Source organism: Erigeron canadensis, chromosome 4, assembly GCF_010389155.1.
Source record: "Erigeron canadensis isolate Cc75 chromosome 4, C_canadensis_v1, whole genome shotgun sequence".
Taxonomy (NCBI): domain Eukaryota; kingdom Viridiplantae; phylum Streptophyta; class Magnoliopsida; order Asterales; family Asteraceae; genus Erigeron; species Erigeron canadensis.
In genome coordinates this window covers 18,243,952-18,316,040 of record NC_057764.1, presented here as the reverse complement: position 1 = coordinate 18,316,040, position 72,089 = coordinate 18,243,952, and the positions used below count along the sequence as shown (strand labels likewise).

At 33.9% G+C, this 72,089-nt stretch overlaps 4 protein-coding genes across 4 annotated transcripts; 3 read left to right on the top strand and 1 right to left on the bottom strand.

The window, feature by feature from the left end:
• Positions 1-8,798: 8,798 nt before the first annotated feature.
• On the bottom strand, positions 8,799-15,099 carry LOC122596527 (vesicle-associated protein 4-2-like). Its single transcript, XM_043769124.1, has 7 exons — positions 14,703-15,099; positions 11,480-11,550; positions 11,227-11,308; positions 10,978-11,096; positions 10,575-10,652; positions 9,836-9,955; positions 8,799-9,180 (listed from the first exon to the last, which is right to left on the bottom strand). Exons 1-7 carry the CDS (start codon positions 15,040-15,042, stop codon positions 9,121-9,123), a joined length of 870 nt encoding a protein of 289 aa, XP_043625059.1. The 5' UTR covers positions 15,043-15,099; the 3' UTR covers positions 8,799-9,120.
• Positions 15,100-34,474: 19,375 nt separating this feature from the next.
• On the top strand, positions 34,475-35,461 carry LOC122597077 (uncharacterized mitochondrial protein AtMg00810-like). The gene has a single exon (XM_043769712.1). The coding sequence runs from the start codon at positions 34,475-34,477 to the stop codon at positions 35,459-35,461; it is 987 nt and encodes a 328-aa protein (XP_043625647.1).
• Positions 35,462-42,843: 7,382 nt separating this feature from the next.
• Positions 42,844-44,684, top strand: LOC122597076 (transcription factor MYB114-like). Its single transcript, XM_043769711.1, has 3 exons — positions 42,844-42,985; positions 43,559-43,688; positions 44,336-44,684. The coding sequence occupies exons 1-3, from the start codon at positions 42,853-42,855 to the stop codon at positions 44,682-44,684; spliced, it is 612 nt and encodes a 203-aa protein (XP_043625646.1). The 5' UTR covers positions 42,844-42,852.
• An 18,340-nt stretch (positions 44,685-63,024) lies between these two features.
• On the top strand, positions 63,025-63,411 carry LOC122597075. The gene has a single exon (XM_043769709.1). It carries the CDS (start codon positions 63,025-63,027, stop codon positions 63,409-63,411), a length of 387 nt encoding a protein of 128 aa, XP_043625644.1.
• The last annotated feature ends 8,678 nt before the right edge of the window (positions 63,412-72,089 follow it).

Here is a 72,089-nt window from a genome sequence, read left to right as displayed (position 1 = left end):
ACAAAATGGACGCTCATCATTTTCCCCATAGCAAACTTGACTCATTTCATCATTAAATGTTCAAACCCTCTTTTGACCTTGTAAAGTCAAATAATCCTTAATTTTGACATTTAACACTATTTTGGCCAAAAATCTCTTAGGCCTGACTTAAAACATGCTTATAAACTTGAAATGAACAAGTAAAAATAAGTTTAGCTTACCAAAACTTGCTTCCATGTGTTTGACCCGATTTTGAACTAAAGGAAGGAATTTCTTGCACTAGAAACTTCAATTTTGTGATATGATGTTTAAGATGATGCTTAATCTTGCACTAATCCAACTTAAACAACAATACTGATGGGTGAATTTAGAGAGAGATAGAGAGATATGTTCTTGTATTTAATTTAGAGAGAGAAATGGTGATTGGTTGGATGGGGAATGGATAGGATTGGGTTGGGATAAGGTTGGGTCCTTAGTTGGGTCATGGGTTGGGAAAATGGGTTGTGGGTTGACTTGTCACATTTACTAGCTTATCTAATCGTCATCTCGTATCATTTAGTATCATGCTACTAATAAGTTGTAACACCCAACAAGGTGGAATCATGGGGTATCACAAGAAAAGCACAACACGACATGGAAATTATGTAAAGTGAATCTAAATGCATAAAAAGGATCAAGTAATCCATACGAACCATTCAGTAATGCAAGTAACCGGATCACATATAAGGATAACCCTTATTCAGGAAATAACGAATCATGGATCCAAGAAGTCCAAGTCCAAGGTCAATTCTAGCATAATCAAGTAATCAATCATCCAGTACGTCTTTGATCTAACCTATCACCTGAAAAGTGTACTAAAATGGGTCAACATAGAGTTGGTGAGTTCGTAGGGGTAAGTAATAGGAAATAAGTGTCGGGATAACAACCGTTAATGATATACGAGGATTAATATACCTAATCACGTCCCAAGGAAACCCTAAAAGGTTTCACGTTATCACAAATCAATACAAGTCAACATTTACGTTCAATCATAGTTATAATGGCACGACTTACATAATAAATAATGTGCGATAAACCGGCACGACTTACATGATGAACAATGTGTGAAAAACGTTCCTGGCACGACTTACATAATAAATAATGCGTGATAAACCGGCACAACTTAAATGATAAATAATGCGTGAAATACGTTTCAACTAAGCATTCATATACAATATACACGTTAAACAATATCATTAACAACAACGTTATGCCACAAATCATGGACTTATCGTTATGCCATCAACATGGACTTAATCGTTATAACAAATCACAAATCTATAATACGTTATGGGGGAAAATATTATCATGCAAGATCCTATGTCCCGTTCTATATCGAAACGTTTTCCATCAACCAATAACACAGTGCACATACACTTCATACGATTCTAGTTTCAAGGAGTCATCGATGCTTATATATAGGGTCACCCGCAGCCTTCCCACCACATCTACTACTCATTGAAAGTATAACTGTCTTCCATGTATGTACAACTATCCAAACCACAACGTGTATTCATAAACGAAGCTTAATTAATCGACCAACAAGTCAATACGTTAATCAAACAATCAATCAATCAATCGATCAATCAACAGTTAAACAAGCACGTACAGCCTGAATCTCAATTGAGTAGGGAGGGTTACGAAACTCACCTTAGCCTCTAGAAATTGCTAGAAAAAGATTAAGCGGGTGAGCGGGGAACACAACTATCACAAACCTATTACGTCAACATCATAGCATCACAAGGTATCCTAAATGATAAGGTCTAACTAGTTATACGATGCCACAATCCCTGAAGGTACATTAGAATTGATTCTAGAATGTAGGATACAAAGGGATAGTTTTGGTCAAATACGTTTTAATGACTTAGCACCAAAATCGACATAAAAATCAAAGTTTTTAGATTTGAGTTTAAACAATTTTGTTGACCTTAGAATGGTGTTATAAGACTTCCCTTGAAGTTACAAGTCGATTAAATGAAGAACGAAGCGGGAAGTGACAAAGTAGCCGGTGAGGTCAGTGGAGCACGAATCTTGGACAAGGGCAAAGGCCGTGCTCCCAGAGACGGGCATAAACCCTAATTTTCAACCAAAACTTCATTTTGACATCATAATCGACTTGAAGGAACATCAAGACTCGTTTTGGAACAAAATTACACTTAAACAAACATAACCCACTTCATTTCCACAACCCATAACATCATTTTTATGTCTAATTCGGTTTTGACCCAAATCATTTATCTTAGAACCCTAATTTTGATTCAAACCGTTTTTGACCCGAATTCAACCAAGAACTCGTAATATTCGACTAGGAAACATGTTTAGAGACATAAAATGGAGAGATGTAGTTAGGTTTCACTTACCAAAACACCTCAAGACTTCAAATTCGGTTTTGGAGTTTTTGAAGAAGAATGAGCACCAAAAATACCCAAAATTCATACACCAAGATGATTATCATTATGATTATTATTAGTTCTTGTTAATTTAATCACAACAATAGGAAATCCAAGAATTTGTTATGTATTTATGAAGAATTTTAGATGATAGATAGAAAAGAGGAGGATGGAGTAAATGGGGAAGAGAATGAGATGAAATTTGGTAAAGTGAAAATGAATGGATGGGTGAGTGTGTGTAGATTGGGGGCCGGCCTAGGGAGTCCATTTTTGGGCTCCCGCTCCGCTAATACCGAAAAATAGCTAAACGTTAACCACTTAAACGCTAAAACGAACCTGTTTCCCCATTTAACTCAACGTTATGTTGAAACACATCAAAACGTTCCATAAGTCATATAAATTCACGAAACCGTTCACATTTTACCACGTTTATTTACAAGTCAAATAAGGTCAAAAGTCACGAATGTTACATAAGTGGCCAATCGACCCGTTCAACACATATCACGTCATAAAAAAGCTTTCCATTATGATACTAGTTATAGTTGTTAGTCAATTAAATTATATATAAACTCAAACAGGTTAAAATTGTGGATGTTACATCTAGCGAGTCGACTCGTTTTATGTGTAAATCGACTCGACTCGTAAAAGTTTAACCACTATTATTATGTATACTAAGTACACAAATACTTGAAGGAAACTGTGGGTTATGGTTTAGTCCACACCGGCAATCTAAGGTTGTATTGAGGCAAGTTGAATTATTGATCATGAAGATGATGCATTCACAAGTAGTTGGATTTTCTCTACTTGATCTAGATGAGTTATCTTAGATCAAAGATCAAAAGTTGAAGTATTAACATTAGAGTTTTGAAATTTCTTCTTGTCCTATAAAAGTGGAGTGGTTAAGATGTCCGGCTAAATTTAACTTTATTTCCAAATGTAGTGGCATTGTTTTTGACCATCGTGATAGTGTGGATACATTATCAATTATGTACAATTGGGATAACATTGGTAAGTCATGAAATATTAGATTGATGAATATTCAATCAGTAAATAATGGAGTGATCACCGACATTTTGTTACAATTGAATAAGTAATTAGTGGATATATTTTTAAAATGATTCCTAAGAAATCTGATTCACAAGGGATAGAATTAAAGTCCAATTCAATATTTGATGGCAATTCTCTTTTAGTTAAGGCTAAAAGCAAAATTCAATGGCCCACAGTTACTTGGAACACATGTTATACATAATCACAATATGTGTTCAAACATGCAATTAGCATCAAAGGTTGAAATATATCTTCTTGATGGTTCTTTTAAAAGATTGTAAATGTGGGTGCAAGATTAAAATTCCACCTAAAGTAGTATAAAGTTTTGCCGTTTCAAGAAGCTTGAACTTGGCTTTGTATAAACTCATGAATGGATATGGACACATGGTTTCTAGGAGCGTCAAGTATGAACAAAAGAATTTTGTAATATCTTGTGTGAACATTGTCTTCATGTAGAAAAACCCCGATTCTCAGACATTGGGAACGTGTAATGTACTAAGTAAAAATTCATTAGACTTGACATTTTCATTATTCTCGAATTTGTTTTCAGTCATTTAGTGTGATTGTGATTTACTCAAGGCAAAGGTATATCAAGTTAAGCCTTATTACGAGGTAGGAGACTGCGAAGTACATGATTGTTCAAGTTAACTATAATCTATAAGTTGAAATATGTGTTTATGCTAACAAACTTTAACTTATTAATTAGCATTCACTTTTCAACTAAAAAGAATATTTGATGTTTTTTTCACTAATAAAAGAGGTAACTCACAAGTGATATTTCATAGGTTAGATGCTTATAAGTTAATTTTTCATGAATTTATCCATGAGTAAAGGTAGGATGATTTGTTGTAAGAGTAGTAGTAAAATTATTATTTTTTTAAGAGATATTATCTTACTCTTACTCCTAAATGATACAAATGCCTGAGAAATCCAAGACTTTCGAAAACCACCTATTAATCTACCTGACAAATGTAGGAAGTGAGGCTCGAACTCAGATGATCCATAAGCCACCAACCCAATTGATAAGGAGTAGTAGTAGAATTGCCGTTCAAAAACAAATCATCAGCCGAAATCCCTTACGAGCTGAGAATCTTAGAATCAATGTAAAGATAGTAAAAACAAGAATAACAAAATCAATGGCCGGCTGTAAATTCTCTGGTTACAATGTAAAGCATGGCTCATCTAAATAAATATTACAATAATTAATCCTGATGCTTCACTATAAATGTGAAAGTTAAGAGCCAAAATATATCAAGTTCATATCTCGATATCATCTTTCTACTCCAAGAAAAAGCAGAGAAACTTAAGATAATGGCCAAGAACGCTTCCATGTTTGTGACAATTTCCATGATTCTCACACTTTTCCTGTTGCTTATTGTTGTCACAGAAAGCAGAGTGATCTCAGTCAGTAAGTCATTCAAGTTCCTTTCTTTTAAGCCTTTTGATGGTTCATAACATTAGAAACTAACTTTTATGTTATAATGGAATTATCAATCTACGTGTAGATGGCCGCTTTAAGGCGAATGATATTGTGTGCAATGCCGTTTATAGTGTGGAAGATGGCGATGATTGCACCACCATTAGCGAGGGGTTTAATTTGAGTTTAGACTCGTTTTTGGCAATCAACCCAAACATCAACTGTGCACTGATTTTTGTTGGTGAATGGGTGTGTGTGGATGGGACTCCAAGTAAGTGATGAATCTTGAAGATATGTCGAAATCACGAATAAATTAAGGGCTAGAAAGATTTCAATGATATCTACCTAGCTTAATTAACTTTCCAATTATTATTGTATTGTGTTTCAGAATGTGAAACACTTGAATCATTAGATTGATGATTCATTGTTCATGTTTATAATAATTAAGTTTTATTTCAACTTTCTAAAATTCCCTGTCTTGCCATAGCTATGTCTGTACTTAATGTATTGTTAAAGATAATGTGAAACCATAAAACTACCAGCAAGCTATATTAAAAAAAATAATAATAAAAGACAAGAAAATAAAAGAGCAATCATGGATTCATGGCACCAATGATGACAATCTTTAAAACAAATAGAGTATTTTGTCTATTCATACCATAGATGGGTGTTTCCATGCTAGGTAAAACTATACGAATCAATCCCTTGTCATGCTAAAACTATAATTGGTACGAAAACATTGATTACAACTCGAACAACAATCACAACAACAAGCACTGAGGTGAATAACCTGGACATTTTAATGTGAAAGGAAAACGACGACCATCGGAAGGAAGTTTATCTTTCACCATCTCAAAAAAAGCATATGACTTGTTTTAGAGGGGAAAAATGGTTGGAAAATTAGTAGATGACTTTTCACACAAGTGATATTTCATGGTTTAGATTCCAGATTTAATACTTCACATGTATAAAATTAAGATAATTTGTTGTAAGAGTAGTAGTAGAATTTATTTTTTTTAGAAAGACATATTACGAATTTCTAAGATGCAACCAAGAAATTAAAAAAAAAAAACCCTATTAATCCACCCCACAAATATGGGAGATATTCAAACCAGAAGGATCCATTGGCCACCAACCCCATAGAGTAGAAGTAGAATTGTCGGTCAAAAATAAACCATTAGCCAAACTCCCTTACGAGTTAAGAATCAATGAAAAGATAGTAAAAACAAGTATAACAAAATCAATGGCCGGCTTTAAATTCTCTGGTTACAATGTTAAGCTTGGCTCATCTAAAGAAATATTACAATAATTTATCCTCATGTTTCACTATAAATGGGAAAGTTAAGGACCAAAATATTTCAAGTTTGTATCTCAACATATCATCTTTCTACTCCAAGAAAAAACATAGAAACATAAGATAATGGCCAAGAACGCTTCCATGTTTGTGACAACTTTCATGATTCTCTCACTTTTCCTGTTGTTTATTGTTGTCACAGAAAGCAGAGTGACCTCAATCAGTAAGTCATTCAAATTCGTTTCTTATTAAGCCTTTTGATGGTTCATAACATTAGAAACTAACTTTTTATGTTAATTATGAACCTACGTACAGATGGTCGCTTTAAGGCAAATGACGTTGTGTGCAATTCCATTTATAGCGTGGAAACTGGCGATGATTGCACCATCATTAGCGAGGGGTTTGATCTGAGTTTAGACTCGTTTTTGGCAATTAACCCCAACATCAATTGTGCGACGCTTTTTGTTGGTCAATGGGTGTGTGTGGATGGAACTCCAAGTAAGTGATGAATCTTGAAGAAACGTCAAAATCACGAATAAATTAAGGTCTAGAAAGATTTCAATGATATCTAGCTAGCTTCATTTTCCAATTATTATTGTATTGTATTTCAGAATGTGGAACACTTGAATCATTAGATTGGTGATTCTTTGTTCATGTTTATAATAAATTTTATTTCGAGTTTCTAAAATTCCCTCTCTTGCCATAGCTATGTCACTTAATGTGGTGTTAAAAATAATGTGAAAGATAATGTGAAACCATAAAAATACCAGCAAACTATATTAAAAAAAAAAAAAAAAAAAAAAAGTGAAGACAGAATATAAAAATAGCAATCATGGATTCATGGCCCGAATTATGATGACAATCTTAACAAAAAAAAAAAAAAAGAAGAAGATTTGTCTATTCAACCCATAGATGGGCGTTTCTTCTCATCCCATAAAACTTTCAATTATGAAGGATCTTGGTACAACTTAACCTTTTTCTCGTCAAACAAACTCGCAGGATATCTTAATCGGGACAAAATTTTTTGACAACAATAACTCGAACAACGTACAATCACTGAGGTGAATAACCTAGACATTGCAATGTCTAGTTTGGAAAAAGCATATATATGACGTGGCATATGCCTTCACTACGTACGCCATTGTGTACATCTAGGCTATAGGTTTCAACTTTCAAGGGCTATTATGTCGATGTTTAGCCTATATATTATAATCCTCAACGTTCAGATCAACGAAATCCACCCTGATTGTGGCCTAATATTAATAAATCTTTGACATGGGCAAACCATGAAAGAAATAATAGGTATGATTTATAAAACTATGGAAATTCTAAAGCTTACAAAGTGTAGAACTAAATTCCATTTAAGATATTGTAGCCAATAAATCCACTCAATTGTATGGATTCATCTATTTAAGATTTAGTATCTTTGATTGTGGCGGCAAGATGGAATAAGTCGCATCACAACAATGACCGTATACAAGTATCTCATATTCTCATATTACAAAATACAAATACAATTACAATGTGATAGGCTTTGGCTTTCACTCTCTATCATCTTAAAACTAACGACACATTTAAGTTTACACTTCAAATCTTTTGCTATAAATACAAGCCTTCGAACTTAGATCATGTATCACAAGTAAACTACCATCTTTGTGGTCGAAAAAGAACAACAGGTAACAAATCATGGCTTCCAGGTTTGTGAGGATAGCCGCGACACTCTCGCTTTGCCTAATGCTTGTTGTATTGGCAGAAAGTAGGTCAACACTGATTGGTAAGTCATTCGAATTCATGGTTTTATAAAAGCTTTTGATGGTTGGGTTTATACCAAATTCAGAACCTATTTCTTAACGTATTGTGTGTGACAGTCTCCATTTTCTGACCAACAGGTTTTCAGCAGCCAGATTTGGCTGTTACATGTAAGCAAGTAATTGGTGCAAAAAGCGGAGATGATTGTACCTCCATTAGCGAAACATTCAAGTTGGATTTGGCGTCATTTTTGGCTATAAACCCAAACATCGAGTGTGTTTCGATTTTTGTGGGTCAATGGGTCTGTGTTGGTGGAAGTGTGGCCAAATGATTATCCAGCAAAAACAGTAATCTTCAACGAATGGTCAAAAGTATCCAAACAAATAACGAGCTAGATATCCTTAAATCAGCTCCTGTTTATGTTGAGATTTCACTTTTACATGTAACCACAAATCAATCTAAGACCCCAATTCTTGGCTTAAGAATCTGTGCTCAAATCTGTTGTATTTAACAACTTATCATGTATGTTTGGGAATAGGTTGAAACTAGTTCAAGTTTGATAAAATCAAATTGGGTTTGGGATGACCAAAATAGCTTGCTTGACAAATTTTATACAAGTTACAAAGGTTAAACACTTGAACGATCCTAAAAGATAACCGGATTATTGAATAGAATAGTTCAGAAGATTTTTATACTTCGACAGATATTATATATTGAAATAACACTTTGGGAAAAGTTACACAACCCGTTAAAGATAAGATCAAATTGACATTCAAAAGTAAATAGGTCGCAGCTGGCTCCACTGCTTTCTTAGTTTAAGATGCTTTGTGCTAACTTCATAGAGTCAATCTTCTTCTAATAAAGTTTACACAAAAGCAGCACAGAAAAGAAAACATAAACACGAAATCTTAGATTTAATGATGCAGAAACAGATGGGTGCAAGTCTTGACGGCACCTTTGTTCAGTCTTGACTTGTACCGCATACAAGCATCTAGCAACAAGTGGAATGTCTAGTAATGTACGATAATTTACCTCTCAAGTTACAGATACAACTCACGAAAGCTTTTTACATTGAAAACATGATACACAATTGTCTTCTGCCCAACTCTTTTGTGCACGGATTAATTTTCTGAGGCATAGAATGATACAAAATGAACTTAAAAGATCGGTTGTATGATTGATGAAAGAACCAACCTTTGTTGTTATTAAACAGAGTCCACGCCTTCAACTTGTTGTCGAGCCAGGTATCTCTCTCTTCTCTCTTTCTACAAGGACCAAGAAAAATAGAAAAGGGCACATTAACAAAATCTTACATTGTTTCATTAAATTTACATTTACTTGTATTATTATTATTATTATTATTATTATTATTAATATTAATTTATTAAATTATATTATATTATACATAAATCATAACTTATCTTATAGTGTATTACAATTTCAAATAAGGACAATGACCGGAACCCAATTCCTTCATCCCTTGATAGAAATATTACTCGTTTACAACCAGAACACATTACATAACCACCTGACCTGTTCAACTTTCCAATCACCCCTTGATTCAATTATCAAGCTTCAATTGAATAGTGATTCATGCATGCTGGCTGCCTGATAGGCTACATGTTTTTTATTTTCTTTTGGTATTTTTTTGTGTGGTTTTTTTTCTTCTTTGATATCTTTTTTTTTCTCTTTTAGTGATTTTTTCTTCCTTTTTTGGGTTCATTTTTTAAAAAAGCGGGGATTCTGTGTTTGTTCATACTACTTAATATCTTCGTCTAAATATCCACATCTAAGATATAGAGTCAAAAATCTTGATGTGCCATTCGTCTACCAGTATGGTCAGCTATTTTCCTTGTTCTACAAAATGGTATTCTAGAACATGTATCATATTATGAGAAGTTAAATGAAATGTGATCTCACCCATTCATCTATGACAAGGCCTTCACCGACAATCTTTGTCCCAATTTCCTCTGGAGGTTTCTTGCGAGATTCAAGAGCAGCCTCTGCCTCAGCTAACCGCAGCTTCAGTTTTTCGAGTGCCTTGAAACATATGATAAATACGTTTCAGCAATTTCAAGAAAAGAACACTATAAAATTTTTAAGCATTAACCAAATGACAAAATGAGTGAGGTTCTGCTTATGACATGTATTGTTGGGCCAAAGGCTTTTCACTACAGCAATTACCTTTACATGGATTTTAATATAAATTTAACATTAACCAGATGACAAGACATGTGAGGTTCTAAAGAAACATCAGCTTTTAAACCATGATGCACTTGCGGGCTGAGGTAACAGTTTTCAAGCCCCCTTGTTGATAATTTAACGTTCTTTCATTTTCTGCAGTACAGACTTCTGAATTCATACCCAGCTATTATGTCAATAAGTATAGGTATGGGATAACAAATCTTGAAGGTTAAAATAAATGCTTTCTTTCTACCAGTGACACGTGGACAAGTAAGTAATTATGGCTGTTAACTAAAAAGGAAGTCTTTAGAGCTGATTAAAATCTTCATATGCTGAGAGAGAGGGGAAAAAAAGAGGTGCTTTTGTTTTTGTTGCCAGCGTTGACCCGATTTTGTCCCATACTCCTACCTGCTGACCCACCCATTTGCCACCAAATAGTACACTAATAAGATAATGCATCAAAATTTAAACTTACTGGGCTAGGATGTTCCACATCTAGAAAAACAACCTGCAATATCTGTTCCACTGCCACTTGATCTTTCTGCTCATCAAACTGAATCAAGAGAATAAAATCGACTAAGTGGCCAATCGATCAGACAGTGTAAACCATAATGAAAGATCTTTTTGAGAGCAGTTATGATATGTCTGATGCATTCTGAACCATATATTGAAGACATTAGTCCCTACTTCTTTAAAGCTAAATCATGTTTATGACTTTATGTTTTGATACATTTGTAGTTTTGGTTTATAATCAATTGTAAATACCACAAGATAACATCATATATAATAAGACGAAAAAAAATTATACTCAAGATGTTTGTATCTGAATATTAATGAGTCAGGTATAAAAAGGAAGTACAAGGAAGTCTACAACTCACTAGCTCAGGTACGTAGTCCATCATCCCTTTTACTTTCAGACTCATGATCTTGAATTTCACTTTCCTCTTTTGATCCGCAGGTCTTTCATTGTTCTCTGGAGGCTCCACAAACTTGAAAACTATCAAAACCATCAAAAGGTACAAAAATGAATCTCGTAAACAAAAATCATATGAATGTGTAAAATAAACCAACGAAAAAAATCAGAATGTTCAATACTTAAAACTAAAGCAAGTATACAAAGTTATTACCAGTAGCAATAATGGTCTCGCCAGGAGCAAGAATAGCACCAGGAGGACGCATGAAGCAACTTTTTGGAGCAGTTGTTTGAAACTGTGGCAATGCAAGAAAACGACATTTATCAAAAGGAAGCAATGAAGTTAAAGTTGATATTGAGTTAAAAGTAAAGTCCATGTAGCAAGTAAAAGTAGGACATTATAGTTTTACAGAGAATACATCAATATACAAAACTATTCGCAGGTCTAAAAAAGTTTATGATCTTACCTTGAAAGCTACATGAGACTTGCTCGTGTTCTTTATTTTGATAGCACTCTGGACTTGCTTCCCAGGTTCATCTATAAAGTTATGATAATAACATATAATTTTATGTTATAACTTATAAACCACATGTATAAAAGGGGAAAAAGGTAAAATGTTCAAATTATCATGTACTTTACATAGAATGTACCAAATAACTAACTAGCATTCTAAAGTACAATACCTAATAACAACCTTGCATTCTAAAGTATGATGAATAATACACAAAAATAAAATAAAATACAATTAAAAAAATATTAAGAATAAAAGTAGAGTGAATATAAAATAGATATACAATAGATAAAAACACCATAAATAAGCTCATATCATAAAAAATAATGCTACTTTGATGTTACACACAGTCACATTGATTCTTTCTAGCATTGTCAAAATAACTTTTCAATAACTGGAAGATAATTCTATCAGAATAGTACTTTGCATAATTGAAACTTAAATATATTCGTTACATATTTGAAGTTCATTCCTGAAATGAAAATACAACATGAACCACATGCATATCTAAAGAAATATCTTCAGCCCTAATCTTGTGTGATTGTAAACTCCAACTCTATTTCTAATTTTGCAGTACCTTGACGTATTACAACTGACTACAATACAAGTTTGTCACATGATTTCTTTGATTCGTACAAACTATCCTAAAGTAAGAGTGAACAATAGCTTTTATAACTGTTTTTTTCTAAGGATAAAACAACCTATAAAAGTTAAATAAACCTATTTAAGGAATATTGCTAACTTGCACCTATAAATTAAAATAATTTATAGCTTTATAACTGTTCTTTTTTAAGGATAAATCAACCTTTTTGTTACACAGTTCGTCCCACAATTAACTATCAACAGAGACGTAAGTGATATTAAGACACAACTAGGATAGCTAAGCTCAAGGAGATGTATTGCTTCTCAATCCATATTAAAGACTCTGAGCCAGTATTCACTCAACTGCCAATAGAGATCAATCAAAGGCTTTGCATTATCTTCTACTTGATACTGTCAAAATATGCTGGTCTTCAGTTTCAATTAGAATAAAACTTCAATCAATTAAGGGATTCCTGAGTTCGAGTTAGTTATGTTCAACTTTATGTTGCCATACTTATAAATGGTTACAAAACAGAAATATAGAATGTAGTCCATACACCCGAAGGAACTTGAAATAATTTGACTCCTGAAATATACTAAGAACCCTAAATAGCATTCTATCATAGCATTATACAGGCAGAAGTATGTTAAGCCATCCCTTGGTTTTCAAACTAAACTCAATCTTGTTGACAAAAGCCAATACCACATATATTTTGTAATCATGACGATATGGTCAAATTGATAAATTGACTTGAACGTTTTCCATTTAAAAATGTTTATGATTATATCGAAGATTAGAAGCAAAAGGACTTACTTTTCGGGTTCTCATTTTTTGATGGGAAAAGGACCGATACATATTAATACATACCTTTTACTCTATGTAAATATTCCATTTCTCTACTTTGACTTTTATATATTAGGAAACCGTTATTCTTTAAGGGTTTTCTCTAAACAATAATCAACTTATTCAATCTCCGAAGACTATAAGAAAAACCCATAAGTCAGAATATTCAATATTCATTGGATGCAGTCACATAATCACATGCTTAGCTATATGTAAATCTCGACTATTAGTAAATGTGGTAAAAGCCCACATTCTTATAACCACCAAGCTTGCTCCAAGAAAACATCCACAACCAAACAACTCGGCCTAAACCTGGGCGCATAGAAAATCACCTTTAATCTTGAAACTGTTTGTTTCTAATATTATAGTTCCTTAGTGGAATTGTTACGAGTAGAAACTAAACTTTTCAGATGCCACTATCTATAAGTAACACCACCATGGGTCAGTAGCTATTAAGCAAATGGAAAACCCAAAACTTGTTTCGCTCATACTTCATACTTGTTATGTAGAGCTAAGCCAAGAAAGGTTATTTTCACAATTCTTATTTTGAATCCAACTCCATGTAATAGTAGTGAAGTGGTGGGGGACATGCAGCATAAATGTGTAGGGCATGATTACAAATCCCTAATCAATGTCACTTCAACCATATGGTTACTTGGTTTACCTTCGTGGGGAATGTAAATGGGTTATCCCTTTCTTTTTATAATTAAGTTCCACATAAATTTATCATGAATATAAATAACCTATTTACATTGATCCCAATGGAATAAGGGTGTATCATGAATATAAATAACCTATTTAAAAGGGTGTGGTGTTGGCATTGCGTGTGGGCCGAAGCATGGGTTACACCCAACCCATGCGAGAATACCGCCGCCTTCAACATGGGTTGGGCGTGGGTTGATGTTTCTTGGGTTCGGAACTAGCAACAGTTTGGAAAGAGTTTTGTGATCATGGAACAATTAATGGCTTGAAACAAAAACCTTTGACCGTTGATCACTAAAACAAAGTGCAAATTTTTATTTTATAAAAATTAAGTAAATGTAGTGTCAAGTGTGGGTTGGTCATGCCAACAAAATTTTGGGGAAATGGGTTTAGAAAAATAAAAATTGAGATGTCGTAAGGGGATTGGCTGAAAGAAATTGGTTTAGTCGTGTGGTATGAGTTCCATTGCCATCTCCCTAAAGAATAATTCCGAAAAAGGTAATATATATACATAAATTTCCTAATAAGGGATTAAGGGGAACATAAAATGTTTTTAACAAAGAAAAAAAGATTAGAAGTTCAACTTTTGTTAGAAAAAGTAACATAACTTCAACAGCTTTTTATAAAACTTAGCATAATATCAAAATGTTTTAATAAATGAAAACAAACCATCCAAAATTTTCTAGTAACTAAAATGGTAATATAAATTTATAAATTTATGCTCCTTTATTTGTTCAAACATAATATATTCCTCTACATATAAAACCTATGTAAAAATGCTACTCTTTTTTCATAAAATTCCTCTTAAAATAATTCAAACAGCTAGATTTCAATAATTAAAAATTAACAATTGCTAAAAAAAACACTCACAAATAATACAAAAAAAACAGCTAGATTTCAATATTAAGGAATTAAATAAACAAGTTATCAAAACAGATCTCATGAAATGAAATTAATCAAGTACCAACCAAACAATAAAAGAATCAGTAATTAATCAGCAGTAAATAAAAAAAATAGAAGTAAAAACAGTGGATTAGACTTAAAACATACATGGAAAATAAAGCTTATTTCGTGGATCAAGGCGTAAACGACGTCGTGTAGGAAGAAGAGATCTAGCAACAGATGAAACCGAGGAAGAAGTGCTATTATTATTATTATTAATATTATGATTATTTTGAGAATTCATATGATAGTTGTTGTTATTGGGTCCTTCAATTTGATATAATGAAGAAGATGAAGAAGAAGTTGTGTGTGTATTATTATTATTAGTAGTATTTGTTGTACGGAAAGGAATCTTAAATAAGCCCCATACTTTGCTATTGTTGCCGGTGGTGGATGTGTTGGTGGTGTCTGACGACGGAGGTGGTGGTGTATCGTCAACGATGGCCATTTTTTTCTTATATGAGATAAGCGTGTTTTTAGTCGTCGTCAAGACAGACACAGATGTATTTATATAAGTAATAAAAGAAAAAATAAGAGAAAATATATGAATCTTTTGATATTGTCTGATATTTTTGGTTTGTACCCCTATGGTTTTTATTTGTATGTATAATTGGATAATTTTGCTTTATGTTTAATGTTTGATAATCTATACATCATTAATTTTTACAATACAAATTGCTACTGTACACTATCCAATTTTTTTTGAAATGTGGTAATCTACAATACAATGACAAGAATGCCAGCAGGACTGCAAGACCTAATCCTTAAGCAGGGTATGAAAGAGGTAACTGTAGACAGTCTTATCTTTATCCAAAGATAGAAATATTACTTGCATAAGGACCTCCGGCCAAGAAGAAGTAAAATGAAGAAAGTGTAAGGAGTTTAGTTACCATACTTGTCGGCGAAAAATAACATAAGAAGATCTACCTGTTTGGTGAGTATCACCCGACTACCTAGCATACTTTACCACAAGTTCGACAATACATATAGAATATGAACCATATTGAACATATTTAAACAACATAAAAATGTAAAAACATAATAACATAGTCTTCTGCAAGAAACCAAACATGTGATATGAAAACAACTATACCTACATACATACATATAAATAGGAATTAACTAAGAAGTTATGGGGCCCGATAGAAAAAAAAAACGAGTACTAAACAACCTATGAAACAAAGTAGCGGGTGAAACATGTTTGATAGTATATTATAAAAATTCGCGATGTACCCTTAATGGTAGGATCCTTTAGGGATGCTTGGATTATTGAAAATCGGTAATATGAGTTCAATGTTTGTGAGAGCCTAAACCTAAAATGTTGATTAAATTATCGTCGGTTACCAATTACTTTTGTTTTCACGATTTAACTATACAATTAATTGTTTTGTAACATAAGAATATTTTATTATTAACTATTAATCCATGCTTAGGATAAAAAAAATTGTGAGTAAAATTTTTAAGTAAATCATGTTAACTATGAGTTTAGAAAGATCGGTTCATATAGGGTTCAAGTATTTAGAGTAAAGGAAGTTGGCAAAATGGACCCGTAACCTCAGGAAAAAAATTAGCACTAAGGGCTATGAAAATTCTGATTTGTACAATACTACAATTTGATGTATAACTTGTCATAAATGAATCAATAGTGAGTTTTATCACCTCCTGAATAGTGAATACCATTGATGATAATGTATTTGTATTCAGTGGTGGATTCAAATATTTGGACTAATAGGTAGAGCTGATAGCTTTGACACAAAACATGTTAACATAACATACACTCTTCTTGACATGTTTTGTGTTTTAGTAGGTCTAGACCTTTTAAGACCCATTAAGGTTATATATATAGAGGAAGTTTTATTTGAGAACTCACAAATAAAAAAGAATGCGAGAACAATTCTGGAACACTCATTTTCTTATATTTTCTCTCTCTTCCATTAAATAAGAAAATTCACCCAAATCATTTAAAATGTTTTATCTCACAAACCGTAAATCGTTAGACGAAACAAAAAGCATGGGTAGTCTTAAAAATTCGTCCTCTTTCATTAGAGATCCAATTCGATATAATTTTGATGACTTTTTAATTTTCATTTTTTTTCCCCATCGCGTTCATCCTACACATGTGTAAGATCATTGTTTTCACATGTAAATTAGTAAATGAACATATGTACACAACAATGAAGGTCAAGGGCGGAGCCCGTCAATCCATGGCAGAGCCATGGTAGCCAAGGACGAAGCCCGTCAGTCCATGGCGGAGGAATAGCGGCTAAGGGCGGAGCCCGTTAGGTAGATCACCCCTCACTGGTCACCCCCTATGACCTATCACCCTCTATGACCTATCACCCTATGACTTATCACCCTCTATGACCTATCACCCCCACTAGCTTTGGTTTATGAATATCCTTAAGGGCGAAGCCCGTTCCGAATCATAATTTTTGTTCAGCCTACACATGTGTAAGTTATGTGTAACTACCAAAAAGAAAATGAAAATTAAAAAGTCATCAAAAGTATATCGAATTGGATCTCTAATGAAAGAGGACAAATTTTTAAGACTACCCATGCTTTTTGTTTTGTCTAACGATTTACGGTTTGTGAGTTAGAACATTTTGAATGATTTGGGTGAATTTTATTATTTAATTGAAGAGAGAGAAAAAGGAAAAGAATGTGTGGTTTAGAATGGTTCTTGAGTTCTTTTTTTTAGGAATTCTCAAAATAATTCACCCCTATATATATATATATATATATATATATATATATATATGTATATGGGCAGGTTATTTAGAGTCCAGCTTATTTTGAGTGCAAAAAGGGTCTATATAACTTACACATGTGTAAGTCGTGGTGGCGGTGGTCGTCGTCGCCGGAAAATTATGGTGGTGGTCGGAGATGATGGTGGTGGTGCTTACACATATGTAAGTCGTGGTGGCGGTGACCGACGTCGCCGGAAAATTATGGTGGTGGTCGGAGATGATGGTAGTGGTGCTTACACATGTGTAAGTCGTGGTGGCGGTGGTCGCCGTCGACGGAAAATCATGGTGGTGGTCGTAGATGATGGTGGTGGTGGTAGGAGGTGGTTGGGATTTGAGTAGATGAAATAAATCAGTGGACTCTTTTTGGACTTAAATTAAGGTGGACTCAAAATAATTTTTCTATATATATATATATATACTGAGAATTGATATTATGATTTGAGAATTGATATTATGATTTGTATTAATTAAAGTGTTTATGAAATTTTGTAATATTAAGAATTGTTATCTTTATATATTAATTGAGGTTTATAAGAGTTTTTATATCGTTAAGTTTTTTTTAAGCATTAGTGACAACTTCTATAAAATACATGTTAACGGTTCCTTAACAGGTGCACTTGTTAGTTTTTTGTATCATGTTCTTGTTTGAACAAATGACACAATTAGTAAGCTAGTCGTATTCGTGTTTGACCTTACAAGTTTGTGTCTTAACAGGTTTCGTGTAATTTATTATGTCAATTCCTATTAGTAGGGGTTAATTTTTTTTTCCCCCATAATCAGGGTCTTCTATTATTTTATGGTTGTGTTCTTTTTCTATTTGCACCAAAATCAAGTATGCAAATCGTTTGCGCCAATCTCCCCTCATTGGATCTGCTAGTGCTTGCACTTGTGTGGAGTTACTAATAAGATATAGATCTAATTCTAATACGCACTCATCGAAATAGAGAAATAAGATGGTGACTAATTATATGAGGAATTTTGATAGAAATCATCCATGTTAAGTTTATTATGAAATTTTTTAATCTTCTGTAAGATACTACTATTATGCGCATCACATAACCAGTAGTTTTAGTCCAACTTTCACACGAAAGAAGACATGTGACATAAAGTTGGTACATGTGATGTTACTTTCCTCTAACATCAATAGAGAATGCCCAATTAATTATTTGTTGTCTACATAGGAACCAAACACAATCTGCTACTATGGTGCAAGTGAATACTATCTAGGCAATAGTATGGCAAAATGTTTAATTTAAAAAATAGTAATAAATGTTTATATAGCTTATTTATTTACCAATTATCTACGGATGAAATAATACTTAGGAAAACTTGAAACTTAAAGATTTGGAGTTCAAGTTATAATATGAGCAAAATGCTCGTAGAATCGAAGAACAAGTAATTATTTTTTAATGGTAAACTTAGAGGTCGTCTTTTTTTTAAAAAACAAACAATGTGTGAGCAATTAATTATTTGCTGTCTACATAGGAACCAAACACCTTACATGTACAATAATGGAATTGAATTTTATACGAGTAGTACATAGGCACTTGTGTGGGTCAATCTGATTAGTGGGAATAGTTAAGGGTGGTAAAGTGAATATTCACCATAAAGTAGCTTTAGTAGCTGGATATAATTATAAAAAATCTATTTAAATTAATCATAATGATGGTCCCACGTGTCCGCGTGTTTGTTCTACTGCTGAAACGACGACGTATGAGCTTTGACATGTCAGATAGTGTCAAACTGAATGGTTGACTTACTGACTAACTAATTTTATTGGACGTTTAACTTTATATCTTCAAAAGAAATAACGAATTTTCAAAAATTAAAAAAAAAAAACAATAAAAGAAATAACGATTATTCTATTTTTATATAACTTTATTGGGTAATCATATAAAAAGTAACTGCTCAGTGCCGTCTTCCGCAAGTTTTGAGCCCCAATACCTCGACGGTGTATGGGGGATGTTAAGATGTAGGCAGACCTATGTTGGGGCGTCCTAACCCCCAAAAGTTCGAGTTATATACATTGTGTTTAAAGAAATTCACATGTGATGCTATATATCAGCTCGTTAATCCACATGTGTAGAGATACTTGCATGTAGGGATGAACGTAAAACCCGAAAAACCGAAACCGAAAAGGTACCGTACCGGTACTGGTACCGAAATTCGGTACCAAAGGGGATTCAGTTTCGGTATCGGTTATTGATTTGGGACAAGTTCGGTTTCGGTATCATTCGGTTCAGTACGAGAAAACCAGATATGAGTACCGCTTTTTTCTAAAAGCATCTAGTACTAGTATTTGACGGTATTGGTTTTCTTACATGTACTACATATTAGTATATTACTGCATCTTTTGAAAGCATGTTGCTACTTGACATATAATACAAGTTATTACTTTGATGTACTCGCGAATTATGACTTAAGTCTTATGCTCTCTCATTATTGTCGTTCATTGTTTTACATATATAAGTCATATACTCATATGCTATAGGAAATAGATGAAGTAAATTAGCCTTTGTTTTCATGAAGCAAAACCAATTGAATGTTTTCATCAAGTAAAACCAATTGAATATAATAACTCCAGAAGGTAGAAATAAAACAATGGAAGTAATTAATGCTTTTTTCATCAGTTTTTGATTGTAACAGCCTAATAATTTGCATCCTATGAATTTCTTATAGTACTATATATTTCATTGTGCATCAATATTATAGAACATTCGAATATACTTAGAAATTATGAAAAATTCAGTATTGATCGATACAAAACCGATATACCAAAACCGGTATCGGTACCGAACTGGTACCGTACTGGTATAATCAGTACAGTATTCGGTTCTTAATTTGGATTATTTTCGGTTTCGGGATTAATCGGTTTCAGTACGGTTCCGTACCGAAAACCATCCCTACTTGCATGTGATGAGATTGCTAGTTCGATTCCCTCCTAGAGTCTTAGTCCATTTTTGCTTCTAAATATTTATATTACTTTTTACTTTTCATTTATTATTGTAAGTGATAGTGTAAGTGTCTATTATTATAATCTTTTAATCTACCTATATATATATATATGTATGTTAAGTTTCAACTGTTACTTATGGGAACTAAACTTTTTTATTTTTTATTTTTAAATTGTAACAAATTATATCTAATAATCACTGTATGGTTAATAATGTTTATTATTTACACATAAACCATGCTTTTATATGTCTCGTTTGATTGTGTAAGCATATTTTTTTAATTTTTCATTATCAATTTTTTAAATAACAAGAGGGGTTTTCATATTTAGAAAACAAATAAAAGTTTTAAAAAACACATTCTAATTAAAAATATTATTTTATTTACATTCTACATTCATAGCTTATTTTTTTTAGAACAACAATACTACGTTCATAGCTTATCATTTGAAGCTTTATTTGAATCATAATATAAAAGGTCAAATTGTATAACAAAATTTTAAGTTCTGCTAATTTTAGTTAACTAGTTAACTTTTCGACGCATTTTATTGATTTCTCACCTAGGAAAGCTTTACTAGCTATGCCACTTTAACAAAGTGAGACACTTCAAATTTATTCATTTATTTTACTTATAAGAAATGCCAAACTTACTAACAAATACTTGAAATCTATATAAACATATCTAATAAAAGTTCTATCAGTTGTCGTTAACGTGATAGAGTTTTATTCTTTTATTATAAAATTTAGGGAGTGAACTTATTACAATTTTTTAAAACATGCTAATAACAACCTAGCTATAGTTAACATTTTTGAATAAACTAGTATGCAATGTAAATAATCATGATTCATCATCAATTATTTTATATGATAATTCAATAAAGTTGGTAGTTTAGAAAATTATATATGATTAATAGTATTTTTTTTTAATAACGAGTTACTAATTAATAGTTAGTCGTTAGCATTCGAGATAACATAGTATTATCCAATTGGGCAATATGATGATGATTGGGATGGAGCAAACAAATCCAGCTCAACAGATAGATGCATCTTTGATTTTTCTCACAGGTTGAATATTTTAAGTGACAAGTCTATCGTTTCTTTCTATGAATATTAGTAACAACTCCTGATCTTCTAGCGGGTTATAAGGTTTTACTGGATTGGTCTATTATATATATTTTTTGTAAAGTTAGTTTTAATTCAGACGTGCTGGAGGTAATTTTAATCAGCGATTTGTTGGACCTTCAATCCACTCCTAATGGAAAATACCTTGAGATAAGAAACTCAAGATTCGAACCTAAGACCGAAAAACTCACCTCCAAGACTCATATAATGGATTTAAAAAATATCTCCGGCCAACCCACATAGGTGGAGTTGGTTGGATTGGTCTATTATATGATCTGATGTTTTTTGAAAGTCAGTTCTCAAACTGACTGTTAAAGAATATAAAAAGATTGGGTTGCACTTTATAAAAGATTCATAACGTAGGAGGTCAATTATTCAAGAAATTGGGTCCGGCACATCAAGATTTCTTTCTGGGCCGCACGAAACCAAAACTACTAAGTGTTAACTATCTAGGCCCAACACCTTTCTTTGAACAGGATATTAAATGGCTCTCTTTGGCCTTATGAGCGATACTTGTTGTATATGGCTACTTTTGGACTAGCCTTGAGCTTTGCTAGTTCCTCTTTCTTTCTCATATTTTTGAACCTAGCCAAAAAGAGTTAGCCCGGGGAACACTATGACCTGGTATATCAGGCCATGCTCAAAGGCGGTACCAGGAAAAAATTTTAAAGGGGGCAAATTTAGAAAACTTATGAAAAATAAATCTAAAAGGGAGCAAAATATTAAAAACTTATAGAAATTTTTTAAAAATTTATGAAAAATTTAAAAATACATGATAAAATTTATATTTGGAGGGGGGCATTGGACCCCCTTGCCCCCCCTTTAGTACCGCCCTTGGCCATGCTTATAAGAGTATTTTCAATAGGGATGCTGGGGTTATATGACACATATACCAGACCTGGCTTAAGCTATTTGAAGGCTTAAACGAGATTAATTTTTGAGGCCTAGTTAATTAACATACGAATCAAAATAAACATAAAAAATAGGTAAAAAGTAGTTCATTTTATATATACTAATCCGATATGTGAAAAGAGCACAAAAGAAGCAAACTTCTGCACCACTTTATGGTGAAAGTCTTTCATGTAATCAAGATTTAATCACTAACTTGTTGAAAATCTCATTGAGAGTGAAAATAGTCTGATGAACTTTTTGATTTTAAATAGTTAGTTTTTTTCCCCTTACAAATTCACTTGTGTGGTGTTTTTTTTTTTTTCCTAAAGGTTAGTCATGAAGCTATGGTGTTTATTTGCCTATTTGTTTTTTTAGGCATTCTTGTCTCCCTTGTATAGTAATATCATTTAACACAAAAGTCTAAAGTTTAAAATATTAAACCCAAAATATAATAATGGAGGTCTTTGTATTTTGGAGGCCTTAGGCCCATGTCTAACTTCAATACATAGTCAAGCCGGCACTCCACATATTTTCCTCATTTAGCACAATAGGTATCGGATAATGTGTTATAAATTTTGTATATTGTGATAAGTTTTTGAAAATTTGTGTTATAAATATAGTCTCCTAGGGGCTTGAGAATATTAAGGTTGTAGTGTATGACTTAATGCTATAGGAGCTACTTATATATATCACGAGAGATAGTGCCCGTGCGTTGTAGCGGTGAGATGATTAGGGTGATAGGTCAAGTCATAGATTATGATAGCCAAATATCTTACCGTACAAGCTCCGTCTTCAGATTTAAAAATTCGTCGAAATTATATCGAATGACATCTCTAATGAAAGAGCATGAAATTTTAATAACACCCATACAAATTTTATAATTTATCGATATATGGTTTTTGAGATAAAAGATTTTGAATAAATTAGAGAAATAAAATGATTTATGCAGTAGAGAGAAAAAAATGAGTGGTTGAGATTTGAGGAGATTGATGTGTGAAATCTAGTTATAGAATTTATAAAACACGAATCACTAGGAACTGACTACAACACACTTATGGGCAGTGTACCCGTTCGTATGCAGTATAGTAACCAGTAAATCCGAGATCGTTCACAAGGACTTTTATAAGCAATTATTAAAATAAAGTGATTCACGAAATGTTGGGGGGGGGGGGGGGTTGTGGCCAAGTTTCCACGTTGCAAAATTAAATTAGAAGAAAATAATTAAATCCGGTGTAACCGGGGCAGGGATCATCCGCAAACGATAGTAAAAATGATTGTATGAAAACAATGATAAAATGACACCTACTTGGATCAGCTCACATGCCAATCATCGGGTTTAAATATTACTTGCATTTGTTGAACGACTCAAAAGATAGACAAGACGAACTTCCGTTATACTGGACACTTTAATTGTTCTAAATATAGTTATCGCTTCCGCGTTTAATTTCTATTCAAAACAATTTAGCATTAAGTTCCTGAGTTGATTTTTATGATTTAACCTATAAAAGCTTTCTTCCGAACTGTTTATTCACCTAATTAGATTCCTCTATCATAAGTGTTTACACATTCAAAGTGACTTTAATTGTTTAAAATCTTTATCATTAGTTTCTTCCGAACTCCAACGACATTAGGTTAATTATAGACCAATCAACCTTTTCATAAACCAATTGACAATGACATAGATTTCTTTCGAACTTCTAATTACAATTATCAATCAATAAATATAAAAGACATAAACAATACTTAAACTCAAATTAATATGGATCTTCGATTAAACATAAAAACTTTGTTCAATGATTGCAAGTAACATTAAATTGACCCTATGACATGTTCACTACCCAAGCGGGTGCGAAAGAATTATCTACTCATATTAAAAACACAAGAACAAACAAATAGAGATAAATCATATTATACCAAATGATTGAAGAATATCCGGTAGCAATAACGATTACAATCCAAAGTTGAAAAGAGATAAAACCCTCACAACTTGTCTGCTCTAGAGTGCTAATAACAATGAGAAAACTAAGAAAACTTCTATCAAAATTCATCCCTTAATTCAGAACCCTAATTGTGTATATATACAAAATCCCCGTGTAACGGCCGTTAGTCAAGTCACGGGCGTTACACGGCTTCTTCGGGCCTAACGGGCGTTACACGCCTATGCAAAGTTCACCAGCCGTTATTTTCTTAATTGCCCGCTATAGGGATTTCAGAAAATTCCTTAGTAACGGCTGTTAGTTTAGTAACGCGAGTTACACACTCCAGAATTCGTTTTATTCGTCTTTCACTTGATTTCGACCGAATGCTTCTCCCGTTTCCACCATATGTCATCAAAATCAACCAATTCATTCGTCTAATTAATTTTCAATCTGAAACACTTAACACACCTCAAAGCATCGAAAGTTAGATATAAAATTATAAAGATAATGAATAACTGGTTCTAAAGTCACGTGGGAAATGGTATAAAATATGTCACATCAGAGATAAAGAAAAATGAATGATTGAGATTTAAAGGTATTATAGGTATATTATGTAGAGATGTTTAAATTAGTGAATAAAGAAGAGGGGTAATTTAGACAATTCAATTATTTAATAACATTAAAAAAAAGTAAAATGTTTTATTAGATAATCTATAATATAACTAAAAGAGGGGTTGGGGGTACACTTGGCACCCCTAATCCATCTCCTTGAGTCTAATTCTCCCTCCTTATTAATCCTCTAATTTTTTTAATATTAATCTAAATTAATTTACACTTTTTGGTTTTCCATCACCAATTTACACTTTAACCCCAATCTAAAACAATTAATTTACACTTTTTAGTTTCCCATCACCAATTTACACTTTAACTCAATTTAAAATAGTTAACTTACATTTTTTGATTTTAATATCACTAATTTACACTTTAACCTAATTTATATTTAATTATACTTTTATATATATAGTTTACACTTTTAGAATGTAAGAAACTGTAAATTTTTTATTTAACTAAAGTTGAAAAAAAAGGGGTAAACTGAAATCAATATTCATATGGAGTTAATTGTCGTATGTTTCTTCGTTGGGCGGATAATTTTTGGAGTATTTTGACCGATAGAGTGACTATTCAGCTAGCAAATTTTCAAGTTGATTTCGGTATATCTATTTAATATATTTGAAAATCCAATTTTTTAGCTTTGATTAATATATTTTGAGACTATCCGTCCATTGGACAGGCCTGACCATTAGTATTAAATAAACATAGCCGATGTTCATCCGAACAACGCTTCCAATATAATACTCTGTATCCTACCATCTCGGTAGTTTTTAATGATGCAAATAAAATGGTTTTTGTTGGCCGTTAAAAAAAAATTAAAAAAGAAGGTTTCGTAACAAATTACCTAGGCATACCAACACCTTAAAGTCACCGAGAATCTTTTCCAAAATCATTTCATTACCAATCTTATTATAATACAAAATCAGTCTCAAACAATCCAAGTCTATATAAACAAGCTTAACATCCATACCTGAAATCAACGTACTTCACGAAAGATACCCACAACTTTCCATAACATATATATCAACATTTTTATTAGGAGAATTACAAACCGACGAAAGATACCCTCCCAAAATCTCCAAACTAACTTTAACCCGGTCGATCTCTTGATCAGGCCAAAAGATCTACCACTATCTTACACAATTACGTGGATCATTAAGCTATATATGGGCGAGCATGTCAACTACAGCTATAGAACAAGTAAAACTTATTTTACACATCGATAATTTTTTTTTTTTCAACATTATGGAAAATAATTAAGTTCTCCTCACTTGATTAGTAGAATCTCTATAAATTAATACACGATAAATTAATAACCTCGATAAAACTAATAATATGTCCGGTCCCAACTTGGGACTAGTAAAAAATTGGACACCAATCAATAAAATAATAAGATAATAATTTTTTGGAAACCCAAGGTAAATATATAAGTCCAATCAAAATTATAAATTAATAATTCCTTAAATATTCTAAAATTTTAATATGGTTTAGTAAAAAATGAATCTATAGTCACTTTAAATCTATGTTGAATATATCTTTATATTTTTACATTGCATTTATGAGTTGAGACATTGTCGCAACAAAAAGTTGCGAGTTGTTTGCCGCTTGCAATGCTTCTTTCCGAGTGATTGATTTCAAAACTACTGTATCATCCTCAACTTCATCATCAACTAGATTTTGAACAGTATCTATCACAATTTCTTAAATGCTTTGAACCTCACTAACATTCATTATTATCACCAGGATAATCCTGCAGCTCATTCACATCCGTTTTGTGCTAATAATACATACCCGTAATCAAACTCTCAAGTTCACGAATGTCTTCTCCATACTTTACATTGTTTAAATTACTTGAGCCGATTGAATTCATTAATCGAATTTTATCGTGTCGAAAGCAATTTGCTTTGGACTCATGTTTCATTTAATGTGTGAATGTACATTGGATATGAAAATTTTGAAAGTGATACATGAACCTCTTTAAATTAATAATTTATTAATTTATCTATATAATAATATCTCGATAATTTAATAAAATATCTCGGTCCCAACATTATTAATTTATAGAGGTTTTGTATTTAAAGGCAATAAAAATGAGTTTTATAAACATATTATGTTTAGAAGATATGCATAAATCTTCAAACATAACTTTTTGATCACACATCAAATTAATTGACCCAATAACCTTAAGTCATTGCCATCCAACTCGTAAAACACACTTGTGGCTGTTGTTTTACTCACTGGTACACAGTGGTAAAATGGCAGTTGCATGGCAAATCCCACTCACTGGTACACAGTGGTGGACAAATTTGCGCGTTCTTGGTTGGACGACTTAAAGCGAGTTAAACGGTGAGACCTTAAACCGTGGCAAAAGATGGGACAAAACATGACTACAAATCACTTGATGAATCAAGTATCATTTGTAAGTCCCATTCTTACTAGGAATTGCACATGTAATGCAATTACTGCTCGTCACTTACCTTTTGAGTGCAACCATTTCTAGCAGATCAACTGATGAAATGAGTGTATGTCAATTGGATCCTAGCCTTAATGAAATTAAATCTTTATTTTATAAACATTGGGTAATTAATCTCTTAAGGATTAATTATCAAAAATACCGATAATCGAACTTGAATCTGTTTTGTAAAAGACAACAAATCCTTCACAAAATATACACCAATCGGCTTTTAGGTCGATGCTAGAAAGAGAAAAATTTCTAAAACCAATTTCAATGGTTGTTTTGTCAATAGAGAATTGTTCTAAAAGTTGAAAACAAAACCCGTGTCATTGAAACTCAGATGCCGCTATTCCTGATGCGAATGCCACTGCTTTGCAGTTGGAAGCATAAAATACTCAGTAGTATAGACATATTGAGGTTGCTTATTTGATGCTAGAAACATGTCTCCCGAGCTTCAAAAAGCAATTCGGATTGCACAATCCGTATGATGTGATCAGAGAACTCAAGTCTATGTATGGAAAACAAGTTGGAGTTGAAATTACTTGAGCTAATAGAGTCACTCCATAACTTGAACATGAGTATTGGAAACCGGTGAATGCTCGTGTACTCAAGATGAAGAGTTACTTTGAGCATTTTGGAAAGGTTAAACTATGCGTATCTTCTGGCGATTGTTATTGGCATAAGAGACTTTGAGAAGTTTGTGCACAATTACAATTTGCATAACATAAGTTGGACTTCATATTATGTTGATTGAGTATGAGGAATCTGAGATACCCCAAGTTCTTATGATCAAGGGGGGAATGGTTTAGAAAGCAAAACAACCGTAAAGCTAAAGGCAAGAACTTTGGTAAAAGAAAACAAAGTGTTTAGTCTCAAAACCTTAAAAGACCATTTGGAAAAAGGAGCATACGGCTAATGACCAGGCTTGTCATCACTGTGCTAAAGTGAGAGACTGGAAGAGGAATTGTCCTAAGTATCTAGCTGAGTTGAACAAGAAGAAGAAGCGAGCTGGTTTAACCAGTTCTTCAAGTATCTTCTTAACTGAATTATAAGTGTTGATGATATTCAAATGATAATTCAATAGCAAAAGAGTCAAGTTAACTTGGACTCTATCTATCTTTGACATTGTCATCTTGTTTAATTTTTGTCAAGAAACGCATTTAAAGACTTCAAAGTGAAGAGATCTTACAATCAAATGATGAATCATTTGATAAATGCGTGTCTTCAGCATTATCGTTAGCAAGAAACACATTAACAATCTTCAATGTGAAAAGATCTCAAAATCGAATGATGAATCATTTGATAAATGCGTGTCTTTAGAATTGTCGTTAGTAAGAAAGCATTGAAAGACTTTAAAGTGAACGGATCTTACAAATACTGAATCATTTGACAAATGCATGTCTTGTGTTTTCGGCAAGATAACATGAATACCTTTTCCACATAAAAACAGAGAGGGCTAAGGACTACTTGGACTAATACATACTGATGTATGTAGCCCTTTTAGACATATGTCAAGGAAAAGTGCTAGTTATTTCACTATTTTTATGAATGATTCCAATCGTTATGGTTATGTTTACTTGCTGAAACATAAACATGAAGTGTTTGAAACATTCAAAGAGTTTAAAAATGAAGTAGAAAATCAACTCGGCAAAACCATCAAGATTCTTCGTTCGGATCAAGGTGGTGAATACTTAAGCCAAGAGTTTAAGGATTATTGAAAAGCGTGTGGAATGGTCCAACAGCTTACTCCTCCATACACTCCTCAACATAATGGAGTGTCTGAAAGGATAAATCGAACCTTGCTAGACATGGTGAGATCTATGATGAACCTTACGACTCTCACATTTTCGTTTTGGGATTATGCTCTAGATACTGCTGTACGCATTCTCAATATGGTTCCAACCAAGAAGGTTGACAAGACACCATATGAATTATGGTATGGGGATGTCCCTAATCTGTCTTACTTAAGAGTCTGGGATGTGAGGCACTTGTGAAGTGCGATACGCTTGACAAACTTGAACCCAGAACTACTAAATGCATCTTTTTCGGATACCCTAAGGAAACAATGGGTTACGACTTCTATGATCCCGTCAAAAACACTGTTCACGTTGCTCGATATGTCGAATTCTTTGAAAAGAAATTAGCTCAAGAGAACAGTGGGAGGGTTGTAGAACTTGATAAGACTCAAGAGGAAGATGTGTCACCTTCTGAAACTCATAGCAATCATCAACTTGGGGGGGGGATGTTCAAAGTGATGAACCTCAATTCGATGATGATGAAGTGATTCCACTTCGTGTGTACGAAAGGACAAAACGTCCTACTGATAGATTATGTCTCATGGTAGAAGAAAACGTTTTAGGAGATCTCGATGAGCCTCCGAATTTCAATGCTGCATTATCAGATCCGGAATCTGACAAATGGGTTGAAGCTACGAAGGTGGAAATGAAATCCATTAAATCAAGTCTGGAGCTTGGTTAATCTTCCACAAAATGCTCAAACTGTTGGGTGTAAGTGGATCTTCAAGAAGAAGACGAACATGGATGGAAATGTATACACCTATAAAGCTTGTCTCATGGTGAAAGGTTATACTCAACGTTTCGGTGTTGTCTATGATGAGACCTTTTCTTCAGTTGCGGATATTAGAACTATTAGGATTCTCTTAGCCATAGCTGCGTACTATGACTTTGAGATATGGCAAATGGATGTTAAGACTGCCTTCTTAAATGGTTACCTGGATGAAGAAGTCTATATGGATCAACCTGAAGGTTTTATTGATCCAAAACATCCCAACAAAGTATGCAATCTTCAAAGGTCCATTTATGGACTAAAGGAAGCATCATGAAGCTGGAACAAGCGGTTTGATGAAGAAATCAAAAAGTATGGTTTGGTTCAAAATCCCGATGAGCCATGTGTATATCGCAAAGCTAGTGGGAGTAATGAAACTTTCCTTGTCTTATATGTTGATGACATATTGATCATAGGAAAACACATTCCAATGTTGCAAGATGTTAAATCCCATCTTGGAAAGTGTTTTGCCATGAAAGATTTAAGAGAAGCGACATTTATTCTTGGAATCAAGATCTACCGAGATAGATCAAAGCGATTAATTGGACCAAGTCAAAGTGCTTATATTGATAAGATCTTGAAGCGATTCAAGATGGAGAATTCTAAGCGTGGGTTTACACCTATGCAAGAAGGACTTAGTTTATCTGTCAAACAGGGTGCTAATACACCTAATGAGGTGGAGCGTATGAAAAGATTTCCTTATGCTTCGGCTGTGGGATCTATTATGTATGCGGTGAGATGCACTAGACCTGATGTAGTGTTCGCACAAAACATCGTTAGCCGATATCAACAAAATCCAGGTGAAAGCCACTGGACTGCTGTTAAGAACATTCTGAAGTACCTACGGGCTACTAAAGATATGTTTTTGGTGTATGGTGGAAATCCAAACTTAGAGCTCAAAATGACCGGATACTGTGATGCTATATTTCAAACTGATAGAGATGACACGAAGTCTCAGTCATGATTCGTTTTCGTTCTTAATGGAGGTGATGTGGATTGGAAAAAGCAAGAAGCAAACCACAGTTGCCATGTCTGCAACAGAGTCTGAGTACATTGCCGCCTCAGAAGACGCAATGGAAGCAGTCTGGATAAGGAAGTTCATTAGCGGGCTTGACGTGATCCCCTCGAATGACTTACCCACTGATATGTACTGTGATAACACTGGTGCATTAATCGTTGCTAATGAGCCCGTAGCTCAGAAAGGTGCCAGACATTATGCTAGAAGATGTCACTATGTATCAGATAGTAATGTTATATATCTGTGTGCACTTTTTGTAATTATTTTATTGTTGTATTCTTTAAATGTAAATTGTGTATCTATATATTGTACTATCCTAATTTGATGAAATATAGAGTTTACTTTTACACATGGTATCAAAGCTTAAGTGATTGGTTGATCTCCCCTCTCTTCTACCGTATCCTTTTCCCCTTCTTACTCCTGATTTCTTGTCTTCTTCCCCTCTATCTTGTCATCTTCCCTTTCCCTCCATGGCTTCTTCATCAAACGATCCTCTTCCTCTAGCACATATGCTTTCAATCAAACTCTCTTCAACCAATTACCTCTATTGGAAAAATCAGATTACACCTGTATTCACATATCAAGACCTTCTTCACCATATTGATGGAACTAAATCAGCCCCTCCAAAACTGATTACTCAAGGGGATAAACAGGTTTCCAACCCTGAGTTTTCATCCTGGTTTGCGGCTGACCAACGTGCCATTATTCTTTTAAATGCATCACTTACTGAGGAAGCTATATCAGTGGTCGTTGGCCTCTCGACTGCCCGTGAGATATGGAGTGCCCTAGAGGCTGCTTTTAGCAACTATTATGTTGAGCGGGTCCAAAACTTAAAGGACCAACTTCGTTTAACCCTAATAGGTAATAAGACAGTAGCGGAATACGGTCGTTCTTTCAAGTTTTTATGTGATCAACTTCGTGCTATTGGACACCCGGTTGATCTTGGTGATCAATTTCATTGGTTTATATGTGGTCTAGGTCCATCTTTTGAAAGTTTCTCCACCTCGGTACGTAGAATCCATCATATACCTACTTTTTCTGATCTGTTAGCACAAGCGGAAGGCCATGAGCTCTTTGTTCAGACCTTATAAGGCCCTAACACACCAGCTGTTTCCTTCATGGCACAAAACCCTCCTCATCAGCCCCTGGGATCTGCCCCAAATCGGAACCGTGGCCGTGGTGGTCGTGGCACATTCAACCACACCACTCATAATAATAGTTCTTACAATCACCCTGGGCGACCGCCTCATTGTCAGTTATGTCGTACCCAAGATCATTATGCTAATGTTTGCCCCAGTTTATCTTCTTTTGCAAATGCTTCTCCTGCAACTGATGATCAATTGGCTTGTGCCTTTCATGCTCAATGCCATGTCACCAACCGCAGGCCTGATTGGTATGTTGATTCGTGTGCATCTGATCACATGACTCCTTCCCCTGAATCTGTGATAAACCCTTCTATTCAAAGAGGTAATCCACAAGTTCATTTTGGTAATGGCAATACCCTTTCTGTTTCTCATATTGGTATCACGACTGTGGTTGATTCCTTAAACTTAAAGGATGTTCTTGTTGTTCCTTACTTAACCAAAAACTTGTTGTCTGTCAGCAAGTTAACCAAAGACAACCCTGTTGATGTTTTGTTATCATACCCTTATTTTTATATTCAGGACCGACACAGCAAACAAGTCCTAGCACAGGGTTGCCGTGAAGACGGCCTTTTTGTTCTACATACTAAACATGAAGCCTTAGTTGCCAAGTCTTCGGTTTCTAAAGCATCGTTTGAAGTTTGGAATTCTCGTTTGGGGCACGTTCATTTTGATGTTATTAGTATGTTACAGAAACTTGGATGTTTATCTTTGACTTCAATTTTTCCTAATCCAGGCCTATGTTCCCTTTGCCAAGTTGCAAAAGTGAAACGTTTGGCTTTTAATATTAATAATAAACGTGCTTTGGAACCACTTGAATTGGTGCATTGTGATCTTTGGGCCTCACCGGTCAAGTCATATGATAACTATTCATATTATGCTATTCTCATTGTTGACTTCTCTCGGTTTTCATGGCTTTACCCGTTACATGCAAAATCTGATTTTTTGTGTTGCTTTATCTATTTTTATACCTTTTGTTCAAACACAATTTTCCAAAAAAATTAAAACCTTTCAAAGTGATGGTGGTACCGAATTTGTTAATCACAAGGTACGGAGGTTGTTTGAACAAAATGGCACATTGCATCGTTTATCATGTCCATATACGCCTGGGCAAAATGGGCGTGCTGAACGCAAACATCGACATATTGTTGAGACTGGACTTGCTATGATGTTCAATGCAAAAATACCATCAACTTATTGGGTTGATGCTTTCTCTTCGGCTACTTACATCCTTAACCGATTACCCACACCTCTCCTAAATGGCAAGTCTCCTTTTGAACTTTTGTATCATACAGTCCCAGTTTATAATACTTTTCGTGCTTTTGGTTGTCGGGTATACCCATTGCTCCGCGATTATGCACCTAATAAGCTTTCCCCGAGAAGTATTTCTTGTGTTTTCATTGGATACAGTCCAAAATACAAAGGGTATAAATGTCTTGATACATCCACCGCCCGTGTCTACATCACTAGACACACCCGGTTTGATGAAACCATGTTTCCCTTTGCTGATTCCTCTACTGAAACACCACTTTCAAAGCTTGATATCAACCAGCTTTCTTGACACTTCTTTGGATAATTTTTTCCAACATACTACCTTTTCCCCAATCCAAAAACCACCTGTCACAACCTCCCAACCATGCCTCTGTTGTGTTGATTTTCCGATCTTTTCCACTAATCCTACACCTATCATCCATAGTCCACCCAATTCACCTCCCCTAACACCTGTCTCAACAGAACCTCTCCAACCTCCTGTTCCTCCTCCATTGCCTCCTCTTCAACCTTCTCATCCCAGGGTCACTCGTTCTAAAGCCGGTATCTTTAAACCACGTCATCGTGCCGATTTGTCTCATACTCATAATCTTCCACTTCATCATGATCTTTATGCATCAGCCGACCCTAAAACTTACAGAACTGCCTTAAAGGATGCTAAATGGCTTCGGGCCATGCATCATGAAATCTAAGCTCTTCATTGAAATAATACTTGGAATTTGGTCCCTCGTCCACTGAACCGAAACATTGTCGGTGCTAAATGGGTTTATCGTATTAAATATCACTTTGATGGCACCATTGAACGTCACAAAGCCCGCCTTGTCGCTCAAGGTTTTAGTCAAGTTCCCAGTCTTGACTATTCTCACACATTCAGTCCGGTTATCAAAGCTTCCACCGTTCGGATCGTTCTCACCTTGGCTGTTCTCAACAAATGGAAACTTCACCATTTAGATGTTAATAATGCTTTTCTTCATGGACACCTCTCTGAATGTGTGTACATGGAACAACCGAAAGGATTTGTAAACCAAAATTTCCAAATCATGTGTGTAAATTAAATAAAGCTCTTTATGGTCTTAAACAAGCTCCACGTGCTTGGTTCCATCACCTCATCCTATTTCTCATCAATAATGGTTTCACTTGTAGCCATTCTGATTCATCTCTCTTTGTCTTCAAAAGAGATTCGTGTATTATGTATTTGCTAGTTTATGTCGACGATCTTATCCTCACCGGTAACTTGTCTCCGGTACTCTTAGCTTTCATCGCCCGTCTCAATAAAGAATATGCCATCAAAGATTTGGGGGAGCTCAACTACTTTCTGGGACTCGAAGTTACTTATATATCCAATGGTCTCTTCATAAATCAATCAAAATACACTACTGATATTCTCACTCATGCACAGATGTTGGATGCTAAAGCAGCCTCAACACCTTTAAGCACGAATGTCTCTTTTGTTTCTGCAGGTACATTGTATTCAGACCCGACTCATTATCGCTTGATTGTAGGTGCTCTTCAATATTTGACAATCACCAGACCTAACATTTCTTATGCTATCAATCAAGTTAGCCAATTTCTCCATGCACCAATTGTTGCTCATTTTCAAGAAGTGAAACGCATCTTACGGTATCTCAAAGGCACGTTAAGCTTTGGACTTCACTTTAGCCGCCCATCTACATCGTCACTTGTTGGCTTCTCAGATGCTGATTGGGCTCGCTGTTTAGATACCAGAAGATCTACGTATGGCTATTCTATTTTTCTAGGTGGCAACCTCGTTTCATGGAGTGCAAAGAAGCAACCGACAGTCGCTCGCTCCAGCTGTGAATATGAGTACTATGCAATGGCAAACACGACAACTGAGATTTTTTTGGATCGCTCACTTACTCCAAGAACTACATATGCTCTTCCAACAGCTCGGCCAACCATTCTATGTGATAACCACAGTGCCTTATTCCTTACTCAGAATCCTGTTTCCCATAAACGTGCCAAGCATATCGATCTTGATTATCATTTCATTCGGGAACTTGTGGCATCCGGCAAGCTGCATACAAAATTCATTAAAACAACGCTCCAGGTTGCGGACATTTTTACTAAAAGCCTTCCTCATGCTCAATTTGAGTTCTTCCGTCAGCAACTTCGTCTGGGTCCTCCACCGTCTTGCTTGAGGGGGGTTATCAGATAGTAATGTTATATATCTGTTTGCACTTTTTGTAATTATTTTATTGTTGTATTCTTTAAATGTAAATTGTGTATCTATATATTGTACTATCCTAATTTGATGAAATATAGAGTTTACTTTCACACACTATGCTCGTGAGCAGATCAAACTAGGAGTGATCAATTTACTCAATGTTCACACAGATTTTAACTTAGCTGATCCTTTCACAAAAGATTTGGCTAGGCCCAAGCTTGAAAGGCATGCCGAGGGCATAAGACTTAAATTAGCTAGTTATTTCATGTAAATCTGTTGTTTCGATATTTGGATAAGGGATGTTAAACAATTTATACTTTCCATAATGAAATAAAGTACTTGATATGTTTGATTTTATTTAATATTAATTGTATCATATATCTACATGTTTAATCCTTGAATATTTTATTAAATATTCTAAATTGTCCATTGTTGATTAATTCTATGGGAATATAATTAAACTAAGACAAATCTGAGCGATTGGTTATATTCTTTGAATATATAATGGATGGTCCTACCAAACTCACATGGTATCCATATGATGCATAACAGACTATCCCACTAACGAATTTATCACTTATGGATCGGCGTCATTAAGTAAAATTCGTAAATGCACTACAAACAATTTTTCATTTGTTCACGCTTTTAGGTGAGTGTGAACTAATTAAAAATTTTGTCACACTCTTTAGTGTGTAGAAAATATATTGAATTAAAATTTTATGGAAATTTCTCCATACTAAAAAGTGCGTAGAAATAAAAGTTCACACTTTTTAGTGTGAACTTTCATAATTATTTTGTCACACCCCATCTGTCTACGGTAACTAAAATAGCGTGACAAAATTTTTAGTATGGAGAAATTTCCATAAACTTTTAATTCAATATATTTTCTACACACTAAAAAGCGTGACAACATTTTTAATTAGTTCACACTCACCTAAAAGTGTGAACAAAAGCAATATGATTTATAGTGATGGTTACTTTATTGATCATTTGACTTGAGATACAAGCAGGTCAGCATGTATGAATTGCACTTAGTTGATATAGTTCTAACTCTCCTGAATAAGGGAGTACAAAAAGGGCTATTTTCAGAAAGTGTAGTGAAGTATGATGACTGACACGTGTAGTCAATACAGGATTTGTTCCTCCAACCGATAGTTGTAGAATGATACCACTAGGCCCCTCATTGGGACTATTTAAGATGTTTACATGGCCATGCCTAAATAAATCCAGATGTGTCTCGATTATATTTCGTAATCTTAAGTAGTGATGAAATGAGAATCAGAATCGTTAAATCATGAAATGACATTGATCCATATTCATGTCTAACACGGTATCTGAACAAAGGGATAGTAAATGCCTCAACCATTTAAATATACTTTAAAAAACTATACTTAAATATTTCTGGGAGCATTGGCGTGTTGCTAGACGCTAACCAATGTTATTACTTTCATTTATTACGAGCTCAAGTGAGAGCTGTTAGTATATGATCACGTAAAATGAACCTATGTCTGGAAATGATTTAAGCCTACGAGATCACACGAAATGGCACGGTAACTCTATATTATTAATTAATATATTAAAGTAATATATTAATTAGTTTGATCACTAAATGATTAATTTAAATAAGTTAAAGGGTCAATTGTATTTAAATTAATTAGAAGGAGGTTTAATTGTAAAATAAGATAATTAGGGTTGGACTCTAATTAGACAAGGGGGGGGGGGGGGCGGTTTTGAAGGCTCATTAGAGGCCTTAATTTGACTTGATCACCAAGTCATTGTGCCCTAATATCTCCTTATAATTAGAGGCTTAAATATAAGGGTTTTAACATTCATTCACACACAATAATCTCTCCTTCTCCACCTCTCTTTTCACTCAGCCAAAACCCCTCTCCAAAGGGTTTTGGGATATTCGGTTCTTAGCTAGCAAAGGGTTTAAACAAAGTGTTGTTCGATTCATGATCAAGGTAATAGCATACGATATAAGAAGTGTCTAGTGTGGAATCGTAGAGGGATTTACTACAAATCCTTTAAAGTTTCTTCATTTTATTCATCTACATTAAGAGGTAATCCTTAATCATATTTCAAGGTTAATTATTTGATTATATAGTTTTATTTATTTCCGTTGCGTACTCGTGTGTAAAGATATTTAGTTCTATATTCCAACAAGTTTATTTAACTACTTTTTAGAATTTGGTGCATGTACCGCCACATATATATGCAAAGCCGACTGGAAATGCCAATGCCGACCGACCTTCTATTATTTGGCAGAACCCGACGTTGGTAATGTCGAATGATGATTATGGTGAGATCCAACCAAACAAAACCCTAATTATATAACACATATATGGCCGAATTATATATGAGGGGATTGCCAAAAAGAAAGAGAGAAGTTAGACAGAGAGTCTAATCGGAACCTAGGGGTTCAAAGTGGGACCCATAGTAGGCACGATCGGATCTTGGAAGATTTGAAATCGGATCTTAGCAAGTCTATCTCTCTCTCTAGCGGATCTTAGAGGATCGGATAAGATTTATGTATTTCCGAAACCTATAAAAGTTAGTAAAGGAACCTAGGATCGTAACTGGTAGGATCAGCTCTCTGGTGGGTCCCACACTCGAATCCTAAAATACAGGCAAGGGAATCAAATCTTAGCAGGTTCTCTTTCTCTCTAGCGGATCTTAGCAGGTTCTTTTTCTCTCTAGCGGATCTTGGAGGCTTAAAACTAGGATCTTGAAAGATCGGATCCTAGACAGAGAGCCAAAGTCGAATCTTCAAAGCCTCGCAAAAGAGGTTTGAATTGAAGTCCGATCTTTAAATAAGCTAAATGTAAATATACACACATATTATATATGTGTGTGTGTGTGTATGTGTAACCAAAGCTAAGGATCGGATCCTAGAAAGAAATAGAAGAGGTCGGATTTTAGAAGTTCCTAAGTTATATCTTAGAGGTTCCACAATCGAGACTTAGAAGGGGACTCACCTCATAATTGGCTCACAAGAGAGGAAATTTAGTTAATATATATATATATATATATGTATATTCGTACATATATATATAATTGCAATAAAAATATATAAAGGAGAACTCCAAGTCTCACCTCCCAAGGTGGATAAAGAGAGAAGGTTAAACCTTACCTGATCCAACCTTAGCTAAATCCTTGGACGGGATTAGATGGAACCATTCCTATTCTAAATAGGATAAATACTATCATATTTATATTTACTAAAGGCGACGACAACGCACCTTGTTCTTACACGTGGCTTACTAACGTACTCCAGAACATTCTAAACCTAGTATTGTCATGATGAGTACTGGGCCAGGGCCCATTACTGGTATGACCCAAATTATGAGGAAACCCTAATCTGATAGCCTATAAATATCTCCCATGATTGGTTGTCAGACATATACAATCGCAATCATACAATCACACATATTCATTGCAACATTCTCTGCAACAACAGTAGCAGTACACTCACTCATATAATCATCATCAATATATTCACATATATTCATCATAAATCAATCATTACATATAAATCATATTACATTTAATATCCTTCATAAATCGATACATCTTTATGAGAAAATCATCATACACCTTAAATTCGTTAAGAATTTATTAGGTTTGCACTACTTAGTAGGAGATCTTGATGATTTTGGTGGTTAAACCCTCTTTGTGATGATTTTCGTGGTTAAACTCTCTTTGTGATTGAGCTCCACAATTTAATGCTCAAACACCGAACATATATATAGACTAGTTTTACAAACATTTTTAATAAACATACATCAAAGGCCATACGGTCCAGATTTTATTGTCAAAATTATTGGACGCGTGACATCAAGCTTCTCTTGGTTAGATGAAGTATTTTTAAGTTAAACCTGTTAGATTATTGGGAAATATACCAATAAAATAATGATATAACCTTGTAGATTTAAACTCGATCTGGGCAGCATATATATATGATGCTAGAATGCTTTTATGAATAAATATCTCATGTTCTAAAAAAAAGGGATGAACGTTGATAAAAAAAAAGTACGCGTATTACCACTGACGTACTACTATTCATAACTTTACTTATACAATGACATAGTCTATCTGATGAAACGTTTTACCTATTAGATTTGTTTGTTTCCGGCCTCTTTATAGCTGCCTTCTAATTTCAGTATGCATATATATATATATATATTGAAAAGTTATTTTAAGAATTTTTTTTTCGAAAACTTTTGAGAACTTTTCAAATCAAACCCAACCGATGATTATTCTTTACATGAAAATTGTTTTTTGATGTTTTCTGAATAACTTATGTGTAATTTTGAAGTTTATAATTGTGTGGAGGCATGGATTATCATATGTTATACAATTATGCGGAGATTTGGATTCTTGATCACATGTGCACGAATATTGCTATGATTACATGTGATCGACTTGCATACATGTGATCATAGCAATATTCGTGCACATGTGATCAAGAATCCAAATCTCCACATAATTGTATAACGGATGATAATCCATGCTACACACAATTAGAAACCTCAAAATTACACATAAGTTATTCAAAAAACAATCAAAAAATAATTTTTATGTAAAGAACAATTATCGGTTGGGCTTGATTTGAAAAGTTCTCAAAGGTTCTCCCGAAAAAAAGGGTTCTCAAGATAACTTTACCCTATATATATATATATATATATATATATATATATATATATATATATTGGGTTAGTTTTGTCTCTATTGTTGTGGCATCCTAATTACATGCCGGAGGTCTCAAGTTCGAGACATGGGAAAGACATTTAAAGGAATTTCACCAAAAAGTCCTTCAGTAAAACAGGTTTGAGTCCTGCAGAGGGGGCATGATTTTATCCCAATTAAATGTCGTTTCTTCCGGCGGTTTAGTTGGGGGTTTCTCCTCCTACAAGGTATTGAGTGTGAGGGGGCTCTCTAGCGCGGATCCGATTAAGACAACGTAAGCTAGATCCCCTGTTGCGAGCAATTGATCCACGCCTTTAAAAAAGAAGATTGGTAAAAAGCCAAATAATTAAAAGCCCTAAAAAAAAACTTATATTATTGTTTTAAGAGTTAAATATAAGAATGGTCCCCGTGGTTTGTCATTTTTTTGCAATGACAATCCTTCTCTTGATTTTTTAGCAACGGTGGTCCCTGAAGACATGTTTCAGTTGCGACGGCGGTCCCTCATTAACAGCTGCGTTAATTAGTGTCGTTAACTTTCCCATATGAGTAGCACATTAAGAGTATTAATGTGCTTCCACCTACATAAACATAGGGGTGTTCAAAAATATTTGTGTTCTGATATTCAGATATTTCATATATCCAAAATCCTTTGGATATGTGTTTTGATATTCAAGTCCACTATCCAAAATTTTGAATATCTGAAATTCGGATAGCCGAATTTTAGAAAAAAAATAAATATCATGGATATTTTCGTATTATTAGACATTGAGACTAACGTTTTGGATATTTTCATAACTTTTAGAATATTTTCGGATATTGAAAAGGCTTTTTCGATATTTTTTGAAATTTTCGGATATTGCAACTAGGATTTTTTGAATTTTCGAATATTTTCGAATTTTACAAAAGTGATATTGAAATTTATCCCAAAAAAAATTCTAGATATTTTCAGATATCTAAAATATCTGAAACTTTTCAAAAATCACTATCCGAATTTGAATCCGAATTTACGGTATCCAAGTTTTCAGTGAAAATCGGATCGAATTTTCAGATCATGGTTCAGATACGGATACTTTTGAACACCCATCTGTTTATGTAGGAGGAAGAACATTAATACCTCTCATGTGCTACTCACATGGAAAACTTAACGACTCTAACTAACAGTCCCGTTAGCGAGGGACCACCATTGCCACTGAAATATATCTTCAGGGACTACGGTTGTAAAAAATGACAAACCACGGAGACCATTATTTCATTTAACTCTTGTTTTAAAAAATATATGAAAACCATGGTGCTCATACGTAGGGTTGTGGTTCATTGTATTAATATCATGAAAAGACCATTTGTATTCCTATTGGTGTTCTGTAACTTATTATTAAAATTCCACATATTCTAATGTACAGGCTGTGGCTACTGCAATATTAGTTTGTTTGAAAAGTTCTAAGGTATTATATTTTTAATTAATAAAATATAATATTTAATTAGATTTTATACTAAAATGATAAATATTTTTAAAAGTATATTAATTTGGTAAATACAATTTCCTATTACACAAATTTAGAAAAAAACTCAATAAATGTCTTGAGAGATAGCCTATAGTAACTGGTGAGCAATAACTATCTCTATACCTACATATCAAAAATATTGAATAAGTACAATGATCTTCGGCTCGGATTAAGAAAATATATTCGATTTTCATAGTTCATGCTAAAATTAATATAGACAAAATATTAATATTTATAGAATGCCGACTTTCAAGAATATCCGAAAAAAAATGTATAAGCAACACACGTGTTAACACGAGATATCGCGCAAGTCTATATCAATACTACATTATACAGTATTTGTTCCCTTCATTTTTTTCAACTAAGTAGTTGATGACCCTAAAATGTCCCTCCATTTTATTCATTATCTTAAAATTTTTCACTTGAAATATTTATAATCCACTTAATGAAATTAATTTATAACATCTACTCCTAAATCTTAAAATAGCTATTTTATTCTTTTTAGATAGATCAATACCACTTGCTGTTGCCGCTATCACGCAATCGTGGCCGCCGGACCACAGCCACCACCATCCGTCACCGTCATTATTACTATCACTGTCGCTATTACACTGTCGTATCCGCTCAGACATATGATTATTAAAAGAAATGCCTTAAGAGAAAAGGCTCAAAGAAAACAAACCTAAAGTGAGGAAACTACATAGAGAGAACATGCAGGTCACTGAAAGAAGTAGAAAAAAAAAAAGGCTCAATTGATTTTTTAGTTTGACCATTAACTCATTAAGGTCTTTTTTTTTTTTCATTTTTTTTTGTTGTAGTGATATTACCTTGTATCTATATTTTTTCCTCGTAAGATCTTAAGTTAGTATGTATATATATAGTAAAATCATGTCACGATCATGAATCCTATATTCCTATAACTTGTCCTTTTTTCATCAAGAAAGAAAATAATGCATGTGTAAAACGAGATTCTAGTCAATATATGATGCTTAACTTGACAAATGCCACATACATCTTGTCAGGAAATTCCATAAACAGTGTGATGTACTAAACACACCAATTTAATTAATCACTTCAGAGTCAATATTGGAAGCTACTTTTACGTACTGTTGTAACCTTTACTTCATTATAAATAGCTATACCTAGCTTATTAATTAGACAAAGCACTAATAATAAGTATTACCAAAAGTGATGAGGTCTCCAAGCAGTGAGGTGAAGACAGTTTTGAAGAAAGGTGCATGGAGTCATGAAGAAGATGAGAAATTGAAATCTTATATTAGCAGATATGGCATCTGGAATTGGTCTCATATGCCAAGATTTGCTGGTATATATAATATATATAATATATATATATACTAGTATTACTATAGTGTCAACTATATCAACCCCTAAACCAAAAAACTGATTTTTCGGTTATATAGACAAAGCACAACTGAAGCTAATTAAAGCTTTGAGCGTCACATTCTTTAACCCTCGCATCTTATGATTTACATAGGGGTGTTTAGTGTTGCATTATCAAAATAAGTTTTACGTTTTCATAACAAATAAGGATCACTTTTTATATCAAACATGTTTTTAGATTATTTGTGTTTTACATACGTAATAATCAAATAATCACTTTCAAAATGTAATTCTAAACACTCTTATAGGTAGATGACCGTTGGTTTTATGCATTATATTATATATATATACAAAGAAATAAAATCAGCGAACATAACTACAATGAAGTTAGAAAAGAAAATTAACGAGTGTTATAGTGTTATGTCGATTTTAGGTACTATATCAAAAAGGCTCGTTTTGAAGTAAGAATAAATATATCATAACCCTATATTATATTATAATTAATTTATAAACACATATCTTGATTGATTTTTTTTTTTTACCATTTGTGTGTTAGGTTTGTCAAGGAGTGGAAAGAGTTGTAGGCTTCGATGGATGAATTATCTTAAGCCAAACATAAAGAGAGGGAATTTTTCCAAAGAAGAAGAAGAAATTATACTTCATTCTCATTCACTTCTTGGAAATAGGTAAATACGGTACCAGAAGAAGATTTAAGTGACGCAAAACTTAAAAAAGTTTCGAAAAGCAAATCCAAAATGGACCAATTTAAGAATTTATATATAGGAGCAAATTTAAAAATCCATAGTAAAATTTTAGTTTCGAGGAGCTAGCTACATGTTTAATCTTTTTCTATACCCTATATATATAGTATCTAAACAATATATATATATATATATATAATGTTCATTTGAAAACTAAATTTTTTTTGAAAACTAAAAAATTGCCAAAACACACTGTGATCTGAGTTAAACCCAATGTGTTTTAATTGTGTTTTTATAGAACACAATGTGTTTTTATTGTGTAATCTAAAATACGTTGTGTTAAGTTTTAAATCACAGTGTGTTTTTGATAGCACGGTAAATCAGAAATTGTTCAAACACAATGTGATATAAACTTAACATAATGTGTTTTTGTGAAACATATTAAAAACACGTTATGTTAAATAAGATCACAGTGTGTTTTAGTCAATTTTCTGGCTTTCACGAAAATTTTAGTTTTCAAATGATCAAAACCCATATATATATATATATGTTGTTAAGTTATAGCTAGGAACAAATTATCTTTTTGTATAATGTATTGATATATATTGTCTATTAACTAATTCAATTGACAGATGGTCAGCAATTGCATCAAAACTTCCAGGAAGAAGTGATAATGAAATAAAGAACTATTGGCATACACATTTGAAGAAACGTGCAAATCATACTACATTGGAATGTAGTAAATCAGTAGACAAACAAAATAATCACCTCATCAACGATCGTTGTGGGTCCCTATTCGTGCAGACTTCTGAAGACGAAATTTATCCCTCTACCAGTTTTAAAGGTTATGAAAATGAAATTAATGATGATTTTTATAATATCTATTCACCTGGAACTGTAAAAGATCTCCAATGTTTTTGGAATCAGGTTTTTCCTTTGGAAACCACTAGCTCCGTTGAATCAGACATCTTTCGGTATTGATACGATGATGCAATAAATCTACTATCACACATTTAGTAAAGAATTGTAATATTTTGATGAAGTAGAAGCGATAATTGCTGCTGGTTATTAATATAAATTTAGTTCTGCTAAAGAGTGAGCCAAACTGACATACGTACATATGGAAGTTGGAAGCTCAAGACTTGGTCTTTATTATTTTATGTGCATGAAAAATCAATAAGTTTCAAGTAAGACACATGATGTCGTCTTCCCTTTTTAATTAATTGCATGGTTAGGGGAATAATTAGTCATGAGGACTTAGACAACCGTCGGTTAATTAGTTGCTTCATTCCTGGAGACTTTTTAATTCTCTTTATATATGTAAGTTCAACATCTACACGAAATTCACAGTAAAAACAGTCAGGCGTGTTTAATTGGGAAAAACACCTACACCTTTCTTTTTTCTAATGTATGCTACATCGTAAAAATGCTGATGACTACTACACATCATGGATAAATTATTTACAAAACGAAGCTGCCAAGAATCCTGATGTACAAGTACGTACTAGCTAGTTACCCCATCTGGCCACACCACCCAACACTATTATATAAGAAAAAGTAAATTACACGTATGATGATACTGAATTATTCGTATAATTTAGATTATTTTTTGTTCAGTATTTCGAATTTCTACTTGGACAATACATAAAGTTTTCAAATAATCCTACACAATGACACCTAAAACTTATGAGCGTCAATTGGCTGTTAAGTCCATCCATTTGAGGACTATTTTCTTTATTTGCTTACCAAGAAAACCGAAAATGTAATTACTTTTATAGCAATAAACTTTATTAATTAACAAAATATACATATACATATACTTTATTGAGTTTTATATATTTTGTTATCTCCATTTATCATTTCAACCTTTTCTTTTAACAAAAATTCATTCTCAAAAAATTAACAATAGATTAAAATAAAATCAAATATCTTTTTAGTTTTTGTTAAATAAAAACTTTATGACCTATCATATATACCAGTTACTCTTATTAAAACCTTCAAAGGTGAATACCATACTGTATTTTTATCAAAAATTTTTTTTTTGCCTTTCTAAGTATGTTTTAATACGAGTAAAAAATAAATCAATCAATAGAAAAAAAAACCACACATTCACCTTTCCCATTTTTTGTATAATTCTTATTTTGTTTATTATTCTTTTATATTATATTCACATTTCATACATATAATAACAGATACTAATAAGTAATAGTTTGTGGAATTGATAAGTCATATGGTTTTTATTAAGAAGTAAATACTGATTTTATTTATATATATATATATATTTTGACAATGAGTTTTAATTAAAAATAAATTAAATCAAACTAAAATAAATAACTTTAAAATATAATAAAGATATAAAGCATATGCATAAGTATATTTTGTTAATTAATAAAGTTTCTTATATTAAAAGTAATTACACTTTTGGTCCTCTTGGTAAAAAATAACAAAAATAGTTTCTAATTGGATGAACTTAACAGTCAAATTGACGGCTGTCAACCTTAGGTATTTTACAAGTAGAATTTTGAAAACTTTAAGTATCTCCCGAGTAGAATCAAAAGATTGTACCTAAAAGATACTCTTGGATATAATTCAGATACCATAGGTCTAATTTACTCATAAAAAAAAGAGACATTGGAAACCTGAGTTTGATCAGTATGTGTGCCCCCGTTAATAAGTCAAGGTAACAGCCTCGTTGAGAAGTGAAAAACGTTTATACGGTAATGTTACTCTTCCCATGCTTTGTTTTAGTATTTTCCCTGTTATCCTTCATATTTTTAAGTCTTTTGTTGTTTCCTAGAAGGTACGTGGAAAAAAGTATGGCCGGGATGAAGTTTGGCATTTTTGGAGATTGAGGATTATTAACATGTTGCGGGCATGTTGGCAGTTTGTTTTCATATATTTGCTCAATTTTCTTTCTAGCTTGTAATAAGTTGATTACTAGATTTTGGGTATGTGTTATTTTAATTACAAAGATGTGTCAATGCCCACAATCATTAATTCGTTAACTCGTATTATCGATCTTCTACCATTACCATGCATTGACCCAATCAGTATACCTAAGCAATTAATAATAAAGAGTTGTAGTAATAAACTAAGATCATGACACAACATTAAAACAAATCAATCTTAAATTATAAAGATAGTCCAATCATCATTCAATTCTATCACTTCGTCTCAGTACGTAGATGATGAAGAATTTAGCTACTCATAATTAAAAATAAATCACAAAGAGTAATAGTATGAGAAAACATATATAGTGTACCAATATATGTGAAGAACAATCTAAAGCTAGAAATTGATAATGATCTTCAAAGATGTTTGTGTTGCTTATAAAAACACTGTGGCGTGTTTGGTTCATAGAATGTTTTTGGAAAGAATGGAATCTTTCAAAGGAAGTGAAATTCGAATAAATGGAATTTGACGGAATATTTTTGATTTTTTTGAAAATTCAAGTGATGAAAGGAATGAAATTCCTTTATCTATCACCAAGGAATGAAAATTCCATCAAATGATGAAATGTTTACATTCCTACGAAATGAGATTCACCCTTCTTTGAACAACTAAACTCACTAAGGAATGGAATTCAATTTTAATTCCAATTCCATTAAATTTTGTGAATCAAACACGACATAAAAATACCATAAATTCTACTAATAGCAAGAGATCTTCATTTGGTAGGCTTTTGGTCTACTATTTATAGAGTTTTCAAAATCCAAGTCTGAACATACCAAAATAAAGTCATGTGGCGCACATATATACTTTACTTGAAAAATCTCGATGAGTTGTGCGAGTCATAAGGGACGTGCGATGCATAGACTTGTAAACGAGCTTCTGACTTTAAAGTGACATACTTGTGCGGCGCATATGCATACAACGCATAGAACTAATTTTCTTGAAAGTCTTCGTTCCTTTATGTGACTCATACGACCCATGGGCTCTACATTCTACAAGATCTGATTCATCAAATTCTGACCTACCAATTGGGATTTCCGTGCGCCGCAAGCACTTTGGTTTAATTTGTTTCCTTCATCGTTTGCCAATTCATCTCTTCATTTGACTGTAATCTCTAACGGACCATTCTTCAATCATAATTAATTAACTATATTTATCCATTCTACGCTATATTCCTAAAACAATCATACATATTACATATACCATAAAAACATCAAATACACGTATATAAATATAAATTAATGAGTAATAAACCAACATAAAATGGCTATAAACGATGTAGGACAAAAGTACATTATTGGACACATCAGGAGCATGCAACACAACCAAACGTACACTTTTTATAAATAAAACTTGGTATCAAAATTATAATCGTTTCTTTTTTTCAAGTTATATTCCATCAGCAATAACTATTACATATATATATTTTACTAGTCCTAATACCCGTATGATGTATGATCGCTATATAAATTATATTATAAAAAAATTTGAATATGCCTCATATAAAAATTCGTGAGTTTGAAATAAATTGTGTTTAAAGTAAATCGATTACGAACTAAATTATAATAAACAATAATGAAAAATTTAATATACTTTTAGTTAGAGTTTTGGAATTACCAAATTTTTTTAGAATCACATCAAAATCGGAACTTGTAAGCATAGTAGATGACAACACATAGCTTTGTAATTTTGGATCGTAAACTCAAAATTTTGAAGTCTTAATGCTAATAATTTATTATAAATAATATAACTAAACGATCAATCAAATATGATGATAATGTGTTTTGTATCTATAAGTCAAAAGTTCGAGTTTAATTTTAACTCTAATAATGAAACTGAATATATATACACTTAGAAAAAATATTTAATTAACTAAATAAATTAAAAGACACATACTACTAATAATAATAAGTTAATAACCAAGACACGTATACCTTACAAAAATATCAAGTTGATAATTAATAGTTTAAGGAATAAGTAAAGCATAAATATACGTAATGTAGTAGATATATATTAAAAGACATGTGTCACTTAGATATTACGCCATGTGTCAATTAAACAAAGTGTCAATCATGTTTTAGTTTATTGGTAGATAGATAAATTTGGATATCAAAATTACCCAAATTATAACCGATATAAATTATATACTATATAAACTAAATTCGTGTGAATAGTGAAGCTGGCTGGTTGGAAACTGGCTCAGCAGCCTGCCTGCTTAGTTTTTTTATTTCTTTTTTTTTTCCTTTCAATTTTAGTATTTAAGTTAACGTTATGTAGATATTAGCTTAACTTCTTGGCTTTTCTATTTTTCATTTTATATAGGGTGGTAATAATTGAGTCTTTCATACTTTAACCACTAAATCCTTATAACACTTTTTTTTACCATTAAAGTTTTATGGTTAAGGATTCATGTGATACAAATTTGGTCTATTTTAATTTTCACAATTAAAGTTTTTAGCTTCTTATTTTTATCTTCCAAGAACATTGCAAGTTTATATTTTTCCATCAAAGTTTTATGTTTTAAGATTAACGATGTATTGTTTAACGATGTGTTTTTTTTTCTAATGATAACGGTTCACATGTTATAATTAATTACCCGTATTCAAGTCTATGTTCGGTTGTTATCCCCAGCCAACGGTCAGGTATAACACTAGTTGTTTTTGCATGAACAGTGAACCTAAATGGCTGATGAACGTCCATATTGTGATAAAAAAACCCCCTATCGAAAGGCTTCATTTCTATGTCTGAGTTATTATTCCGGAACTATTGCATGGTACTTAATTAATTGTATGTTTACACAGGTTCATGAAAGATGCGAGAGAGGGTAAATAGAAAGATTCTGCCCAGCTGATGCCAGCGCCGCTGGAGGTACCCCAGCGCCGCTGGGTGGTACTGGCCAGCCTTCAGGATTCTTGTTTCACGCACCAAAAACTTCTGGAGCTTGTGACAACAACCGAGAAGGTATACTGAGACGTAATTTGGAAAGTTTTGAGCAGTTGCGGTTTGAGAATTGGGAAAACGCCTGGATTAGAATGATGAAAACCATCAATTTGCTTGGAGATAAAAACTTGAAGCCCACGGATTATGTTACTTGGTTCTATCATGGATTACGGGATGAAGAAAGGGCTAGATTAAATTATGAAGCAGCAAGTAATCTATTCTTGAACAAGACAAAAGACGCTCTGGAATTCCTTGAAGGAAAAGTGCAACAAGAAGAGCGCGAGTACCAGGAAGATCAAGGTTTCATTAACCAGCTCAAGTCGGAAGGAATATTTAAAGGCAACCCGGAAAGCATCTTGGGAGAAAAACCAGAAAAGAGGAGGTATGATTGGAAAGATGTCGAGCATAGGATAGCTAAGAAAGAGCGAGGAAGCGGGGTAGTAGATGATTCGAGAACCATCTGGACACCCCAGCGCCGCTGGGGAAATGTGTCAGCGCCACTGGAAACCTCTGGAAATTGTAGACCGCATCCTTTCAAGCGAAATTTCGAAGACTCTAACCATTTTCACACACCTATGGGACACAAGAGATGGTTTCATAGAGAATTTCAAATGGAACAAGAGCATGAAGTGAACTGCATCAAAGTCAAAGAAAAAGAAAAACAACACCCTAAGTATGTTTATATAGAAAGGGAGTTTCGATTTGACTTTGGAACTATCGACCCGATCTTGGATATGCAGAATTTCAAGCAAGATGACTATGAAGGTAGATGAGTCATGGGAGCATATGAAACTAATCGTGAGGAAGATAAGGAAGAAAACATATTGCCATGTTTTGGAGTTCACAGACTTTTTCTATTATAAATTGGAAGACTATGCACGACGTGCCATGGATAAAGCGGCTTATGGATGTTTTCATACTCAACCGGCTAAATTTAGGATAAAGATTTTGGATGATAAGTTCTATGAAGCAGAGTTTGAAGAATCTGAAGATGAAGAGGAGAATGGAAACCAAGGCTGGGAAAGAGTTCAAGTTTTGGCAGAAGCAGTTATGGAAGGAGATAAGGTGCCTTATTGTGAGAGATTGCATCACCAATGTGAGCTACAAGAAATGTTGGAGAAATTCCGACAAAGAAAAGGAGAATTGGTAAGGAGAACATGGAAAAGGATTAAAACCATTAAAGAGCATTGTGTAGTTTACGAGGTTAACCATGCCACCCTAATAAAGAAGTTCGCTAATGGATTAAGAAAGGAAAGTGTGGATATCATTAGAAGAATATTAGGGAAGGAGCTCTTGGAAGCGGGAGATTTCGTAGCTTATGGATTCCTCGAAAATGAAGTATATGGACGAATAGAGGAGAAAATGGAAAAGGACAAAAGAGACAACAAGATTGGAAAAGAGGAATACTTGGCACAGCTGAAGAAATTTCATATTGATCAGAGGCGTAAACATAAAGCTGCATAAGAGAAAGAAGAAGCCGAATTGTGCAAGTTCAAGAAATCAGATTCTGCTATGGAGTCACCAACGCCGCTGGATACACATACCAGCGCCGCTGGCACACTACCAGGGCCGCTGGTGACCACCTAGGTGAGACCCAACGCCGCTGGTACCCCCTGCATATCTGAATCTCGCATCTGTTACCACCCGAACCAGCCCTAGAGACCAGACACCGATCGATGTGGAGATGGTTGAAGCTACTGGAACACGAAGGAACTTAGAAAACTTAGAGGAGAAGGAAGGAACCAACGTCAAGGAAGCCAGAAGTCACTTCAAACGTTACCCGACGGGTACAGGCCCCCGGCCGAACCCGTATTCTTCTTCATCCTAGTTCCTAGGACGAGTTCGGCTGAAGACTCGTTAAACTTAACGCTTCTTGGGAGGCAACCTAAGCCGTATTTTATTTTTATTTATTTTTCATTTTTAGGAATATGTGACTAATTGCAACTAAATGATTGTTTTGAATTTTATCATTGTCATATATTATGAGTATGTTTTGAGTATCACGTCATATATTATGAGTATGTTTTGAGTATCACATATGTAAGCTTTCAATGGATCAAGGAAACAAGTAACTTATTGCAGTCGTATTTCGTTTTTTTTATTTATATTTTTTAGCTTGTTATTTTCATATTTGATATTTTGATTGAAGTGTGTAGGATTATATTGCTTTGTAGTCTGAAGGAAACCATACACTTGGCCAAAAGCTAAGTGTGGGGGAGTTCGAGCATCAAATCACTGAAGAAATCAGACATCGGAACACGTACAGGAGTCAAAAGCGCCGCTAGGAATCACCCAGCGCCGCTGGGAATGCATCAGGGCATCTCAGCACTACTCCAACTACTCCCAGCGCCGCTCCAGGCCTAGCTAGCGCCGCTACCAGCTTCGCTAGCGCCACTCCCAGCTCCAGTCTGCACACCAAATCACCAAAAATCCAAAAAAAATATCAGAAAAACCCAAAAATCCAAAAAAAAAAAAAAATTCAGAAAATACCAAAAAGAAAAGAAGGTGGAGACGCATCAATCGATCGCCATCAAATGGAGACGACTCAAGTCTTTGAAGATTCTACATCTATCAAGTCGCTCCACAAATGCCATCTTCAAACAACTATCATGCAATTTAAGACCTAGGAAGTTTCGTCAATCCTTTTAATTTTAATTTTTACGTGTTTTTCCTATTTCTCTTAGATTTTGTCTAGTACAACGAGGACGTTGTACAACTTAAGTGTGGGGGGATGCAATAGGAAAAACCCTTGGTCTTATTGTTTGATTTAACTCAAGTTTTCTACTACTTATTTCATGCAAATTAAAAGTTTTTTTTGTTTTTGAAAACTGTTTTGAGAACATAAGCTTTCCAACTAGACAAAAGATGATGATAACTAAGCAACATTAGCCATGGTAGATGAATGGTTAGTTAGATTTTTTAGCTTAACTATAGATTTGTGGTTGTTCACGCTTCCAACTGGATTAGAGCTTATACCGAAACTGTATGTGATTATGTTTGCCATAGCACACTTAACCGGACTTTATGCCTAGCAATTAGAGCTTTCTAGTCATTAGTATAGGTATATTAAATGGACTTAATTATACGTGCTTGTGTAGGAACTAGTTTAGATGTATGGTTAGCCTTAATTCTGACACTATTTAATGTAAACTAGTTGCATGCGGAGTAGGAGTATGCGTCATCTGGCGAACTAGTTTAGAATAATGTAGTATCTTTACGAAAGGCAATCAGTAGATTAATAAAGTTCAAAGAACTATTAACGAGTAAAATCTAAATTCCATCAAGTTATGTCGCTCTGTGAGTGAGGAATTACCGACCTATCACCGCTGTCTTGATGTGAACTTTTACTTGAGTTATGTCGCTCTGTGAGTGAGGAATCACCAAGTTGTCACCGCTATCTCGACTATTAAAGATGATAATATTGTATGACTGGTTTAGTATTTAGCTAGTTAGCATGACTGTAGTGGAGCGTATGTCTAAGTAGTTACTCACAAGTACACACACTATGAAATATGAATGCCTTACTAGTGGTTAGTAGTTCTGATTGCTATACAAACCTTAATTAAGTGCTTAACTAGTCAGCAGAAAGTAGTAAGATTGAGCTGTAAGACATGTAAAAGTATAGAACTGTTTTAGAGGTATTAACACAAATAAAAAGTTAGATTTTAGTTTTGATTGACCAATTAACTCGCCTCTAGCTATAGCTTACTAATTTTGTCTAAATGTTTCTCAAATTATTTTGCATGAATAATCTTTCAAATGTTTTTAGTAAAGTAGAATGCTGATGAGCGATAATTATATAGACTTTTATCACACTAGCTTTGGCCATTTTATAGTCATTTGAGTGAACTTATAATAGTTAATGGCATGTATATGTGATTTCAGGTTCATTGCTCGTGGCATGAAGGAAAACGTCAAGAAATAGTGATGAAGGACTTAAAGGAAGATAAATGATGGTTCGATGAAGGATCGGGTCGAGATACAAGACTTAAGATGAAGAAACTTGTGTCGACATGAAGCATACGACCATGTGTTAGTATTTTGGGCATAACTTCTTCATATGGACTCCGTTTCTGACGAGTCAGCCATCCAAGGAAAGGCGAGAGAAAGATCTACAACTTTTGTATTGAATCTGAAGCCTCCAGCGCCTCTCATTTGTCTCTAGCACCGCTGGAAGTTATCCTGAAGCTTACCAGTGCCGCTGGGAGCCAGCCAGCGCTGCTGGGACTTCTGCCAGCGCCGCTCCCAAGGTCGGTTCAGCTAGGTTTTATCCGAAAACCTATAAATACCCCTCTAAAACCCAAGGGTCGAGCAACACTTCCTCCAGACGACTTTGGGGCCTGTTCTAGGGTATTTTTATCAGATCTAAACCCTCGTAACACCTCCTTATCATCCGAAGATCAAACATCAATCCTTAACAACATCATAATCATCAATCGAGAAGAAGGTGGTGTCGTGTGCGAGAGTCACAGCCGCAAGAGTGACGAGCAGTAATACGACATCAATCAACTCTCTATTTCTCTGTCGGTACATTGTGGATTTATATACTATTGATTGTGATTGTTCTTTTCTTATGGGTAGCTAAGTAATTATTCATCTACTAAGATGATGTGACATGATTATGTGATGGTTGCATGCTAGATACACTTAATGTCTTGTCGTGATCTACTAAGATGATGTGATGATGTGACATGATTATGTTATTCTCGTTGTTGATGATATATGTTTACCTGTGGTGGTACTTATTGTGTGCGTATATGATTTTGGTTGTTTATGGTATAAACGCTTATCGCTAGGTCATGGTATGATAGTGAACAACATAATAATAACAAGAATTAATATGTTAAATGGCTTGGTAAGTCAACTAGACAAGATTATTATTTAAATAGTTAAACAAGCTAATTGGTTAGACAACTATAGGTAGATAGGGTGGTACTCACACTTGTAGCTAATCGGTTAGGGGATTTAAATAGGAGACACGGATTTATTAGCGGATAGCTACGTGACCGATTCTAGTTACTTATTTAGATCCCAACTATTGTATTGACTAGTGCAACCTGAAACATGTCATGGATCTGATTCAAGGTAGACAACTTTTAATCTTTCTGTTGAAAACAACACTCTTTCGATTAATTCCTCGGAATTACTAACTAGATCTTCTTACTAACTGATTTCAAAAGCAGCGTGACATACCGGTCACAAAACCCCCAACAAATCTTAGAATTACTTAGTCTTGATTAGTTCTTAAACATAGTCCCTGCGAATGAACCTAGTTTTACCTAATAGCTATATTACAAACGAACGGATCCAATGTCTGTGAGTGTGTGTTTAGTTTGGTATTTCCTTGATTTTATAAATTTAAAACTTGACTGATTTTAATTATACACAAACGACACATCAAGTCTTTGGCGCTGCTGCCGGGTACTATTTAACTAGGAATTTAGTTGAGATTTTTTAATTTGACCCTTTTTCGTGTTTACTCGCGAGAAACTTACTTTTCTGTCTTTTATTTTCTGTATAGTTTAATTTAGTTTAAATTTTGTTTTCATTAATATAAAAACCCAAAAAAATTGAAAATTTTCAAAAGAAATGCAAAAGTTTTTTTATTTTCTTAGTAAGCTTAGTTTTAATTTGTCTTTTTCCTTTTTGTTTTTATCAATAAATTGTTGCTTTTCACGGGTTGCTTTTAGTGTTTGTTTTACAGAGATTAGCAGCAACATGACAGTTCAGATGGATTTCGATCGCTCGATTATGGAGACTAGGGTAGTTCCATCAAGTCCCGAATCTCCTATTTGTACTCTTGACCTACCAGATGAATTCGCCCCAAGCAAACTTCATTTGAAGTTAGTTAGGGATAACCTGTTTGACGGGAAGGAGAAACGGGATCCACATAAGCATAGAAGGGATTTCAATAGTCACTGTGGGGTGTTTAAATACAAGGATGTTGCGTAGGAAGACGTTAAATTAATTCTCTTCAGGTACTCATTGGCGGGAGAAGCAATGGAATGGTTTGATGAATTAGAGGAGCAAAGTATTAGGACATGGGAAGAAATGAAGGAGAAGTTCGTTAATAGATATTTCCCTAGAGAACTGGTAAATAGGTTAAAGAATGAGATTAGGGATTTCAATCGGAAAGAAGAAGAGACATTGGGCGCATCTTGGAAAAGATTAGATAGGATGCTCAAGAAATGTCCAGGTCATGAGATAGATGGAAAGGAAGTTTTAGAAATATTATATTATGGAGTAGATAATCAATCAACAAAAGAGTTAGATATCATAGGAGGACGTATGTTCGGGTATTTATCAGTAGGAAAGGCTAAGAAGATCTTGAACGATTTGGGGTAAAAAGAAGTAGAAAGAAGTTGGGGAGAGTCGGACAAGCAAGACGAGTTAAAAGGAATAACAACTCGATCGCGGAAGGAGACAAAATCACCACCAAACCCACTGGAGTATGAAGAAAACAGTGAGGATGAAAATGAGGCAGAAGCGGGGACTGAAAACGAGGCTGGATACAGAAATAAGAAAGAATCAGAATCACTTCGGCATAACCAGCGCCGCTGGTCAGACACCAGCGTTGCTGGAAGCACCAGGTATAGTCCCAGCGCCGCTGGCACCCATCCTAGCGTCGCTATAGCCCCTAGAAACACAACTAGCGCCGCTGGTGAGTACCACAACGCCGCTCAAGCCTCCAAGAACCACTCCAGCATCGCTGGAGAGAACTCCAGCGCCGCTAGCGGCACCAGGAACCCAGTTTTGACACCGAAAAACACACCTTACAGTAAAACCGTGCCTTTCCCTCAACGCATGCGAAAAGAAAAGATGGAAGCGAGGACTAAAACACTCCGTAATGTATTAAAAGAGACTCTCGTAACCATACCATTACTTCAATATCTTGCAAGTACACCATCTTACCCAAAGGTCTTGAAGGAGATGATAAAAAGCAGCAGGAGCTCTGAGGAAACAAGAGGAATAGAGGCGGATGAGGAGTGCTCTACACCGTTAGCAGATGAATTCCCACCAAAGTTGGAGGACACAGGGAGTTTTCTTGTTACTTGTACTTTAGATAATAATTTAACTTGTGATGCTTTAGCTGACCTGTGAGCTAGTATTAATGTAATGCCACATTCACTTTATCGTAAGATTTGCTCTCAGAATTTAGAAAAGACTTTTATGAACCTTAGGCTAGCAAAACAATCATATGACCACCCAATGGGAATAGCTAGGGACATGTGAGTAAGAGTGGGGAATTTAACCTTTTTGGTAGATTTTGTTATTCTAGAGATGATAGAAGATGCTAAGGTACCCATAATATTAGGTAGACCATTTTTACATACAACAGATGCAATCATTAGGGTTAAGGATAAAGAAATTTCACTAGGTAACGGAAAAGACAGAATTAGATTTACTATAGGTAAAGGATTAGAATACCCATGTAGTGAAGGGGACCGTTTAGCGGTTGATGAACTAGATAAGTATTTAGACATGTCAATTAACGAAGTACTTGAAATAGAAAGCACAAATGAGTTGATTGAACATGATAGTGGAACTAATTTGCAGGTGCACCCGTGGTATGCAGGAAAGCTTGAGGATGATGTATTCGATGAAATGGAAACAGTGAAACCAGGAGTGTTGCCGACTTCTTTGGAGGACCCACCGACTGACTTAGAGTTCAGGCCATTGCTAGAAGGCTTGGAATACGCATTCCTACAAGGTAAGTCTTCTCTTCCTATAATCATATCATCTAAACTATCAGGAATAGAGAAATCACATCTTTTGAAAGTTTTGAAAATCATAAACAGGCTTTTGCTTGGCGTTTATCCGACATACCAGGTTTAGACCCGTCTTTTTGCAAACACATAATTCATTTTGAAGGTAATGTAAAACTTGTCGTTCAACGGCAGAGACAGTTGAATCCTAATATGAGAGATGTTGTCAAGAAAGAGATAATCAAATTGTTAGACGCAGATATAATTTATCCTATTTCTCATAGTGAGTGGGTCAGTCCATTGTGTGCCTATGAAGGGGGTATGACTGTAGTAACCAATGACCATGGTGAGCTTGTCCCAACTAGAACAGTCACGGGTTGGAGAGTTTGCATAGATTATAAAAAATTAAATGATGCCACCCGGAAAGACCATTACCCTTACCCTTTTATTGACCAAATGCTCGAATAGCTAGCTAGTAACGAGTATTTCTGTTTTCTTGATGGATTCTCTGGGTACTTACAAATACCCGTTGCAGTTGATGATCAAGGAAAAAACCACGTTTACCTGCCCATATGGAACATATGCTTACCGTAGGATGCCTTTTGGATTATGTCATGCCTTTGGCATCTTTCAAAGGTGCATGACCATAATTTTTCAGGACTTATTAGAAACATCAATGGAAGTTTTTATGGATGATTTTTCTATATATGGTAATTCATTTGATGTATGTTTGGATAACCTAGATAGGATGTTAGAAAAATTTGAACAGGCTAATCTTGTGTTAAATTGGAAGAAATGTCATTTTATGGTAAAAGAAGAGATAGTTTTAGGACATAAGGTATCTAAGGCAGGAATAGAAGTAGATAAAGCTAAGATAGATGTGATAGAAAGGTTACCACCATCTACTAATGTTAAGGGAATAAGGAGTTTCGTAGGACATGCAGGATTTTAAAAGAGATTCATTAAAGACTTCTCAAAGATAGCTAGGCCATTTACTAAGCTGTTAGAAAAAGATGTAAAATTTGATTTTGATTCAAAATGTGAGAAAGCTTTTGAAACACTTAAGGACCACTTAGTTAAGTCACCTATAGTAGTTTCATCCAATTATGAGTTACCCTTTGAAATTATGTGTGATGCTAGTGACTATGCAGTAGGAGCAGTGTTAGGACAAAGGATAGAGAAACATTTTAGGCCTATTTACTATGCTAGTAAAACACTGAATGTAGCCCAGAGGAATTACACCACAACTGAGAAAGAGTTACTAGCTGTAGTATTTGCTTTAGAAAAATTTAGATCCTATTTGTTGTTAAGTAAGACTGTAATTTTCACCGATCATTCTGCCATCAAATACTTATTAAGTAAACAGGATGCCAAGCCTAGGTTGATCAGATGGGTACTAATGTTGCAAGAGTTTGATGTAGAAATTAGAGATAAGAAAGGTGTTGAGAATTTAGCTGCTGACCAAGTTAATAGACTAGAAAACCCCAACTTAGATGAATTGAGAGAATCAGACATAGATGATGCATTTGGATGAATATTTAATGAATGCTAGACTAGTTAAACAACTTGATAGGACACCATGGTATGCTGATATTGCTAATTACCTTGCTGTTAAAGTTGTGCCAAAAGATTTTACTTATCAGCAAAAGAAGAAATTCTTTTCTGATTTAAAGTATTACTATTGGGACGACCCATTTGTTTTTAGAGAGTGTGCAAATGGCATTGTGAGGAGATGTGTTGTTGGGGAAGAAATAAGGGAAATCCTTGATGGTTGTCATTCAGGGCCGACTGGTCGACACTATGGACCATCTGTGACTGCCAAAAAGGTTTGTGATGCAGGTTTCTATTGGCCGACGATATATCAAGAGGCACAAAGTTTAGTCAGAAATTGTGATGCTTGCTAGTGCCAAGGGAACATAACAAAGCGGGATGAAATGCCACAACAGGGTACCCAGGTTTGTGAAATATTTGATGTTTGGGGGATAGACTTTATGGGACCATTCCCACCATCTCACGAATTCAAATACATTTTAGTTTCTGTAGATTATGTATTAAAATGGGTTGAAGCCAAGGGTGTACCCACTAACGATGCTAAGGTAGTAGTAGATTTTCTTAAGAATTTGTTTAGTAGATATGGCATGCCAAAGGCCCTTATTAGTGATAGAGGAACCCATTTTGCAAACTCCCAACTAGAAAAGGTATTAAAAAGGTGTGACGTGACACATAGGTGTAACACCCGTCATTTAATAATCTTGATTTCAAAAACTTTTATCATTAAAATAGTATAAGATAATCGAGATTTGGCACCAACATAAACGCCAACATAAACAATACATAACTCATATTAAAAGTAGCCAATCATCATAAGGCTACTATAAATGACTAAGCGGGAAAACTAAATGTCTTCTTCATAGCAACTACCCGCCTCACCAAGCTAAGTGTTTCACTAGCTCAACCTGCTTAACCTGAGGGAACAACGTTTTTCAAAAGAGCAAGTGTTAGTTTTAAAAGCTAAGTAAGATAACATGAGTTTATGAAAACATTGCCAATTCATTATATATTAACAAAAGCATTTTATATTGTTAATATCACATATTCGTCATAACACATTAAGATCACCACATTACTATGGTGTCCATCACATCATACATTAGCAAGATCGTATCATCAACATTAAAGCAACATACATAAGTTAACGCATTAGGAATTCATCATAGTCCTAAATGTGACTATCATCATAAAGCTTTACTTTTCATCTTTCTTTACTTTCTTTATTTCTTATCTTTCTTTACTTTCTTTTCTTTTGCCTAGACGTAGGCTATGTGACGTAAGCCACACATACTTAGGGATATGAGGTTGTGTGTAGGCGGCCATAAGACTTTACATGGAATCCTCACACCCGACTTGATGTGTAGACCTTACGGTGGTCCATCGTCATCGTTAAGGAAAGACAAAGTCGATCCAACTGAGTATACCGTATGAACTTTGCGCATGTAGTGGTTAGTTACTCCACCCGGATACACTCAAACATAACTATGCCACAGGAAGGTATCTAGATTCCCACACCACGTGACCACGTACACACTAGCTCCGAAGAACTAGCATGGGTTAAGTTTAACACAACTTTACTTATGCTCAAGACTTCTTTATTATGTTAGCTTAGGCTACACTTTCACCTAAACTAATCACATATATCTTTCTTTACCTTATATTAGCTTAGGCTACACTTTCACCTAAACTAATCACATGTATCTTTCTTTACTCTATATTAGCTTAGGCCACACTTTCACCTAAACTAATCACATACATCTTTCTTTACTTTAGGGCCCTTAATCGTGCACGTGTCATAGGAACCTATAGAGCTCTAGTGACTAGGTGTTCAAGCCATGAAAGTAATTATAAGACATACATACATCATCATATCGTCATTTCATAATAATATCATATCGTTATATTATAGTAACATAATATCGTCATGTCATAATAGTATCACATCGTCTTAACATGATAACCACATATCTTCGTATCATCGCATTATCATAACATCATAGCATTGCGTCGTCATATCATCAATTGCATTATTGCATCATATCTTTATATTAACATAACATATTATCTTAATATCATGTCATATTATCTTTACATCATAAACATTTCATCTTATCTCATACTTTATTCCATCATATCATCATTTCATAATATATACATATCATCATTTCATCATACCATGCATAAGATTACCAATCATCATATATGGTAATCATAATCAATCCCGTAGCAACCTCCCATTCATTTCCGAATACATATAAACATTAATTTGTGGAAGTTAACTTATCAAAACTATGTTTTGTTGTCCCTCATGTTTTAAAAGATGTTATCTTACCTTTAAGGAGTTAAACAACAACCAATTAACAAGTTACGGTGCTTGACAAGTATCCCGTGGTACCTAGAACAAATATAAGATCAACCTATAAGCTACAGTAAAGCATAAATGCGAAACAAGGAAATTTGAGCACGTTTCTAACTTTGCGCCATTCACTTTCCAGTGACTTTTAGCCCTCAAGAAGACCAGATAAAACAAAACTCAGTTCTAGGATTTTTCAGGGCACTCAAAGACCTTTTCAAAAATGTAAGGTTTGAATCTTGAGGAGTTGTAGTGAATGAATTATGATTTTTACAAAACAGTCCTGCATCATTAGTTCTAAATCCGACCAGTTCTGGAAATCAACATGTTTTACCTATTTCTGGGCAAAACTAGAAGACACTTAGTTCATATCAAAGTTAGAAGACACATAGGCCTTTTCAAAAATATAAATTTTGTCTCCTAACTCATTCATATGAAGTTTCTATGACTTTTGCAAGATGACAAACATTTTAGTCTTAAAGAACCCTTTGTTTTGCAAACTATTTCGACCATCTAACAAGTATAGCAAACCTCCATGGCCTATGGAACTTAGATAAACCCAAAATATGACTCAATTAATGACTTGATGTCATTGGTTGATCCACAAATAACTTACACATAATATGGAATCGATTATAGGCCCGAAAACTATCAATTCGATTTCAAAACGTAATCTATTCATAATCAAACCTCAAGACCATAATCTACAACTTGAATCAATACAAGATCTGAAAATCATGATGATATTGAAAGATATATTTCCTTTAACTTGTAATCAGAAGGATAACCAAAAGAATGATTAAAGATGACCTAAAGCTAAAGTCAACAAATATTCAACCCATTGTGTCAGCCCTATAAGTCGACTTCCAGATCTCCATGGATTAATTCAACGGTTTAAAATCTTCTTCTATATGTCAGGAAACTACAGTCAAAAAATCAAGATGATCCGACGGTTCAATCTCTGGGGATCGGATGTCTTCTGAGATGTGGTATGTAAAAACGGGATTTCTTGATCTTTTCGTTTCGAACTCATCTCAAACCCTCACGACCTCAAACTTTGTAGATCAGTTCAAGACATGATTGAAAACTTATTTAACACCATGAAACCATCAATTGATCATTGGATTACTGTAGGGATCAAAACCTAAGAGAAATCACCATCGAATTGCTTCTAGGGACAAAAGAGAGGCTAGGGTTTTGTGTGTGAGAATTTTTTAGGGTTTTGATCTGATTTTCCAGCCTTTAGGTCGTGCACAAGGTCCTATATATAGTGGAACAACTTTCAAAACTTTACATCTAGGCCCTCGCACTTCCTTACAACTCGCACTTCTTAACGGCTCATTTAATGCAACCGGGAACACTTCAGAACTCTTATATCTTATCGGAAACATTAATTGACTTTATTAATCATTATCAATTTTAATTTCATTACTTTAAATCACTTTAACACATATCTCACGTAAATCATTTAATTCACGTAAGCACATATAATACACATAGTAACTAACGGTCGCTAACGGTAAGTTAACGGTCAACGTCAAAAGTTTCGGGATGCTACAATAGGTTTTCCACTTCCTACCATCCCCAAACTAGTGGCCTAGTAGAGAACACTAATAGAGCAATAAAACAAATCTTAGAGAAAACCGTAGAAAGTAATCCAAAGAATTGGGCAAAGAAGCTAGATGATGCTCTATAGGCATTTAGGACCGCCTTTAAGACACTAATAGGGACCACCCCGTATCATTTACTTTTTGGGAAAGCTTGTAATTTACCATTAGAGATAGTTAATAAGTCTATTTGGGAAGTTAAGAACTGTAACATGGACTTAGATGCAGCTGGGGAACATAGATTGTTACAACTGAATGAAGTAGAAGAACTTAGACAACAGGCATATGACAACTCTAGGCTTTATAAAGAAAGGACTAAGGCTTGGCATGATCGTAGGATTCGCATGAAGGATTTTAAGGTTGGAGATAAGGTTCTTTTGTTTCTTTCTAAGTTTAAATTGAAGCAACCTAAGTTAACTTCTAGATGGACGGGTTCTCATGTGATTAAACATGTGTTCCCATCAGGCCATGTAGAACTTTTTAAGTCAAATGAAGGGTCGTTTAAGGTAAATGGTCATAGGGTGAAGTTGTATCATGATGAGGAAAGTGTAGTGGGAGTTATCATAGATGAACTCCCGTTCTTTGAAAGTGACAAATAGACCATGTAGGTAAGAGTCTCGTTCTTAGGAGGCAACCCAAGCCGTATTCTTATTTTTATGTTTTAGCTTTTTGCTTTCCATTTTGATATTTTAATTGAAGTGTTCAGGAGTATTTAGTATTATAGTCTGAAGGAAACCATGCACTTGGTTAAAAACTAAGTGTGTGGGAGTTCCAGCATCAAATCATGGAAGAAAATCAGACGTCAAAACACGTACAGGAGCCACCAGCGCGGCTAGGGGACCTAAAGCACCGTTGGGATTGCATCTGAGCACCCCAGTGCCGCTCCATGAAGACCAACGTTGCTGGACCTGCACCTGTGCAGTCCAGCGCCACTCCCGGGACCACTTGAACGCCGCTTAAGGCTACAACAGTTCTTCCAGCGCCGTTGGGACCTTTGCCAGCGCCGCTGGGAGATCCAACAGCAGTTCGAACTTCATTTTAAACCTTGTAAACACATTCTTAACTCCTATCAATCACCCAACGCTTATGAAGAGCCGCTCAAACCTCCGTTAGCACATCGGGATCACAGAAAAAACAAAAAAAAAATCAGAAAAACCCAAAAATCCAAAAAAATCAAAAAATTAGAAAATATCAAAAAGAAAAGAAGGTGGAGACGCATCCATGGATTGCCATTAAATGGAGTCGACACAAGTCATTGAAGATTCTACATCATTCAAGTCGCTCCGCAAATGCCATCTTCAACAACCATCATGCAATTTAAGACCCAAGAAGTTTCGTTAATCCTTTACTTTTACTTTTTTATGTGTTTTTCCTATTGCCCTTAGTTTGTATGTCTAGCACAACGAGGACGTTGTACAATTTAAAAACCCTTGGTCTAATTGTTTGATAATTCAAAAGTTTTCTACTACTTATTTCATGCAAATTAAAATTTCTTTTTCTTGTGTCAAAAACATTTTGAGACTATAAGCTTTGCAAGTAGACGAAAGATGACGATAATTAAGCAACATTGGCTTTGGTAGGATGAACGGTTAGTTAGAACTTTTAGTTCAACTAGAGATTTGTTGTTGTTTATTTTTCCAAATGGATTAAAGCTTAGCCTGAAACTGTCTGCGATTACGTTTGCCATAGCACATTTAACCGAACTTTAATATGCTTAGCAAATAGAGATATCTAGTTATTAGTATAGGTGTATTAATTGGACTTAATTATACGTGCTTGTGTAGGAACTAGTTTAGATGTATGGTTCGCCTTAATTCTTACACTATTTAATGTGAACTAGTTGCATGCAGAGTAGGAGTATGAGTCATCTGGGGTCTCTGATAATGTTTATTGCATGAATAATGTAGTATTTTTAAGAAAGGCAATCAGTAGATTAGTAAAGTTTAAAGAACTAATAACGAGTAAAATCTAAACGCATCAAGTTATGTCGCTCTGCGCGTGGGAAACCATCGACCTGACACCGCTGTCTTGATGCGAACTTTTAGTTGAGTTATGTCGCTCTGCGCGTGGGGAACCACCGACCTGTCACCGTTGTTTCAATTATTAAAGATGATAAGTCGTATAATTTCTTTATTGTCTAGCTAGCGAGCATATTGCTAGTATGTCTACGTAGTGACTCACAAGTACACAAACGATGAAATATAAATGTCTTGCTAGTAGCTAGTAGATCAGATTGCTATACAAACTTTAATTAAGTGCTTAACTAGTCAACAGAAGGTAGTAAGATTGAGCTGTAGGACATGTGGAATTATAGAAAGGTTTTAGAGGTATTAACACGAATATAAGGTTAACTTTTAGTTTTGATTGACTGATTATCTTTACCTCTAGCTATAGTTTACTTATTTTGTCTTAAAGCTTTCTCAAATACAAATTGCATGACTAGCCTTTGAATGTTTTGAAAAGTAGAAAAGTTTTTTCACTTGAGTTATCCGCTCATCATTTTAATGTTTTTATTATTCTTTTGGATACTTTGCTTGAGGACAAGCAAAATCTTAAGTGTAGGGGTATTTGATGAGCGATAACTATATAGACTTTTATCACACTAGCTTTGGCCATTTTATAGTCATTTGAGTGAACTTATAATACTTAATGGCATGTATATGTGATTTCAGGTTCATTGCTCGTGGCATGAAGGAAAACGTCAAGAAATGGTGATGAAAAACTTAAAGGAAGATAAATGATGGTTCGATGAAGGATCGGGTCGAGATACAAGACTTAAGACGAAGAAACTTGTGTCGACATGAAGCATACGACCATGTGTTAGTATCTTGGGCATAACTTCTTCATACAGACTCCGTTTCTGAAGAGTAAGGTATCCACAGAAAGGCGAGAGAAAGATCTACAACTTTCGTATTGAACCTAAAGCCTCCAGCGCCGTTTATTCTCTCTAGCGTCGCTGGAAATCATCCTGAAGCTTACCAGCGCCGTTGGTAGCCAGCCAGCGCCGCTGGGAGTCAGCTAGCGCTGCTGGGAGTTCTGCCAGCGCCGCTCCCAAGGTCGGTTCAGCTGGGGTTTATCTAAAACCCTATAAATACCCCCTCTAAAACCCTAGGGCCGAACAACACTTCCTCCAGACGTCTTTTGGGGCCTGTTCTAGGTTATTTTCATCAGATTTAAACCCTCGTAACACCTCCATATCATCTGGAGATCAAACATCAATCCTTAACAACATCAACATCATAATCATCAATTGAGAAGGAGGTGGTGTCGTGTGTGAGAGTCACAGCCATAAGAGTGACGAGCAGTAATTCGACATCAATCAACTCTTTATTTCTTTGTCGGGACATTATGGATTAATATACTATTAATTGTGATTGTTCTTTTCTTATGAGTAGCAAAATAATTATTCATCTACTAAGATGATGTGACATGATTATGTGATGGTTGCATGCTAGATACACTTAATGTCTTGTCGTGATCTTAATGAATTAATTCTTGTAGTTTGTTATTCTCGTTGTTGATGATATATGTATGCCTGTGGTGGTACTTATTGTGTGCGTATATGATTTTGGTTGTTTATGGTATAAACGCTTATCATTAGGTCATGGTATGATAATGAACAACATAATAATAACAAGAATTAATATGTTAAATGGCTTGGTAAGTGAACTAGACAAGATTGTTATTTAAATTGTTAAACAAGCTAATTGGTTAGACAACTATAGGTGGATATGGTGGTACTCACACTTGTAGCTAATCGATTAGAGGATTTGAATAGGAGACACGGATTTATTAGCGGATAGGGTGGTACCCACGTGACCGAGTCTAGTTACTTATTTAGATCCCAACTATTGTATTGACTAGTGCAACCTGAAACATGTCATTGATCTGATTCGAGGTAGATGACTTTTAATCTTTCTGTTTAAAACAACTCTCTTTCGATTAATTCCTCGAAATTACTAACTAAATCTTTTTACTAACTGATTTCAAAAGCAACATGACAACCCGATCACAAAACCCCCAACAAATCTTAGAATTACTTAGTCTTGCTTAGTTCTTAAACATAGTCCCTATGAACGACCCTGGTCTTACCTAATAGCTATATTACAAACGAACGGATCCATTGTCCGTGAGTGTGTGTTTAGTTTGGTATATCCTTGATTTTATAAATTTAAAACTTGACTGCTTTTAATTATACACAAACGACAAATCAAATGCTTTAACACTTAAGATGTCCACTCATCATTGTTTTATTTTTCTTGGACTATTTGCTTGAGGACAAGTAAAGACTTAAGTGTGGGGGTATATGATAAGCGTCCATATTGCGATAAAATCCCCTATCGAAAGGCTTCATTTCTATGTCTAAATGAGTTATTATTCCGGAACTATTGGAACTTAATGAATCGTATGTTTACGCAGGTTCGCGGAAGATGCGAGAGAAGGTAAATGACATCAAGTGACTCAAGAAGGAAGCCTATGAAGTTACAAGACACAAGGAAGTGATTCGGGAGCCAAACGAAGACGCACAAGAAGGAAGAACAGCCACCAGCGCCGCTGGCCACCATGTCAGCGCTGCTCCAGACGACCAACGCCACTGGCCCATCAAAACCCAGACCCAGCGCCGTTGGCAAGCCAGCCATGGCCGCTGGGCGGCCCAGATCAGCAACCGACTTTAAAACCTATTTAAGCCGAACTAACCCTCAAAACACAGGAGAGAGCCGATTCAGCAGCCCTAGCCACCCACTATCAACCCTAGTTCATAGTTGCAGATTCCAAGAAGGTTTTGGAGCTTCTAACACCTTCCGATCTTCATCCGCGGTGTAGATCTTATCTTTTAATTACTTTCAGTTTGATAAAGAATTTCTTTCATCTTTTCAGACTTTGTTATTCCTTTAATAATGTCCAGCTAGTAGGCTGAATACTTGTTTGGATTAATATGATTATGTAAACGTTTATTGTTTTACTTTATTTGTTAGAATCTGTTGGAGTGTGTTTTACTGCTTATCGTAGATCTTTGTTTTCCTAGTTCTTCATATTATTATTGGTTTTATATCCGAATATATTAGTTTAATTCTGATGGTCGTCTATGATCATACATTAGGACTAATATGCTACAACAGAAAACAACTAGTCCGTCTATAACTAGAAGTAAAAAGTGATTCACTTGTAACCGAGGGAAACAGAACCATAATAATTAGAATGAATAGAACATGAAGCTTAACAATATCAGACGCCATCCATTGACTTGGAATCGAGCACTGTGGTCACCGGAGATAATTATTATTTGGTCATGGCTTAAGAGCCGGGTAACTAAAAGATGAACTAGTAACACAAACTTTATGTCAATAATGCATAAACAATGAATCTAACAAGAATTTGTTTACAGGTTAGTGTGAGTCTAGCGACAACACTAGTAATTAGGCAAAGTGAATTTAACGAGAATCTAAGTCGTGATTAAGTTTCCAACAGACTAGCAAGTAGGTAGAATAGTATTTGGTCGTACCATAAGATCGGAGATGCCAAACAAGTATTTTAATTTAATTACTGTTATTTGGTTTTTCATAATTTTACGTTGTTTCTTCAGAAACGACCTGCCCCGGTAATACCGGATATTTACTTTAAAGTATTAGTTATTTAGGAGTTAGTGATAAACTCTCAAAACAACTAGAATTACACACATTATTAGATTAGGTAGTGCAAGCGACCCTGCCAACGATCTTGGTCTTACCTATTTACTATACTATGAACGAATGGGTCCACTGCCCATGAGTGAGTGTAGTAGATAAGTTAACCTTGTACTTTATAAATTCAAAACTTGTTAGGAAAATATAGTTAAATATCTCGCTCATCACTGGCTAACGGCTAGCTCAGCATCTTGCTTGCATGCTTGGTGTTTGTTTTTTGTTTTTTTTTCCTTTTTTTGACTTTTTGATTAGCGGTTTTGCAATCTTCTTAACATTTTAATGTTTCACATTTTACCTATTAAATCTTTAAACTTTTGTTTACCATTAAAGTTTTACCTTTGAGAGTAATTTTCTTCTTTTTTCTAGGATTTATAATATCTTAGTTTTTTTTACCATCAAAGGTTTAGGTTTTAATTTTTTATTTTCTAAAAAAGTTTACAATTTTATATTTAGCTGTAAATTTTACCAAAAATTATCAAAAACTTGTGTTTAAGATTTGTTGTGTATTGTTTAACTAGATGTTTTTTCTTAGTTTGATAGTAACGGTTGACATGTTAAAGTTTAAGACCCGCATTGAAGTTGATATATGGTTATTATCCCCAGCCAACGGCCGGACATAACACTAGTTAGTCAGTAAGTAATATAAGAAAACAACTCAGAATACTTTTAAACTAGAAGTAATGAAGTGAAGGAACAGCCAAATTGTTTTTAGTTTCACTCACAACAAATAGCCAAATAGGGGAAAGCTTAAGTAAAACATGCGGTATCCATCTTAGGTAAAATAAGTGTATTTCAGGGGGGATTATGTAAATTTTAAAGGATTATGTATGTTTATCAAATTCAAATGTTTAATTTGTAACTTTTTTTTTAACATTACAGTACCTAATATAGGTAAAGTCATGCCAAGGATCATTTTCCCCAACAAATGTGTGTATTTATAGGTGCGTAAACAGTCTAATTTGGTTGGGTTTTTTTCCGAATATTTAGTCGGGATAAAAGATCAGGAAAAACCTCACCATATAATTATGAAGTGTTATGAAAACAACGAAATGTTATTGTTGACCATGAGTTGTGACCATGAGTTATACTATTTTTAGAGAGAAAAACTACGAACACTTGGCATCCTTGAGAATCTTACTGAAGAAGTTGGATAAACCGTGAGTGTTTAATCCAATGGCTTGGTCATCATTGGCTTTTCATAAAAAGTTGGACCAAAATGAATTTGAAATATTTCAATCTAAACTAAACTTTTAATGTACATATTAAAACCATGTACGGTTGTCAATTTTTCAACAAACCATTCAAATTCGGTTTAATTTTTGGGTAGTGATTTTGAAATATTCCATTATTATATTTTCTATAAACCTGTTTTTTAAGTTTTTAACATTAGCTTTTATTTTGTTTTTTTTTTTTTTTTTTAATATAATAGTTTGTATAGTTTCAAATTTATCAGTCACAAACGATTTACTTTTGTAATACCAAAAAATAGTTTTGTTTTTCAACTTACTTTTTAACACCAACATTTATTTTCTCTTTAGTATGTTTTTAAACATAATAGTTTGTAAATTTCAAATTTATCTATAAGTGGTTATTTTTATCTACATATTTTAAATTTTATTAATGATTCAATGTTTTTAAGTGGCGAGAGATTCATTTATGCGTCGATAAAAGATTTCTGAAAAGTTGTTATTAGTATGTTATTATTAACATGAATTTAAACATATTTATTTTCTCTTTTTAGGTCTTTTAAAATGTAATGTTTTGTTAAATTCTAAAAAGATCGTTGCGATGTGCTAATTTTATCTACGTTTTGTTATAAAATTTATTCAAAAGTTAATCGAATCAAAATAAAAAGAGAGATTTGTCCAAAATACTCTTCTCACAAGAAAAATCTCTCCCTTTCATTTGTAGTTATTCACACCCATGTAACCCTCCCTCATTCTCTCTCTCTCTCTCTTTCATTTGCACCCACTTAATAATATTCGTTGCAACGCGCATTGACTATGCTAGTACTAGTTTATTAACTTCGTCATTTTATTTATTTGTTCAAAATTACTTAAAACAGCTCCATCAATTTCAAAAGTACAAGTACACACGAGGCTATAATATAAGAAATGGTAAAGAGGTCGATATCAAATTTTACATACAATGAATGAAATGTTTCTCGGAACAACGCCGGGTGACATATCTCGTTCAATATAATTATTACAATCATCTCGAATTAGCAGAGGGCTTATGGTTTTGGGCTTTGACCAAAACTGTTTGGTTATTCTTTTACGGGCCTGACTTACTTTTGAGTATTCTTTACTTCAACGGCGAGGCATTGAAACTATGGAAAAATAAAAATTATTTTTGTAAGTAAAATGTAGTTTTTGATTTTATCAAACATTGTTTTGTTTCTCACGTTTTAATTTCACCCATGAAAATTTGTACATTCCTTTTTTCTCTTTATACTTTATATTATTTTTATTTTATAATTTCTATAACTATATTACATGTTATGTTCGTAACACATTATATTATTGTTGTTAAAGTGTTATATTTATATGAATAACATATCAGTGTCATATTTTTCTAATTATTATTGTTACCGTCATTTTATAGATATTACATTTAACACTGATTTCTTGTTTTAACTTTTGGACACCAAAAGGTTTGATCTCTATCATTTTCACACTAAAAATTTCATTTTAAAATTTAACATAATAGTTTTTATTTTCGTATTATAACTAACACGTACATGACAAAATTTAACAAAATTTAACATAAAAGTTTTTACTTATATTTTATATAATTAGTCAAATTATATCCCACTTATATATTACTTTTAAATTTAACAAAAGTTACATAATAACTAAAATTTATTCCTAATGTGCACGCCTAACAAGTTTAATTTCTATGTGATTTTTAAACTTACTTTTGTAAATAAATAAATAAAAGATATAATCTTTATAATCCGTGTTTAATTCCGATCTAATTCACAAACACATTATATGTAATATACTATTTTATTATTGTTTTAAATTAGTATGTAATAACATAAAATCATATTAATTTGTTAAATTTGTGTTTTTATTTTCTATCCAATGAACAAATATCCTATGATTATATATATTTTTATTTGTGTGTTATTATTATTATGAACATGACTTTAACAGGTATGAGTTATGTTATCCGTCCAATTTTAAGTATTCTATTTTGATTTTTTAAGTTTTTTTTCTTTCAACTTTGACCGTAAATATCTTTATTTGTATTATATAGTTGTTGATGAAATTTTTTTTAATGAAAAATACTTTTAAGCCTCAATCCATTGATATATTTTATATCAAGTATTATATAACACATCAAATATTTACGGTCAAATTGAAAGAAAAAAACTTGAAAAGTTAAGATAGGACACTTAAAATGGGACGGATAGAGTAATATTTAATGAGTTACATCAATGTAATTTCATGTTACTTTATTAGCTAGAATTTGATATTTGATACTAGTAAATATAGAAAATAATATTTTACTTTACAATATCAATATACAAAGACATAACACACATATCTTATTAATCATCTTTGATACAAAACTTATTAACCAATGAC

Coding starts and splice junctions, on each gene's coding strand:
- LOC122596527 (XM_043769124.1), bottom strand. CDS start 15,042: ATGGCCATCGTTGACGATACACCACCACCTCCGTCGTCAGACACCACC. Junction 11,097..11,226: donor CGAGACCATTATTGCTACTG/GTAATAACTTTG, acceptor TGGTTTTGATAG/TTTTCAAGTTTGTGGAGCCT. Junction 10,653..10,977: donor TGGACTACGTACCTGAGCTA/GTGAGTTGTAGA, acceptor CTCTTGATTCAG/TTTGATGAGCAGAAAGATCA.
- LOC122597077 (XM_043769712.1), top strand. CDS start 34,475: ATGTATTTGCTAGTTTATGTCGACGATCTTATCCTCACCGGTAACTTG.
- LOC122597076 (XM_043769711.1), top strand. CDS start 42,853: ATGAGGTCTCCAAGCAGTGAGGTGAAGACAGTTTTGAAGAAAGGTGCA. Junction 42,986..43,558: donor TCATATGCCAAGATTTGCTG/GTATATATAATA, acceptor TTTGTGTGTTAG/GTTTGTCAAGGAGTGGAAAG. Junction 43,689..44,335: donor CATTCACTTCTTGGAAATAG/GTAAATACGGTA, acceptor TTCAATTGACAG/ATGGTCAGCAATTGCATCAA.
- LOC122597075 (XM_043769709.1), top strand. CDS start 63,025: ATGGACTTAGATGCAGCTGGGGAACATAGATTGTTACAACTGAATGAA.